The sequence below is a fragment of the Azolla caroliniana genome, unplaced genomic scaffold (genome assembly GCF_043228905.1).
Source record: "Azolla caroliniana isolate FFs.n. ecotype wild unplaced genomic scaffold, voAzoCaro1.0.p SCAF_1, whole genome shotgun sequence".
Lineage (NCBI taxonomy): Eukaryota > Viridiplantae > Streptophyta > Polypodiopsida > Salviniales > Salviniaceae > Azolla > Azolla caroliniana.
The window spans coordinates 37,113,313-37,184,674 of record NW_028230436.1 but is presented as its reverse complement, the minus strand read 5'-3'; the positions used below and the strand labels follow the sequence as shown (position 1 = coordinate 37,184,674).

Here is a 71,362-nt window from a genome sequence, read left to right as displayed (position 1 = left end):
TAGTTTATACATACACTATACATACATACATGTTGATGTACATATACATATATATATTTGTCTCTGTGTGTGTGTGTGTGTGATATATATATATATATATATATCACTCACAACTCGTGAGAGAGAAGATTTATGGATATTCTGAAGATTTGGGTTGTGATTGCAATTGAGTTGGTATATTTATGCTTCTCTCTTTTAGGCCATTTTGGCCTCTTAAAAGGACTCTTAATCTATCTATCCTCCGTGTTTGTCCACCCAAGTACCCATGGACTCACCCCCGTCCTGTACGTGGATCACCAATAGGTTCCCCATCAGGGCATTAAAACCCACTCTCGTCATTACCTACACATTGTGTTTGCCTACATTTGTAAGCACACCTTATGCATTGAGTCTTGACAATAGATAATTAACAATGGTTAGTTGTGGGAAAATCATTACAACTGGTTGTCCAGCTAGTATAGCATGTGTACACTTTGGCTACACTTTGGCTATACAACTCACGCTTACATGATGAAACAAGCCTACAGTCATTACATGCATCGCGTCCCATAATTGCTTTCTACCACGTCTTGGAACTATAGTAGCTAACTTTGTCTTGGAGCTCTCTTTTATAAAATCCTATAAATGAGCCAATAACAACATTATTTACATAAATGATGAAAAAGGCCAACTTTGAGAATATTTTGCATAGTTCTCGAATTTATGTTTTAGAACATAGTGTAGCCAATTACGCATGTGTGTATTGTGTGTGTGTGTGTGTGTGTGTGTGTGTTCATGCATCAATCGGTTGCAACTTCTTTGTTGCTACTTATTTTCCTTTCTAACAACTATGATTAGGCCTCGTGACATGATAACGAAAAACGTTGGGCATGACATGATTGATTAAAACAAACATAAAGTATCGTCATTAATCATCCTTGCCTACCTAGAGCTTAAAATTTTCCACATGCCATCATTGAAGTATCTTCCTCTTTGAGTGTTGTTGGAAAAGAGGATGTCCTTGAGGTGGTGGGAACACCTTGAAAACTATGTTAGTCCTACAATTGTTTGTGACCATTCCCAACGTTTCATGAGCGGCTCGTAGGTGGAAATTGTGAAATACCTTTAGGGTCCCATCATTAATGAAGATGTGTTCAAGTACTATCTATCTTGCATGGGAGCTCGTTTGGTTTCATTTCTTTCTCTCGTTTTGTAGCGTAAAAGGAAGCTCAAGTACTTCTCCCTTAACTCTTGAGTCTGGTTAAAATGGGTGTCTTTGAGTGTTGATTACTCCTAATGTGCTCTTGAAAATTTTGAAAGATTGAAAGGAACATTCACACAAAAGGGTTTGTACGACCATCCATCCTTCGCAATAAAGCAAGCTTTCAAATGTCAAAATTATTCTTTTTGTAGACCGCGACACATGCACATGTACATGTAATAGATTTAAAGGTGCACTCCTTTGATGTTTGAACTATACAACAAACTATTGCATCCAAGCTTTTGGTCACATATCATGTAAAAACCTTTGAAGTAAATTTCAATAGTACATAACAACATAAATTCTTCACGTACAAAAAATATTCTCAAGATGTAGTTTATCTAATGGGTTACAATTACTATAGTTCCCAATTAGTTAAACATGTAGCTTCGATATGGGTCTTGTCCACAAGAATATGTCAAACAACTTACAAACTGAGATTAGGAGATATTCAATTGTCACAGAAAATCGATTTATTAACGAAAACATATCGGTTTCATCATCATAAATATCATATCCTTTGACAAATATATAGGCTAAAACAATGGTAAGGTAATAAATACTATTCGATGTCACATTTGTATCAAAATATTTGATCATTTGTTTAAATCTACACGGGCATGTAATGTCTATTTCATGAATTTTTTTACATGTCAATAGACGTGTCACGTAATATAATTTGTAATAAATACCTAATACAAAAACTACATCATTTTGTGCTTGGTTTTCTTGTATAGTCAATTTACATTGTGAAAGTATGATCATGAATGCACAATACTTACAAAAGTTGCTTTGATGATGTACAATAATACATAGTTGGGTTTGGCCTTATATATGTGGTCCAACCTTATGGAGTCTCTATAAAAAAAAAGACTCATTTGACTTATCGTGGAGAAACCAAGGAATACATGAAGAGCTCGTGGCTGAAACAAATTTCGTTCCAATGCTTTTGCATATAGTTGATAATGAATAGAATTAAGTGGGGATTGTCAAATGGACAAGGTGATTGAAGGTTGTGCTGAAGAGAGTGCAATGCAATTATGGGTCCTCTTTCAAAAGAATGAGAGTTGTCATGCATCGATTCTTCGATATGTATATGATCATTACTAATGCCATGAATTGAGGAGTAGGTTTATGTTGCAACCATGTGTGAAACAACATGAGCCTTTGTTTTGTAACTCAAAAGGCCCGCCGCAACGTTGGGCAACGTCCCAAGGACAGATAGTGCGAACAACACAACGTTCCGGTTGAATTGGGACTTTTTATTGCCGGGTAACTACCATGAGAAGGACGGACAACCCGTTCCGTTCCGGTTGAATCTTTGTTTTAATTTGCACTTTTTTGTATTGAAATCTCCAAAATTCTCTACTAATGCATTGCTCAACGAGAGTATGGTTATAACTTATAATAGCTTGCCTTGAGTTTAATATAACTCACTCTTGGAGTATATTTCTATGTGTTAATCTTTGCACAAGGCCTAAAACCCAAGTTTTTCACTTCTCAAACCCATTAAAAGCATTGAGAAAGTTATCAGCATGAAATCTAGTATACAATGAACAAATGTTCAACAAGGGTATTGTCCACCAAGATAAAGGTCAAATTTGTCCGTAGGTTGTGCGTAGTTATTGACTGAGCGGATTTCCCACTAGGCATGATTAGATATCCTTTAAGAAAGTAGCATGTGAAATAGTGAGCTAATTCAAAAAGTGGATGGTTCATTTGCCAATTATACAAGCTAGCACCCCTATATATTAAAATTTATGAAATTAACTAAAAGAAAGGATACATTATTAGAAAGAAAGACATAAATATACTCTAGTACCTACAGACAACAAGTTGGATGTTGTTTCTCCTTCTCACATTCGATGTCGAGTAGTACTGTTGAAATCTTTTGGGGCTCATTCACATGAGCCGTGTTTTCATCCAACACCTAATCCCCATAGTCTTTTTTAGTGTGAATTGTTTCCTTTAATGGATGGATCTCATTCTTAAGCCCACCATTTACTGACATTAGAGCCTCCATCACATTTGGCTCCACATTAGTTATGTCCTCATTTTCTCTTGGTTTCTCATGTGTACGCATTGAATTTTGAGTACAAACACTACTATCTTTGACAAATGATTGCCAAAGCTCATGTTAAGTGCATCTAAATAAAGTTCATTAACCTCCTTAACATTTTCCCGACCATGAAAAGTTTGAAGTGTGCTAATTTGGCCCAAAGGGGATTTAAAAGATAAATGTTCCTTCGGGACCTTATCTTGATATTCATCACATAAATATTGTTGTTCTAACCTAGACAAACCAGGTGAACACCCCATGTAATCTAATAACTTAATCCCCCGCGATGAGACCTTATTGGGGTTGGCTAATGGGAACAATTGGTCAAAGATATTCATGGATGTGGGATCATCGCAAAGTACGTGCATTGGAGAATAGGGTTGAATCTTCGCGTGTCTTTTTAGTGGTTAAACCTGAAGTTGTGAAGATGTAACGGAACTAGGTATGGAAAGAGATTTGCTCTTCTTCATCATCATCAAGGGGCTACTATGATAAACAAACTAGACGAATTTGACATACTAATTACTTATTGTAACATAACTAGATGAATCAAAAAATTTGAGACGAGAATCAACATGTATTTCAAACACATGTAATGGAGGATAGGTTGAAAAATGGGAGGGAATTATGTACAACAAATTATCTTAGCACAAAAAGATGATGAGAATATACAAGAATAAATCACAAGGAAGCATGTATATTGCGTTATCGGGCATTATTACATTGCATTTGTATTGTCATCTTGTTTTAATATATACACCACTTTTTTCCTCTTGATTTTTTCCTTCAATATTGTTTGCAATATATTTGTTCCCTCAATTTCTTTTACATTTACATACATGGATTTGCATGTGCATGTAAACTATTCTGAGCCTTCCTCTTTCTTTTCTTTTTTTTGATAGATTTGATACATGGATTTGATCTAATTTGTTGATTATGCGACTTTACAAAGTTTTGAATAGTGAATTTTGTTTACAAAGTTAGTAAACGTTTTTTGAAATATATATATATATTATTTGGATCCAAAATTTTGCAATTGATTTGATTTGGTATGCGCCATTTATTTATTTCTCAACATGTTCCGGTTGACATTATCGCTTGTAGGAAATTGGCTAGGTAAATTTTTTAAATTCTGGTTAAGATCATACGAAGCAAGAAAATTTCCGGTAGGGGCTAGAGACTTTGCCCAACACTCCTCAAGGGTTATTCACTTGATTCTAGGCATATCCAAGTTTCATGTTTTACTTGTTGCCATGAGATACCATATTATCTATATTTTGAACCTTTTTCTTGCATTTAGTGTTATGACTTTGGTATTCATACAAGAATGTTTAATAAAGGCATTGGATTTCCCATACGTATGCTATCGATCACCGACTTCATTTCTAATTATTTCGGTTATTGGCTATTATGTTGCTTCGAGGGCCATAACATATGCAACATATCATGACTTAAAACATATATGTTTAAAATGTTATGAGGATTTAGGAACCATGGTGTTGACTATCATTTACTGGTTATATATGGCAATTACCCATCAATTTACAAAGGTCTTCAAAACCATGGTTAGTTACATTGATAATCAAGAGAAATACGGATCGCATGAAATGACTATAGTCGTCGATTATATTCATGTACAAACAAGAAAGTCTTAAATTTCAAGTGGTTCATTAACCTTGTGTTTTCCGCCCTTGCCCATATAAACAACCCCATTGTAGAAAAATGACACAGGGTCCGGTCCATACACAAATGATCGAGACAAGAGACTGATAGAACGATTAGAGTTTGTATTGTAGGTTTGTACATAATCGTCTCATTTGTAAAATTTTATAACTAATGGAAGGAGTTGTTTTTTGGAAAAAGAAGAAGAAAAAGAGTTTTGTATTGTAGGTAGCGGCGATAGGTAGCATAGCAGCAAAGAGATACATATGGGGTTTAGGGTTTGTGTGGGCCATTACTTATATAATTCTGCAAACGAAACCATCGCCTTATTAATATTAAAAAAATAACAAAAAATCAGCCCCGTTTCCTTTGCTAAGGAAGGAAACGGCCGTTTCTTTTCTTCGTTTCTCTCCGTTTCTCTTTTTTCTCCTTCAGTAACATCCCCGTCCCCCGTTTCTCTCTCAGACAGACGTTTCCTCTGATTCTTGCAGGTGCGCACGTTTCTGTCTGTCTGTGTGTCAGACGTCCATAGATAGATAGATAGATAGATATACATACATACATGTCTGGGAGGGGTCGTGGCCGCGGTGGTGGTGGCAGAGGTCGGTTCGGAAGCAGCAGCTTCATCCCTCAAGCTCGTGGCGATGATGGCGTCGCTGTTATCAGGAAAGTCGAAGTTCCTCCCCTTCTCTTCCCCGTAAGTCTTTCCTTCCTACTTCCCTCCCTCTCTCTCTCTCTCTCTCTCTCTCTCTCTCTCTCTCTCCATACTAAGTTGCTGACATGCTCGACATATAGTGCAATTCGTTCAAGATATGTTGACATACTAAGAGGTAGTGATAACTTAAGTGCCATACTTAAGACACCACCTAGAAGGTTGAGCTCATATTTGTATGCTTTACTAACACATAGAGACTTTGTGCTTCAACAACGTATGAATACCCCTTCTTAGGAAGGAGACATATATCAAGAACACATGTATACTCTGGTCCCATAGGTCAAAATTGGCCTCTTTATGGACCATAAAAATTCTAATTCTAATTCTAATTCCATCATTTGCTTTTCGTCTTCTCTGTAACCGTATTTTCTTTACATTGTGTAAATTTTTTAGGTTGTGACAAAACTGCCTGAGCTTCCAGATATTACTAAAGCAGATGAGGAGCTCTTCAATCGGCGGCGTAGACTGGAAACGTTCTGGAATGCATCACCTTACTATATTGAGAAGCCGAAAGAAAAGGCTTGTGAGTAGACTAGGCCTTCATCCTTTTGGGTTTTTTGCTGTAAGTTACGAGTTTAATCTAGGTATAGTTTCTGACTATATTTGATGTCGAGGATGGCAAAGAAGAATCTTTGAGTGGATTGGGTCCTCATATTTGATTTCGGATGAAAATTATATCTCTTCTAAGTTAGAGTTCCGGTTTCTGACTACATTCTTGTACTATTCTGAGGAAGCTAAAAGAGAAAGAATTGAGAGGAAAGAGGACTTTATGAGGGTTTTTACCAAATACCATAAATTTAAAGCAGAATAGTGAACTTTGTACAACGTTGGGAATGCCAAATCAAAGGTTGTGAGTATGAGTAGGCATGTATCCTGGATTTATGATGAAATCATCAGTCCGGTTTAGATTTGTGGTTTTTGATTATATCCTTGTTGTAATTGAAGAAACCCAAAAAGTGAGATTTGTGACTAAACTATACCTTTATCTTGGATTAGTGGGCAATAGTATAAGTGATCTCCGATTATATTCCTGTGCTGCATTGGAAAGGACAAAGAAGTGGCCTTTAAGCAAAGTAGGCCTGTATTTTCGGAGGTTGCCGAAAATTATGAAACTTATTCTGGTAATAGTCATCAAATTCGTTATGGTGCTACTTTGAAAGACCAAAGATAAGGCTTTTGTGTAAAGTAGGCCTGTGTTTTTTATTTCAACTTGACTTTCTGATCTCATTTTACATTTCTGTTTATGTTTTCAATTTCATTTTGTATTTCTTTTATTCGCCATGTTCTTTGGACTCTCAATTTTGATGCTTTTTTATGTCGTCAATTTCATTTCGTCTGTCTTCAATGCATCTGGTTTCGTTTCACTCTTCTTTCTACCATATTTTTATGCTGTCAAAATGTATCATTTTTTTATGCTTCTGGTTTCATTTTGGGTCCTTTTATTGCTAATGATTTGATTCACCTTGTGTTCGACTTTTTCCAGCTCATTGTTATGCATTCTTTTTCTTGTAATCGTTTATTCTCTTTTTCTATTGATACTTTTGATCTCAATTTGGTTCTCTTTTGATGCTATTGAGTGCATCTCCACTCGCTTTTTAGGTGCTGTTTTAGTCAGCTTCTTTACCCCAACTTAATTTTGTATAACACAGCTGGAGTTACAATAGAGATAGAACGGTATTCCGACAAATACAAGCCTAACTTCAAATCCAAACGTCCTCCTTTATCATCTGTTTTGAAGCTTACGTCAGCGTATTTCCCTGCAGAGCTTATTGGTGCACAAGGTGGGATTTGTTTTCTTTGTATTTCACAAGATATTGTTGCTTTCTGTGGATTCTTATGATTATGTCTTAAATTTTCAACAGATAGAAAGAAAGGACAGTATAAAGGAACCTCACAATGGACCCTGGATACTAACTCACAGAAAACAGGTGCTCATTTTGACCTAAGTTGTTCAAGCATAATAGTGCTGTGTTGCATTCACATCCACCTTGATATGGATATGCTCAAACAAGAAAAACAGTTCAGTTAGTGCTCAAAAAAATGTTTGATTTTCTTAATAGGCATGTGCAATAACTGTCTTCTTTTATTTGCCTGATTCAATCTTATTTTTTGGGGGGCATACTTTTGTGATTTCATGTTGATAGTAAATCGAGATTACCTTGCGATAATATAGGATAATTTATGAGAATCTCGTTTTCTACATTTTCGTATTTGTTTCACTCTCTTTTTTAAGGACGATGATAAAGTACAAGCATATTCTACTTCTTGAAAACATGATCGTTGCTACTGATAAGATGCATAATTATCGCATTGAAGTATGTGTTCTGTGATTCTTAGAGTTGGAGCCACTAAAACCTCATTGATGGCATATGTTTTGTAGATTTTGTTGGAAAACGTCATATTACCATAATAATCTAGGCTTTCCTACTACTCAGACAAGACAAGCTCATGAAGACTGTTATTGAGTCAATATGATTAGACATACACCTATGATCCAGAGCTTAAAGAAGATCGGATCTGGCAGTTTCCGTAGTCCTATCTGGACACAAGCGTGAACAGAATCATATAAGCCTGAATGGAGCTTTCTCTTTGGGAAGGATTGGTTTGAGGAAGAAGTTACAAAACTTGGAAAACCAAATTGGCTAAGAACTGGACTTACTACTGCATCACTAGTGGATGTTAAGACACGAAAGGAACGTGGTTAGGTGATCCTTTTGAAGATCTTGGTTACTTTTGATTTGATTGGGGGTGTAACTTTAGTTAGAGCTTGTGGATGATACTTCTCTAGCCAATTATCTGAGGTAATTGAACTTCAGTATGATTTGTTTGTGCTTATTTTTGAGAAAAGTACACATATTTTTCTTGTGTAGTTTTCAAAGGTTGGGTAGAGAAAAGCATTCTACCACGTAGGCATTAGGAAACAGAATCAGAAACATAGAAACAAGTTTCCAAAATAAAGAAATAGAGTCTGAACTTTATATTTGTTAAAAAAACATGAAATAGATATTATGGGTTTTAAATTCATTTTGCATTAAGGCTATAAATGTAATGGCAACATAAAGATATCAATTGTGCCCATTTAATTAGGAAGCATATAAATGTCAAATTAGACCAAAATTATATCAATATCAAGGGGGCATATCCCAAGAGATGGAAATAAATACAATATTTCTTCTCAATTCTAACTCTTCCCCGGGAGACCCCTGTAATCTCCTTATTATCATGGCATGAGACACTAATTCAGCGGAAGATGTCTCATTCTTCAAAAACCTTTCTGGTAGATGGTCTAGCTCTAGGTAGAGCGAATAATAGCTTTACACTCCTTGTCTGATATGGAGTAGATATCTCACTCCAGACGGGTCATATCGGGAATGATATGGTAGATAATCTAACTCTAGGTGGAGTGCATCATAGCTATAAACTCCTTGTTAATATGGAGGAGATATCTCACTCCAAACTGGTGATTGTCTGTCATCATGGTACTGAATCAATATGTTGGACAGGCAGTTTCAGCTACATCTAAAGATTTTTGCATGTTGACTTCCTTAAATCTCTCCCTGCATATATTTGTAAAGTCTGACTTGCTTATTTCGGCTTATTGAGCCTGGGTAGAAAGTATCTTGACAATCTATTTCTTGACATACCTGAATCTGCTCAGCTTGCTCTACATATTAGGATACATTTTATTGATGGTCTAGAAGTAGGGGTATCTGTAGATGTCTGGTAAAAAAAACTTGAATATACTGCTCAGGAGTTCTCATATAGGTGTCTCCTCTACAAATCCTGGAATTCTGAGCACACATCTTCAAAAACAGACCCATGACACAGCCATGTTTTCAACACATCTACTTCTTCCAAACCATGTGCATTCTCTGAGTTCCAGTGTGATAGTTCTGTAAGCTCACAATAGGAGTATCCCCAAAATAATTATTGGAAGCTTAAACTGGGATCTTTATAGGCCTTTGCCAAGATACTCCTCCTCACACTGTAGGCATTCAACGCATAAATTGTGCTCCACTATAACCTGACATGTGGATCTCTGAGATCAATGTCAAGAGGACACTTGTGAACAGAAACTGATACATACAGAAGTAGGGGACTTGCCTTTAGTTAAAGCCCATCCTCCATTCCTTTTTTCTCCTTCTTGCCTAATTCGTGAATCTTAAAATCATTATAAGCTTTGTTTTTCTGCTTCATGGATGAAGATGACCGCTGTTATTGTATTTGCAGATTTGCATCGGCTTGATAGGCTGGCAACTCTGGAGCTAAGAAGTGAGAAAATGACAGAAGTAAGGCGTGCCTGCATTTTCTTCTGGTAATAAATGGCCAAATTGAGAAATTAAGATCAATCTTTTTACCTGGACCCAGGAGGGTAAGGATGAAGAAAAGAAAACGGAGGATGGTGATGAAGAGGATGATGAGGTTGATGAAGAAGAAGAAGAAGAGATTGGGGAGGATGACTATGCACAGGTAAGTAGATTCAGTAATATATATTGGTATCATTGCATTTAAGCAAATTTAGTATGTTTAATACGTTATTTTAAATGATTTCAACATCACATCTTTACAGAACTTTGGTTTTGATGACGATGATGAATACTTGGATGAAGACGATGGAGGTGATGATGGTAGGTTTTATTTCTATGCTTCTTAGTTTGGTATCCCATTCACACGCATAAGGATTAAATATCTAAAAATAATCATGAATCTTTTTGAGCAGAGGGACCTACATTTTAAAATATCAGAATCTTGTTTAAAGTCATCGATACATATTCTTTTCAAGCTGGGATTGTTCCGCACACTGTGAACAGAGTAATATGATTAAGCAATATTGATGAATGCAAATTACTGGCATACTCTACAAATGAGTTTGCATCAGCTCCTTTTTGGTTACATAAAAGTAGCACGGCTGAAAATGAACTGACATGAAAAGGCATAGAAAAGATATACCATGTGTTGTACATTAGTATATGATTTGTTATTGGTTACCAATATTAGTGATTGTTCAAAGATTGGCACAATCCCATTTTTGTAATACAAGGGTTGCCTCCTTTTCAACACCCAATGCCATTTTTCTGAACAGGCTTATTCAAGATTGAAAGACTTGCAGCAAATGTCGTTCGTCATATGAGTGCAAGAGTTCACATTGATAACAGTATTTTAATATTTTGATTTACTTAAAAGTTACATGGATATCTCTACATGGCACATAACTGCAGGTTGCAATGGCTTCTGTTGCCTTTTGATATCTTCGCTGTGTTGGTTTCAATTAATGGTTCCATCCAATGTAGAGTATGAAATGTATTGTTTTCTAGTTGTTGTATGGACACCATCCCTGAGTTGTTATTTAGTTATTGCCATAGCAGATGGACTAGATAATTGCACTTGATTGGGTGGTTCTTGGGGTGGTAGTATACTGGAGCACAAATATCATTTCATATCTTGCCTAAACATTGTCACCCTCCCCATTTTATTATATGAAATTTTGTATCGGGTAGTTCCTTGTCATTTGTTCCTCTTGAGGATGATTTATCATTTTGAGAGTTGTAGATTGATGCATCGAAACCTTTTGGCTTCAGGTAATATGCCTTTGCTGTCCTTGATAGCTTATGTAAGTGTTATGTGTTTTATAATGTTGTACAAAATCACTTTGTGGTGAGATTGAGAAAAATTAGATTCTTCACTAGTTGATTTTGCATAATTCTGTTTGTGGAATGATTGTTTCCACATCTATAGTAGTATAAAATATAGTTATGGATTTGGGATCACCTTGAATTACATCTCTCATTAAAGAAGCTTCACCACAATTACAATGTCATTCTAGTAGCGAGCATGGATACCCATTTGCTGAAAACCTTGAACATGGATCAACTTTCACATAACTCACATTATTCACAAACTTAAGCCTATTCAAGTATGAGTAACCTCATTGGGCTCACCAACCTTGCTCCATTCATATGTTCTTCCATTACTAATAATGTCCGTAACTTGTTGGAAAACCAAATGAAGAATATCCTAGTCTTCTTTATTTATTGTGATCTCTAATCAATATTGTCAATAGTCCATAGTTTTATGATTCAATGTTTCAATTCATAATGTATAGGATATAGCATTGCATTCTTTCTTGTAACACAAACCTTGAAATTTCACACTTCACATTTGTATGTTGTCTCTGATTCAAATAAAACTTGTCAAGAATGGCTTTTGTAATCTTTCACTTAAAGAGTGATCCCAAATGTACAAAGGTCAAACTTTTGTCTCTTACAATCCTCCATTTATGACCTGCCACAATAAAAAGCTTATGTAAACCTTTCAAGAAACACTTTTACTATCTTCTTACTTACCAGTAATGGCCACCGCTTGTTAGTCATAAAACTTTTTTTTATTTGAAGTGTCTTTGCCTTTTACATATACTCAAAAATATCACATTTGGGAAGCTAAGATGGCTGACCTAGATTCCAAGTTAAATATGATCACAATCATTTTCCATGCAAAAATATCTGAAATCTGATTTTGGGGTAAGAAAGTATGATCAAAGAATGAAATTAAAATTTTCCAATCAAAACAAAGGAGGAATATTCATGAAGGGAGAAGACGTCAGCAAGTTCCATGAGAATGAAGAAAATAAATTGAGAGCAATGAGAAATTATCTTTCAAGAGCAAGAGGGCTCATGAATTGTTAAATTAGTGCAAGATAAATTCCTTTCAATTTGCCCATGGATGTAATTTTGTAAACTCGAGTTTTGATGCTCGTTGATGTCATCTTCTAGCCTTTTTATTTTTCCCTAATCATGCTCTCATCTTAGAGTAAGCTTTTTGCAAATCTCGGCATTGAGGTAGTTTGTTTGTTGCTAAATCGTCTAGGGTGCCCATGAATCTAAACAATGATCTCAATTTGTTGTCTCTATTCTATGTTCTAATAAAATTGGGATGCGTGAGGGGAGGGAATGTCGATCACGTTCCCCTTATGCACAAATTCTCGCACCGGCTTTAATTCCTAAGAAAAGCAATGACTTTTAGAAAGTAAAGTTGTTCCTTCATTCGAGCATGAGACTTATTAAAATAAGTGCTGCTTTGTTGTTGCATAAAATGAACTATAATAGGACGTATAGGGAAGGAGGCTTGGTTTGCTCTTCTCAAAGCATTGGCCTAACCACTTGATTTGTATTCATGTTGGAGAACCATGACCCTTACAAACTCTGAATGCTTGTTTTTCTTACGAGGATTATACTTGAGAGAGGAGGACATGGGTGGCTCCTTAAGAAAAGTGTTGCACTATCTCTACAATGAGGTGTTTGCTCAAACTTCACACTTTCCATTTTTTGATTCATGATGCTCCCCACTTGCGAAAGGCATCAAACATATCCCAACTACTTTCAAGATCATCTACCACCAATACCATGCTCATCTCCCCACATTCCCAAATATGTATCATTAATGAACATCTAGGTAAGCAATGAATGAATCTCACCTGAAAACTCGATGACATATTGTAGAGAACATGTTGCATAATCTTGCAACCTAAGAGTATCATTTGAAACTTATTGAATAATCTTGCATGACTATGGTTGTCTATGCTTTGAAGATTCGTTCTATAGTTTTTTTATTAGACGTGAGCACTTTGACTTAGAAATTTATGTGAGTTGCTATAAGCAAAAATGTACATTTATGATTCAACATTGAACTTTTTGTGCATCCTACTATTTGCATAATTAGAATATAGGTACCTTATAGAAGTGCACTTTCATTCAAAAACCCATATCTAAGATAATATATTCTTATAAATTACATTGATATATGCATTAGTTGCAACGAATAATGAGAGAATAGCATTCACTCATCATTCGTTGCCATTAATGTTCACATACCAATGCTTCTATAGAAATCAAAGCATTGTACATTTTTTACTTCTCGAGAACCGAAGTAGACACTTGAAGTTGTTACACAAACTCTACGGATTATAAACAATGCATTATGTGCTAAACATGATGTGAAACACAACCTTTATTTAACATATTGGACACATCCTAATAAACTTTTGCTTAAAGATTCAAGATTATACATAATTAATATTTTAAATGATCAACGTAATGAAGCTTGTACAACATCAATCAATAAGGTTGTTGCATTAATCATTGATTATTTGCTCCGTAAATTTGGTTTACAGTGTCGCGAAGTTTTGCGCACGTGTGTTACTTGGGCGGGACCACGGGGGTCTTGGACTAGGGAGTACTCAAGGGATAGAGAAGACCCGAGGTTTGCTTTACGACAATACTACTTCCCGACCCCTTCCCGAGCAAGGTCTCGTTGCCCTTTGTTTTGTGAGGCCGGTGGTTCTCGTTGATCACGACTCGTCGACCTTCCAAGATCACCGCACGAGCCAAGTGACCAAACGGGTACAAGCAAGATGAGCACGCAACATGAACGCACAAGGGGATGATAACACAAACACGAATGTCTATACGTCTTTATGAGGAGGAGAGGTGCATGGGCACGCCCGAACGCTCCCTCGTCACAAGACGTCGAACGTACGAGGAAGACACAAAACACATGCACGAATGTCCGCACGCCTTTATGAGGAGGAGAGGGGCATGGGCACACCCGAAACGGTCCCTCGTCACAAGACGGTCGAACGTACAAGGAAGACACAAATGCCCGTACGTCTTTATGAGGAGGAGAGGTGCATGGGCACGCCCAAAACACTCCCTCGTCACAAGACGACCGAACGTACACGGAAGACACAAACACACACACAAATGCTCATACGCCTTTATGAGGAGGAGAGGTGCATGGGCAAGCCCGAACGGTCCCCTCGTCACAAGACGGCCGAACGTACACGGAAGACACAAACACACGCACAAATGCTCGTACGTCTTTATGAGGAGGAGAGGTGCATGGGCAAGCTCGAACGGTCCCCTCATCACAAGACGACCGAACGTACACGGAAGACACAAACGCACGCACAAATGCTCGTACGTCTTTATGAGGAGGAGAGGTGCATGGGCAAGCCCAAACGGTCCCCTCATCACAAGACGGCCGAACGTACACGGAAGACACAAACGCACGCACAAATGCTCGTACGTCTTTATGAGGAGGAGAGGTACATGGGCACGCCCGAAACGCTCCCTCGTCACAAGACGACCAAACGTACAAGGAAGAAACGAATAAAGAAAGAACGAGAGAAAGAAACACGAATGATATCGACCAAAGAGATAAATACGTGTTCGATTCCAACGCAAGAGGACCCTTTATAAAATAGGGTTTTGTTTACAATGGCAACTTATAGTTAACTATAAGCTCAATCAAAACATAAATATTAAATGCCCTTAGAGACAAAAGCAAATCCGAACACGGCAAAGATGAACACACAAGCACCACCAAAATGCTAATCCCAACGAACCACGACCACCCAAACGGCGAGCACACGGGCTCGCAACGACAAACGGGGCGGAGCAACGTCGAACCAACAAAGCTTGGGCTCACGAGCACTTTGAGTGCCGACGTGAAGAAGACGAGCACGTGGTGATGGGGGGATGAAGGGGTATGAGATGAAGAGAAGTGGTGAATAAGAAGATGAAGAGCTTCGAAGGAAAATTGGCGATAGTCTCCTCCTCCCAAAACGACCTCCAGAATGAGCCCCCTCGACCTCCTTTTATAGGAAAAAAAGGAAGGGGGGTCGCCAATTTTATCTTCAATGAAAAAGGAATAAAATTCTTTAAATCACAGTGCACTATAAGTTTAGATTTGAACCATGCACCTCTAACATATAGTCAATATAACTATCCACTAGCCCACTAACTCTCTCTTATATAATATATAATTCTATTTCTATAAATTCATAGCTTGTTTCCCCTCTACCTTTTGTCTCTCTTCTCTCTTACTTTTGCACGAGCTTCTATACCTCCTTTTTATTTTGCATATGCACAATTAATCGCCTTTGTGTGCACACACATTGCACATGAACATTTTGACCCCCCTTTCGCCGGTTTTTCCCACTCTCGAGCACGCCACATCACGACAACGGCATTTACATTGGGCTGATATTTTTTCCCCCAATGCAACAATTGAAACCATAGCATACCCTTTTCAAAGGCAACATTATTATATATTAGAAGAGTTAAAAGTGTAGTGAGGAATTAAGATTATCACTGCATTCATTACTATACCAGCACATGCTTGTGAATGGTTCCATTTACCATATCTCAATTCAGAAGGCCATCTTTATTCCTCGACAATTGATGTATAGTTGTGGAGAAATTTTAAAACGAAGGTGCACCAAGTTCGAGTGTTAGCCATATTCTAATTTTTATTATTTTATTATTTTATTATTTTATTATTTTATTATTTTATTATTTTATTATTTTATTATTTTATTATTTTATTATTTTATTATTTTATTACTTTATTACTTTATTATTTTAAAGAAAGATACACCTTAGTATATTACTTCAGAAATGTACATAGAAAAAACATAAGGAGACATTTCATCTCACCTCTATTGTGATACAAAGGCTAATACCAACATCTAATCAAATAGATGATATCACCTCTTTTGCTATCAAAATTTCTAGCATAATGAATCTAATAGTGTGAATTGGATTGGTACCTCAACTTACGTACACGTTGCACTCATTTGCTCAATGAGAATATATAAAAGTTACTTAGCCATATTCTAAATTCCTTGTAGATTTATCGTTTGGTCGCCTCTTTTGTTATCCAGACTTCTAGTGTGAGATTTCTAGCATAGTGAATGTAATAGTGTGAAGGGGATTGGTACCTCAACTTACGTACACCTTGCACTCATTTCCTTGATGAGAATATATAAAAGTTAGTACTATTGTATATAGTTGAATCTTTTGGTGAAAAGTTTCTTCATTGAGTACTTTGAGGATACCGTCCCTTCCCCAAAAAATACCTTATTTTCTAAAACCTTAGACAAGAGACTTAACCATAACATGGTACAAACAACAATTAGCATTGCAAACATTAATATAAATTGAAGCAAAAATTTAGTGAGTAAAAGTTTGTTCAAGAACATGTTTGCATGACTCATGGGGTAGGCATGCATTGTTCTAAAGACAAAACAAGGAAACGTTTAAGTACATGTGATTTGATTGCCACGCATATATTTCTTCATTATAGTATATTGGATTTGGTTCATTTTTGTCTTTGTGTTTTCATCGGTTACATATTGATTGTTAAACTTTGACGCATTGTGAACACCAATGGTTCTTTTTCCTTGTTGAGCCTAACCCATTGAAAGGGACAAGTGTATGTTGAAAGGATGAACAAATATCTAAACCATAATCATATTATATGGAAGAAAATGTTACTATTGAATTGATTCACATATTTATGTCATTGAGAATGAGTGGAGAATGTTGCATATCTTTATAAAGTTCAGATATTTTGGATGGAATAAAGAACCAACTCCTTAATGACAAAACTTTGTGCACATGACAAAACCAAATATTAACGTGTTCCTTTAATTGCAAGGCTCAATCTTGATAAGACAAACTTCGTTTAGCCCATAATCTATTTTCATATGGATGGTCTTCATGGAATTCAGGAAAACTATCAATTTAAATTGTTATTTTAACAAATAATTGCAAAGTTAACATAAGGGGTTAGAACCATGCTCAATATGTTCTTGAGGTCAAGGGGGTAGGTTATTGTATGTACATTCCTCGTTAGTCGCTTCAAGGTTATGACAAAATAGAAAGCACAATTATAATCATGTTTGACTTTGGTAGCATAATTTGTTGTTATATAAGATGTCATGTATGTGTTTGGATTATTGGGAAAAAAACCAATGCCACTATTTTATCACGCATATGGGAACAATTATAACTTTTTATTTTGTATGTACTATGTACATAGGTTAGCGAGAGTGCCATTTTGTGATGCCACTTTATGTATAGTTTGAATAATACTTTTCAATATAAAAGGAACAAGAGCATGTGAATGGGAATTGCCAAGATATTGAACTTTCCAACAACTAGAAGTAATAGTAGTCACTTGCGTGCATGTGAGTTCCTTTTCATAGAAGGCAAGCTTCGTAAAAACTTTTAAACAAAAGAATAGAAGGCCATAAAAGACAACATAAAATATCATGTTCCAATGTATTATGCAAAATTCTTCATGCATTGAAAGTTGCTATTGATATCAATGATGATCATGGGAAATGGAATAATAGATTTGTTAAATTATGGGTCTTCATAAATTCAACGTGTCTGCAGTTGCAATTTGTGCTATTTTAAGATTGCTTTAGAAATTAGCCTCTGTTGTACTAGAAAAAGATGGTCTTGTGTGATGATGTGAGAAGTATGGGGCCACATCAAATCATGTTAGTGAAATGTTGAGATAAGAATGATGCAAGCGAATAATCAACTATATACCTTGTCTTCATGCATTCAAAGTATGATGATGCAAAGAATATTGAAAGCTGGCATTTGAAGTAATTGTTTTACACATTTTGCTATTTCACATGGTAATTTGGGCTAAAATGTCAATACGCAAAATCATGAACTTTTTAAAGAAGAGAACAAGACTCACTTGAGCTAGTTGTAATGTTCAAAATATGAGTTTGTCATATATGTATGTATTAGTTCATATGGTCTTGATGCTACCATTCATAACAATGATAATGTGTTGGGTGTGTGTTGTTATCTTGTAATATATCCCTTCCTTTCATTTCATGCAATTCCTTGTATATGTACATATCTCTCAATAATCTCTATTGCTTAATATATGTACGCCTCTTAAGCACATCTCAATTGAGACTCATTACAATGACATCAAGAAGAAAGGGAATGTTGTTTTTACCTAGCCTCAGGGCCAACTTTATCAATGCTTTCCATAGGAACAACAATGGCTTACATGAAACATGCACCAGGCAATCAACCAATAGACAACACACAAGATTGGGAAGGTTCAGAAACATGAATTGGTATAGAAAGTTAGGGATGATTGGTGATGACGAGGAATATTATGAAAGGCAACCAATGTATGAAGGGCTTTATGATCGACACAATAATTGTCCAAGTGAAGAGGATCCAAGGAAGTTCAAGGATGTTGGTAATGACGAGGATGTTAAAAGGGGAGGAGAATCATGGGAGAGATTTAATGATACACATAATATTGTGAATGTCTGTCATGAGCACCAAGACTACAAAGTCGAGACCATTGTAAAGGTGACACTAGGTTCAAATCCAAGGAACATGAAAGGAAGATCAACATTTAAACTGACAATGACAAGGTATACTGACATGTTGAATAGGTTGAAGAGGAGGAAGAGGAAGAAGAGGTTTCTTATTCTCTCTTGCTTCAAAAAACGTAAGTGGCTTTCTCCAATTTGGCTTCTTAAAAGGTTGAAATACATTTATCAAGGCCTTTTGTATCTAAATGATGAAGGTTTCTATAACCACCCCATGCTTATGATGGGCTTGCAACCATGGATCCCCACATTTCCTTCATATCCTCTAAGTGCAATATAAACAATAATACAAATTCTTCTCTTGCTTGCTCTTACTCCCTCCTTTAACTTCCCACTACCCCTATGTTTTCGTTATTTCCCCAAAATGCCCCAAATAGACCCCTCTTTAGGTGTCGGCTTGGTCATTTCCACCTATTGCATGGAATTCATCAAATGAACAAAATCAAAGTTCAATCTTTGGCCTTGACTCGACCCCATACCATAGATCATATTCAATCTCTCATGAATGTTAATAATCTATCTTGATATATAATTTTGTGTTTTTGTTTGTTGCGTAGGCAAAGTTCATAGCCTTGTTTTCTTTCTGTCAAGGGGTAATTAGGGAAATAATGATAACATAAGGTCTCTTGACTAATGGGAAAGTAGCTCCTTTTTTGGGAAAAAAGAAAGAAAGAAAACATATGGTATTTGGGTAAATAAAGAAAACCCTTGGGGGAGTAATTTAGAGTTTTTCCCCAAAAATTCAATTTCTATCAAATTTCAATCATATCCATGCCAAGAGACTCTGATATTGAATTAGGATTAAAGCAATCCTATTCTCTAGTCGCAATAGAACAAGATGTATGCAAATTAAGCATTTGGTTCCTTTTTGTTATAATCAAAAACTTGGTTGTAGACTTGCTTAATACTCATTGTCCTCTTTAAGATGTCAACATTAAGTTATTGTTTGGCGGCTGGCCTCAGAGCCATGAAGTAAGAAGGTTTGTTGCAATTATATTTAAAATCTGCACAAGACAAGAATTGAATATATAGCTCATTTTACTTCCAAATGAACAAGTGTTCTTGATGAAGAGATGTGAAATCAGAGACCACATTTGTCCTACAATACCCCATAAAAGATTTTTCCAGTATGTTGATGTTTTATATATATTGCAGTTATGCACAAACATTTGAGTTGTTAGTGTAATTGCTTATGAATGTGACAACTAGGACAAAACAATATTCAATTTCTTTGTTAATCATGCACAAAATTGGACAATAAAAATAGAAAAACATGAATGCTCAATACTTGGGCCTCTTGTAGTAGTCAATATTTGGTTCCAATTGTCATGGTTGGAATACACGACATTTTGATCTCCGCTTCATAACATGGATAGGGGATGCAAATGCTATTAGCATATCAACCAAAGAAATTGGTGATGTAAATGCTACTACCATCAGCCTAATGCTTCTTACCATGCATTTTCTTTCTAGATAACTTCCTCCAAAATTTTGTACATGTTATCCTAATTCCAAGGTCATGGACTTTTGAAAACTAATTTTCTAAAGAGAAGAGCATGTGTTTCCGAGCATTTGATTTCATTAGAAAAATAGAGAATAGAACATCTTACATTAAGTTAGGCCGCAAGGCATTGTAAGTAGGCTGATCTTCTTTTACTTGATCGGAGGTAGACTCCCCGATGTGTGTATAAGTCTCCTTGTAGACTCTCTATGTAATAATCCTTCCTAACTAATGGGAAAGTAGCTTCATTTTGGAAAAAATAAAAAAATAAAAAATCATGATTCGTGAGTTACAAGTTTGTCAAATATCACTCTAAATTTTCTTCAATTTGTTTCATATGAATCAATTTGCCATTATGTTTTCAATTAGAGTCCCAATTCATGATCCTCGATGTAGGTTTAATCAAATGCTTAGTAACCTTAACTCTAATAAAGCCTCAAATCCTATACCTAATTGGGCTTGAGAAACTTCAACCCCAAATTAAGGCTAAGGATATCCTTGAATATTCTTCTTCTATTGTATGTTTTTCTTCCCATTGTAGACATCAAACAAATTTTCTCTTCGAAAACCTAATGCTATAATCAAGACATATCAGACTTACCATTGACATCCCATACTGATGAATACTAGGATAACTAATACTTTGGATGAGGTAACACGATCATTGTGTCAAAAGCGTTATATGTATGCATCTTCCCAAGCCTCATTAGTAGGCATACTTTTTAAAAAAGACTCTCCTCCACCCATTGGTTATCAAGATCATGATATTACATGCACCTATCGTTCCTTCTATGCCATTACATTAGTCCCTATCTGGTATTAGTTAACATACCCTTCACTTATGTTTTGTAAATAAAATTAATGTTTGGCGACCTACCCTCACCTATGTTCATCCATACATAACAAAAAATTAATGAAACCCAAATAAACAAGAGATAAAAGAATAGGCCATGTAGGCCGATTCTTGTATATATGAGGAATGAAAATTTGTTGCTATAGATATGTCATTCTCAAATATCAAATATGACCAATGGTTCCAAAAGCGAAACATTTTCACGAAATATGTGTGGAACTAAGTAGTGACTCTTGATGTTCAATAACTTGACTAATGAACTTTTCCATTTAGAGCACACATTGCGAGTGTGAGAGGAATATCTATCAAGATAGGATCAACTTGATAATGTGTGGAAAGCAAACTTGAATGTGGTAAAAAATAGAGCATTGTATCAAAATGTGACACTATAACTCTTGAACTTAATCATGTTCTCGACTAGGCCTAAATACACACAACGCTTTATGGTCAACATTACAAATACCATCTTTTTCCTTAGGTTTTATGTGAAATACTTTTGGTAGCAAAAATACAAAAGAAGCTTGTCCGTAGGCTACCATGTTGAAATCGTTCTTGATACTTGAGAAAAGGTGTGAGCATAGCCTCAAAGGAATGGTACTTTGCCATGTTTAATGTCTAATCGCTTGATTCAATATGCATGACAACTTGTATTTCTGTGATAGTGGCCAATAAACAATAAGCATTTATCTCATTTAAGTCATGGCAAAGTAATGACTTGTCCAAATGTCATCATTCATGATAAAAGATTGTCTTATGAAAATACATACAACTTACAAGCTTTGTGCTTCTCTTAAATTCAGAGTCATAATTGCTCATATTGAACAAGGAATGACATTAACAAGAATTTGAGTGGTAAAATTTTTGTACTCTTCCTTTTGGATTCCTTCTTAATGATTTTAATCAATAAGTCTAGACTCGCAAGTTCTCGTGCTCCATGTGAAATGAAGTTTTCCAGCACAACACATCAGTTATTAATCCAAACTTATCAATCTACATGTTGATCAATTGTTCTCCCCTCTAGTTTGTATGCATGGCAGTTAATGAGGGTTGTCGGATTTTGCAAGAACATGTTGACGATCAAAAGTGATGATCGTTAGTGCATATGTTTAGGCAACCAACCACGCGATGTGTGCGTTATATCTCCTTCTTTTACATTCATATGGTTGGCATTAGAGGCTTCCTATATTGTGAGGCCTCCATGAGCTATCAACTCCTGTCATTCTCACGTCTCATAATGCCTCGCCTCACACTGAAGATAATGTGAGCAAAGTCACATGAAAGCAATGATGTGGATTGAGGACAAAGGGACGACATTATCATGATTTCTTTACACATCGTGATACAAGTGTAATGCAACCCATTTCAAAACCATTTTTTCCCTATATCGTATTAACCTAGAACTCATAACCTTGCTTGTGTGTGTTTTTGAGAAAGAAAGAAAGAAATATATATATATATATATATATATATGAATGTGCAAGAGACCAAAATCATCCACTGACAAAATCATAAATACAAATATGGATGAATTCATGTTATCCACGCTAAAATAAATAAATAAATCTCTAGTTTCCTAAAGATCCGTGACAACGGTTAGTGGGCACAAAGCAATAGTATGATAAAATTCATTGATGCATTTAGGTGTGCTTAGGTAGATTAGACACAGTGATCAATTATCTTTGTGATCCAATGATTGTAGGGCCACTCCTCAATGCGTTGTTGGCGAAGGTGTGGGCCTATGGAAGAAGTTGATGATGGGCAATTTTTCTTGCATCTCATATGTTTATATAGGGATTGACTCACTATGCTTTTGAATCTCAACCAAACCATGGCTAAAGTGTCATAAGATGCCTTCTCCATTATCTGTCAAATGTATCGAAAACTAAATAAGTAGTTTTATTGATGATCATACGCAATAGAGATCAAAATATAAAATATGGGCATATTCGTGTGCTTGAGAGAAAACGGATACACAAGGTTTATAGAGACAATTATATTCAACAATATGGGGAGGCTTATATGATGGTCAACCGCTTCTATCCTCCCACGTGTGTCCAATATTTCATGGATCTCCATCACCTATTGTATTTGCCACCAATTATCCTTTAACAATCACTAACTTTATATTTCAAATTTCAATCAATTGTCTTATACTTTCTTTACATAAATTCTCCTTCTGAATTTCATTGTCTTGACTAAATTCACCGATGAGTCATGACAATGTACATGATGATTGAATGGACTAGGACCACTTGATACATGATTCACCTTTCTCCCTCCCGTTGATGAAATCCTATGGAGTTATCCTTGTTGGGGGTGAACACATCAATAAACCAAAAGCCACCAAATATTGTAGATTGAGCATACCATCTCAATCCATTGTTGCAAGGTTACCACTTGATTGAAGCAAGAGATATTTCTTGTTTCTTAAACATCCTTTTCTCAGATCTCATGGTTGTAAACCTTAAGGAACTGCATGATGTTCCTTCTATCGAATTGACCAACTTCCTTTATGACATTGTAAAAGGTATGCTTGTGTCGGCCATGTTGTCAACAATCTCATCCCCCAATTCACACGAAGTGTTTCTTTGGCAAGCAATTTTTTTTTTTGAGGGGGGAGGGAGGTTGGCTTTGGTGAAAGGTTAAAAATGCTAACTCATTTTACATTGAGACGTTTTTTTTTGTATAGTCCTTGTTTATCCAATCACATAAGCCAATTGAGTTGTTGTGTAACAACTTTGGACATATTATAGGGCAACATTTGACTACCTTAGTTATTGGGGTATATGGTACAATTGGAGAATAAGAGATGGGATTTTATTTGAGAATTTCCATGGAATACACCATAAAATGTAAGTAGATGAAAAAGAAGTTTATTTAAGTAGTTATTGCACTAGAAATCTAGGCGCATTCATGAAAGAATTGTTTTTTTCCCCAAAAAAGGAGCTACTTTCCCATTAGTTAGGAATATTTATAGAAAGATTTTTATAGAAAATTGGGTTCAAGAATATGAGATTGTGTACATATCCTCTCTTACTTTCTACTTAATTTAAGTAGGTAGTTAGAGCTATAACCTAGCGACAGTGGCCTTCAACGGAGGGAGGTGGGCAGGAAACAACCATCGTGGGGGTTGGTAATTCCACCTCATGCCGTTTCCTCCTTGTGTCACTGTTGGTGTGTTCCTCCATTTCTGCCAAAAGTAGAAACGGGCAGTGACCACTTTCCAGAAAGAGTTGCTTTTATGTTAGAGGGTTTATCTATCCATAACATCACTCTCGAGTAAGAACCTCAAGTTTTTTCGAAATTGTCTTCTTGTTTCGACTATATGCATTACTTTTACAACAAAGGACGAGAGAGAGAGAGAGAGAGAGAGAGAGAGAGAGAGAGAGAGAGAGAGAGAGAGAGAGAGAGAGAGAGAGAGAGAGAGAGAGAGAGAGAGAGAGAGAGAGGTGTATGTGTATATGTGAAATAAGAACATGACGCTTTTCGCCCTAGAAAGGAACACCGCATGTTTGTGATACATGAGCTCTCGGTTATCGTGATGGATAACCTTGGGGTGGTTGCCATGCTATCTTAGCATCATCAAGTTTTGGAAAAGAATGTAGGGAGAGCAACATCGTGTTGGAACGGAAGCATATGATTCGATGGATCATTATCTTTCAAAATTTTAATGTTTACACACACTTCTCTTTTTTTGGTCAACATGTGGAGTGCAAGGAAGCACATCTCTATGCGACTTATTACCACAAATAATATTACATTGTGATTCCAACATCGTAGGATTTTTTTTGTTGGTCATGTATTTGTACTTTTTCCTCACACACTTTTTTCATTCCCCACGACGACAACGAATGGCATAGAGGAGGTAGAGAGAAAGGCAAAAGAAGGGGCCAAGGTGATGCTAATAATCATATTTCTTTGGAAGGTGAATAAGTGGTAGTGTTAGTGCACTTCTAGGTTCAGGGTATGGTATGTAGAAAAAAGAAGACACGTTCACACTCGGGCGGGCGGGCGGACGGATGGACAGACGGACGGAAGAATGGACGGGCGGACGGAAGAATGGACGGATGGGCGGACTGGACTTTCTTCCCTTCTTGCTATGTATGATGTGTATACATAATAAATACTTCCTACATTTTCTTTCTCTGCTGCCGCTGCTCTCCTGGCAGCGGAAGGTTTGGGAAAAACCTTCCGAGAACCCTAATCTCCATTCCATTCCATTCCATTCCATGCCTGCCTCCATCGCTAGCTCATCTCTCCCTGTTTCCATCGCCATCCATTCACTTCTCTCTCTTCTCTGAGAACCTCAATTCCTTCTTCTATCTGTGGATATCCGTCGTCGATTCTTCTTCTGCATGCGTATCTCCATTTCATCATAGTCGTCTTCTTCTTCTTCTTCTTCTTCTTCATCATCATCATCACCTTCCTTCCGGCTTTTTCAGATGCCTTCCATGGCGTCTTCCTTCTGTCAGCCTCTCACCGGCGGGCTATGGGAGACTGAGCTACAGAGCGGATTTGGAGCATATGCACCTTGTATTACAGACATCTTTATCGTCAGCCTCTCTCACATCGTTCTCTCCTGTTTCTTGCTCTATCGTATCCGTTTCCTAATGAAAAGCAGTCCTGAAACGCCCCGCTTCCTCCTCAGGAATCCCACCTTCACATACCTCCTCATCTCGGTTTCGGTGCTACTTGCCGTGTCTCCTTTGCTGCAGCTGCTGCTTGGCATTTCCTTCATCGACATTGATTCTTCAACACCTTCTTCTCCACCGTTTGAGGTAAAACTTAGATTTTTTTTTGGCTATGGATTTCATGCATCTCTTCTTCTTTTTCTCGTCTTTCGGAATCCGAGGAATGCAGATATTTTGAAATAGAAGTTTGCTTTTAAACAGAAAAGCTCGTTTTGTATTTTATTATTTTTGCTATCTGACGGGGAGAAGAAGCATCTGCAGATTAATTCGTCTGAAATTTTTATGAAGCTATTCTTGTCAGTGATTTTTGGGTCTCAAATTGTGTGTATAATTTTGGATGAGAGAAAAATAATTTGCTCGAGAAAAAGGAATCTTCTGAGGAATGATTTGGATGAGAAAAAAATCACCTCAAAGAATTGATTGGAACTGTTGTTTTTCCAAGAGATGTAATTTGGGATGTGAAAAGTATTGAATCTATATGAAGCTATGTTGATACTATTCCACTCATCACTTTCTAAAATTCAGTCTATCTATTCGTGTCATCTGAACAAGTAAAATATTGATCTGAGCTTTGATGGAAATACTGTTTCAGATTGTAACGTCGCTGATCATTAGTTTGACATGGTTTACGATGGTGTTTGCTCTCTATCGAGAGACGAGACTATATGTGACAGAATTCCGTTGGTATGTGCGGTTCGGAGCCATTTACGCAGCAGTTGCTCAAGCCACCATGTTTCAGTTCATATTTGATCTCAGGAATTTCTATGATCCGTAAGACTCTATCCTTGTAAAGGTTTTTTTAAAACATTTGGTGTGTTTGTATTCCAGAGGGTACTTCAGCTTTAATAGAAGATTTCTTTTGCTAAGTGGATGAACAATAGAGTAAGTCTAATTACAACTGTGTCTCTAATGTGATGCCGGTAAAGTCTATCATCTATTTGTCTCAGGAGAAATCTCTTCACATTATGTTGATCCCTTACATGAGAAATCTGATCTGACAAACGTGGCCTATTGATAATATTTTTCCAAATTCGCGGTATGAAGACAATGCTGTTTTCATAAAAAAGAGAACGATTATGGATAGTCTTGGTGTACTTATATCTCTATCCAATGAGAATTTTGGAAAGTATGAAACTATTGGCAATATTAATCGTAATTTTTCCTTATAATAGTTACAACTCCTGTTCCTTTTGACAGTCATTATGGGATGGCATTAATGTTTATATATTTTCATCTTTCGTAGACTTAATGCACTCTTCAACAACTTTAGCTAGTTACTAGTTACTAGTTACACTCTCTGAAATTCTTATTGTAAATACAACTACATGAGAAGAATTACCGTTCACCCATATGGACGTCCATTGTAAGTTGTAATCTGCAAGGGAAAAGGCGTTAGAGTGTAACAAATTATTTAAGCAAAACACAAGAATTTATAGACCAAAGAAAAGGAAAGAGGGCTGTCAGAGCAGCAGCCGATCACTTCCTAATTACTGCGTGAGACAAACATGATCCTCCTTGATGTCCCATACCATCGACTGTTGATGTGAGTTGTTAGCTTAGGTTCTGTGAGGATTGCACATGCTTAGCTAACAAGAGCCATTGTCATACTGACATAGTCTCAACGTAAGTCAAGCCGCCCATGATAAGAAGGTAGTTAGTCTTCTTATATAAGCAGCAATCCTAGGCCCTGATGTGTTCGCACACTTGACTACTTCATGGGAAGTGTTCAAGTGATAACACAATTAATAGCTATCTCACACTATAGAAATGTAGTTCAATTCGTGCCCTTGTTCCTTTCGAATTAACCCACACATACTCACCTGTCATGGTTATCAAAGTTGAGATTCTCAGGGCTAAAATCAGGTCTGTTTATTAATTAGTTTATATCATTAAGATGTATATGCTTATGATGCAACAGAGTATGATGTCATTTGAGACAGCTTGCACAGTAATTTCACATACATGGAGTTGTTATGCATTCTTTACTTCCCTTCAACTTCAATTATCGTGACAGCGGATTTTTGAATAGTCATTGTTAATGAGCTACCTGTGCATCTGGCTTTGTAGAAGTTTCCCGATGGCATTGTTTTTTCTGTCTAAAGTTTCAACAGTTTTCTAGTTGCGTGTTGTATGCAGACTTGACTGCCCTTGATTTGGATTTCTTTAACAGAAAATAGCCCCAAGCATTTCCACTTGGTCTTTTCATTAGGCAGGGCCATGCCTCATCTTAAAGTTGTGGATTATTTTTGATTTCATATATTGGGGCTTTTGTCCTAAATGACAAACTCATGATGTATTTTTTATCTTTTATCATCTGTATGATTGTTTCAATGTGTCCAGAGTGAAGCAATTTTCTTTGGCTGTTTACTTCCTTATTTGTCATAGTCCTGTCTATGTATGACCCCAAGAGGCGTCTGCCGACCTTTTTCCTTTTTGGACTATAGAGCTGATGGACGTGAACTATATAGAGCATTTTAAGTTGGAAGTAGAGCATTTTTAATCTCTAGCTGGTGGTCATGTGACCTAAATCGAGCATTATACAACACCCTCCAATGAAAAGAGAGAATGAGAGAGTTCGAAAAAAAATGGTTGGTTATTTCTTCTCAATGTATGCAGGTTGGTTTTTGGATTATTTACTGGGTATTTCTCCCTTCAGGCAAGTAAGCTGTATCCATTATGGTTTGCATCTATCAAGAAATTACTGAAGCCATTTAATATTGGAATTATATGAATGTTCATTGTCCTCTATGGAAATCAACATCAGTCACTCAATTTCAAAATCTTTCAAAATAATAAGCATGGTTTGGAGAATATACCATATGACACTGTTTATAGACATTGCAGTACTGTATATCCTTACAGTGAGAACCTTCACTATTTTGTCATGGAAAAATATGTAACATTAATTTCAAATTTCTGTTTCTTCTGTTGTCTGCAACTCTGCTCTTGAACCTTGACTGTCTATTTTTCTCTATGGTGATTATTGCTGTACAGGTTGTTTTCACCTTCCTATTAGTATTCTATATGCCTGGGATAGTGCGATATACTGGGTATGCTCCATTTCCCAGTGAAAATGGCCAGATTAGCACTCAATCTGCTTCTGACTATCAACCTCTGCATGGAGGAGAGGAGTTTTTTCCAGAGCGACACGTAAATATATTTTCAAGTATGTATATATAGGATTATCATTACCATCTTCATAAATTTGTTTAAAAGACATGAGAGAGAAAGAGAGTTAGGGAGGGATAGAGGCTTCACCTATAATTTTTGCTGCAGGAATTCTTTTTAGTTGGATGACTCCATTGATGAAGCTGGGTTACAGAAGGCCTATAATGGATTTGGATGTTTGGCAACTTGACGATTGGGATCAGACGGATGTTCTCTACAATAAGTAGGTGCCGAAATACCCCCTTGCTCTACTAGACGTGAAAGTTCCAATGAGAAGCCAATGTAGATTTAAATCTTGACATCAAGAAAGATGAAGAGGCTGGTTGGTGCAAAAAATGTTACAACTTGATATAATGTGATCTATTCCATCATCCATTTGAAAAGTGAAACTCTGAAGAGTTTAAGCGGAAACTATAAAAAATTCTTTTGAGAAAGGGAGTAGTCCAAAATTGATGCAATACATCTGACGTCGCGGTGCCTAATGGTGCAGTGAAGCAAAATGAAACAAAGTTAAATAAGAAAGAATTTTCTTGGCAACATTGATCCATTTGAATTGTTCCATTCATTTTCTGCATTCTTTTTACTGCTTCAGGGAGTTGAAACTTTAGCCAATTCTACTTTCCTTACACTCTTCAACTGAGGAAGTGATTTCATTTGATTTCTACGTATTTCTTTTAAGTGGGCATCACTCTCTTCTTCTCTACTCTGGTTTCATGGCCTAGTTTAGTGCTGTGCTCAATGGTCATGGGCTTTTTATTATCAATAAAGGATACAATATTTTCTTCTGTTTTTGTGAGTTGAACCTGATTTTTCACAAGTAATTCATGGTTATGTGTGCATGAGAATCATGTAGTTACAATTATTTATTTCTGACATATCTATCTCAAATAATTTAACACGACCATTTTCTTTGACAGTTTCGAAAAATGTTGGGAGAGAGAGCTGAGAAAACCTAAACCATGGTTATTAAGGGCATTACATGGGAGTAATGGGCTTAGGTATTTTATTGCTGTCATCATGTCAATTTATAATGCTCCCTCATATTGACATCTGACTGCATTTTCTGTTCTTCAGATTCTGGCTAGGTGGGATATTCAAGGTAAGAGTCAGTATAGGTTTGCAAGATTCTTTGATTGAATGCCTTGAATTGAATTTGTTGATTACAGATTGGAAATGATGCAGCCCAATTTGTTGGGCCAGTATTTTTGAACCTGCTTTTACTGGTACTTTCTTGTTCTTGTTGTTAGGTTCAGGAAATATCATGCATATTGTTGTTTTGGCTTCTTGATCTTGTCTGGCAAGTATTTCAATTTAGCTTTTACATTTGTTTTGTAGCAGGCAAATGAAAGTCAGTGTTGACCATCACAGTAACAATAAATGTGTTGAAGCTTCTCCCTCATCTATAACTGTGCAATTTTAGTTTGTAGATGATGCAACACATGAAACCACATAACCTGTGAGGATGCCTTGTATTTATAGCATGATTGTTTACCTCTATCCCAATAAGCTTATCTTGTAGCTAGAACTGCTAATAATGATTATCCAATCAGTGCACTTCATTATCTAAAAGCAGAAGAAAAATTTAGTAAATAGTAATTCTGCTTGTTCTATTATCAGCATAGAATCTGCTGATGATGTTAATTGGATTCTGATGGAAGCATCATTGAGATGATGTACGAATTATCAACCTAAAAATAACTGGAAATCTCAATCCCTCGTGAAAAGAGTGGAAATATAAAAGATGCATGAACCTTCATACTACAAAAAATCTATAAACAATATCCTGATTGCAAGGTTGTTGTCCTTTGACAGTCGATGCAAAATGGAGATCCTGCATGGATTGGTTATATTTATTCAGCATCAATATTTGTTGGTGTGGTATGTGTCAGATTACAGTTATTACAGGTTTTTTTCTCATAGTTTTGCCTTCATTACTTACTGGATCTGGACTTTGATGGTGCTGCTTCTCTCTAAAAGACTGGTGGTGTACTATGTGAAGCACAATACTTCCAGAATGTCATGCGTGTTGGCTTTCGCATTCGATCCACAATGGTCTTTTTCTTCTCCTGTGATTCAGGTGCTTGTAGTTCTGATTTGTAAAAGAGAGGCTAATCAGGTTTTCTGATGGATTGTAAGGTTGCCGCTGTTTTTCGAAAGACATTACGACTTACACATGAAGGGAAAAAACGCTTTGCGTCAGGAAGGATAACTAATCTCATCACAACGGATGTTGAAGCTTTACAGGTATTTTTAATTATTGGAGTCATTAATTTCACATAAAGGAATTCCGAAGGTTGCTAATGCTTTAGTTGACCAAAGGACAAATGAAAATATACACGACATTAATGCGGTGGCAGGCCCATACTAGAAAAGCACTCAACTTTTTATTTTATTTTCTAGTATCTGCACCTTGGTAGGTTCAGGTACTCAGGTATCCATTTAAGATGGTGGCAGAAGTACAAAGCCAACTTCAACCAGATGCATTATACTATTATTTCTGTAGATCCTGATTGATAGATATTGAGATTTAATTAAAGTGATATATCATTTGGCAAATAACAGAAATATTAATCTTCAGTTTACCTACAATGAATGTTTTGATATCATTTAGATATATATGTATATATATGTATTTGCAGCAAATCTTGCAACAGTTACACAACCTATGGTCTGCTCCATGTCGGATAATTGTTGCGATTTGTCTCTTATATGCCCAACTTGGATTTTCGTCTCTTGTTGGTGCTTCTGTTTTGCTACTGTTATTTCCAGCTCAGGTAAAATATCTTCATGGTGATAACATAGCTCTAAATTTTTATCTATATGGTTAATAGAAGATTCTGATTTATAATGTACATTTCAGACATTTATTATAACCAGGATGCAAAAGTTCACACGAGAAGGTTTGCAAAGAACAGATAAGCGCATTGGTTTGATGTATGAAATACTCGGCTCCATGGACATTGTCAAGTGAGTTATCTGAAAAGTCTCTTGAATTTTACATCTATTAATTATAAATTAACTCTTTTTAATTATTCATGCTTGCATTTGTAGGTGTTATGCCTGGGAGAATAGCTTTGAGCGCAAAGTGCTGGATGTCCGAGTTGATGAATTGGGTTGGTTCAGGAAGGCACAACTGCTAGCTGCGGTATGATAAAAACACAAATCCTTCTCATGCATTGCGTTTCTCAAAATGTTTTGTAACAACATCAGCGGCTTAGTAAAAGTAAATTGGTTATTCTGCAGGTGAACAGTTTTCTATTAAATAGCATTCCTGTCTTTGTGACGGTCATTGCATTTGGTGTCTATACTCTAGTTGAAGGTGAACTTACTGCTGCCAAGGCATTTACTGCTTTATCTCTCTTCTCTGTACTGCGATTTCCACTTTACATGCTTCCAAACCTAATGACACAGGTTACAATCTTACCATTATTATCATGTGTGATAAATTTTCACTTATTTATTTGACAAGATTAATTTGTCATATGAGTGCAGGTTGTAAATGCCAATGTATCTCTAAGAAGGTTGCAGGATTTACTGCTTGCGGAAGAGCGTGTGTTAGTGCCCAATCCATGTATTGATCCTGAACTTCCTGCAATATCAATAAAGAATGGAACCTTTTCCTGGGACATCAAGGTTTTCCTATATGCACTTCTTGAAATATAATGGATAAAATTGGGGTATATACGAGGCTAATGAATTAAAATTGTAGGCAGAAGTTCCTACGTTATCAAATATCAATTTGCAAATTCCTGTTGGTAGTCTGGTTGCTGTAGTTGGAGCAACAGGTCAAGGAAAAACATCTCTTGTGTCTGCTATTCTGGAAGAGATTCCATCTGTTACTGTTTCTGAATTGGTTGTACGAGGAAATGTAGCATATGTTCCTCAAGTTTCATGGATTTTCAATGCGACAGTAAGTGCCAAAGAAGATATTGAAAAGTTTTGTTTTTAAATGCGATTTATAGATCTGGATAATGTTGTGATTAATCTTTTGATGAAGGTACGTGACAATATTTTATTTGGTTCTTCATATGATCCTGAGCGATATAAGCGAGCAATTACTGTCAGTGCATTGGATGTAGACTTGGAGTTATTACCGGTTAGTTCATATTCTTTTGATTTTTAAGGGTTAACCTGGAACCATTCAATTAATTCATTGTCTGAGTGTGCCAGTAAATTCTCAATGAAAAAAATTAATTTGCCTCCTTCAAACTTAGGAGACGTCCTTCTGTATAAACTTTTGCCTCTTGGGCTTTCTTAGATAATTATGCATATGCTTATAGCAATTAGAAACAATGTGCTAAGATGAAAAGAACAGCTGCCATATATAATAAGGATGTTGAACACGTATTGAGTACAGAAATTTGGGGATAACTCATGATATGCATGAGTTATTGAAAATTCAAAATCCTTAAATATATTCTGGGGAACATCCATCTATAGACTTGTGGATGTCTAACCTTGCAAACTTATCAATCTCCTTGGACGATAGATCTAGGAACTTTAGATGCCCTCACTATCATATCATGGAATTAATATTGCACACATATGCCTGAGGAGTCGGAATTCCTGCTATTTTAGTTTGGCTATGATAATTTCTTTTGTGCTAAATTGTGGAACAAGGAATTGAATTTTGTATTTTCCAAAAGAGTGGGGATCTTACAGAAATTGGCGAGCGTGGAATCAACCTTAGTGGTGGACAAAAGCAGAGAGTGTCGATTGCACGAGCAGTGTATGCAAACACAGATGTATATATATTTGATGACCCCTTAAGTGCTCTTGATGCTCATGTTGCACGTCAGGTAGTGTAAACCATTTCCTTGCAAAATATTATGTATGATCTTAGAAAAAAGTTTGGCACCTACTAAATTTCTATAATCTGCTACAATCTATTTTATAACAACTGTCAGGTTTTTGAAACATGTGTCCGTGGTGAGCTTAAAGAGAAAACAAGGGTTCTGGTGACCAATCAGTTGCACTTCCTTTCGCAAGTGGATGAAATTATTTTAGTACACAGTGGTGTAATCAAAGAACGAGGTAGTTACGAGAACCTTATTGCATCTGGGTCACTTTTTATACAGCTCATGGAGAATGCTGGAAAAATGGAGGATAGTGCTGATGTTGTTGATGGAAATGAGAAGTCTATTGACTTCTTGAATAGTCAAAAACCTAAAAAATATGGAACTGGATATAAAGAATCCATCCAGAAAAATGAACGCAAATCAATCTTAATCAAGCAAGAGGAACGTGAGACAGGTGTGATCAACTCAGCGGTTCTTTTAAGGTGAGATAAGTTCTAGCTTGAATAAAACTCACTAGAATGAAATTTATTATACTTATACAGTATGCAATTGTAGGTATAAGGATGCATTGGGTGGATTTTGGGTAGTATCTATAATGTTTTTCACATATATTATGGTGGAGGTCTTTCGAGTATCTAGCAGCACATGGTTGTCATACTGGACAGATACAGCATCAACAGAAACTCATAGTGTCATTTTCTACAATGGAATCTATGCTTTCTTGTCTGTTGGCCAGGTTGGTCTCAATACTAGGAATCGATTGTATTTCTACATACATCGATTTTGATATTTCTCTTCCGCAGGTTTTAATTACAATGGCAAACTCTTTTTGGGTGATTTTGTCTAGCCTAACGGCTGCGAAATGTTTGCATAATAGCATGGTGTCCTCAATCCTGCGGGCACCAATGTCATTCTTTCATGGCAATCCAATTGGAAGAATAATTAATCGTTTTGCCAAGGATACTGGAGACATTGATCGAAGTATTGCAGTATTTACCAATATGTTTTTGAGCTCAATATTCCAACTCATCTCAACCTTCACACTAATTGGGATAGTGAACATATCTTCATTGTGGGCAATCTTACCGCTTCTCATTGCTTTTTATGCCGCTTATATTTACTATCAGGTGATTATCTTATTAAATACTGTCTTGTTGCTTGGTCAAGTCACATCATAGACTGCATATTTAGTGTTTTGCATACAACTCTGAAACATCTGTCTGTCACCGTGTGTTTTGCATCCAACTCAAACATATCTGTCCTCAAGAATGGACAATCAAGACTAAACTTGAATGGTGGCAGTGCATTCCATATTCTTGAGCCTAATCTGATAAGAGCAGTCATTATAGCTAAGCTGTTTCATGCAGATATTAATGCACTTACAGTTTCTAATTTTATTGATCCTCATGAATACAATAAAGAGTAAAGTCAATTAGTTCAAAAGGTTCCTGAATATAAAGGAACCAAATATATAGAGATACCAATGTTTCAAGTTAAAACTCATTTTCATGGATTTTGATCCCCTTGAATATTTGAATTATTGTATGATTACTTTGAGATAATTAGCTATTAAAAACCATTAATACAACCTTGGTTCTAATTTTCTTTGTACAGACCACTGCAAGAGAGGTTAAACGGTTGGACTCAATAACAAGGTCTCCTGTGTATGCTCAGTTGGGAGAAGCATTGAATGGATTAGCGACTATTCGTGCATACAGAGCTCAGCAGAGGATGTCAGAGATGAATGCAAAAGCTGTTAATAACAATACACGCTTCACACTCATTAATATGAGCGCAAATAGGTGGCTTGCTATACGGCTTGAATCTTTGGGAGGCTTAATGATATGGATGACTGCAACATTTGCTGTACTGGGCAATGAACGTGCAATTAATGAAGCTGTTTATGCTTCGCAAATGGGTTTGCTTCTTAGCTATGCCTTGAACATAACCAGCCTCCTAACCTCAACTTTACGCCTTGCCAGTATTGCAGAAAATAGCTTTAATGCAGTTGAAAGAGTTGGAACCTACATTGACTTAGAAGCAGAAGGAGAACTTATAGTTCAGAATAATAGGCCACCTCCTGGATGGCCCTCTGGAGGTATTATTGAATACAAGGACGTTGTGATGCGATACCGTCCTGAATTGCCAGCTGTCTTGGTTGGCTTGTCTGTAAAAATTCAGCCAAATGAAAAAATTGGTATAGTTGGACGTACTGGAGCAGGTAAATCAAGTATGATGAATTCACTATTCCGTCTTGTTGAGATTGAGAGTGGGCAGATTTTGATCGACTCATATGACATACAAAAATTTGGATTGAATGATTTGAGGAAATCATTGGGGATTATACCACAAACACCGGTCCTATTTTCAGGTTACGTGAATAGCAATTTGAAATGAAATTTTTACATTAAATTATGTTCAATGTTGGTATGGAGAAAATGCCCATATTGGAAGCTTAAGACTAATACATTCACTATCTTGGAACCCTCATGAGAATTGCCCTAAAAGTGATCAATTTATTTGTTGGTGCTTACATGTTGGTTTACTTGTTTTTAGGTAGCATTCGGTCCAATTTAGATCCCTTCCATGAGCACAATGATGCCTCCATCTGGGAAGCATTAGAAAGGGCTCATTTGAAAGATACTATTAGAAGAAATGCTATGGGCTTAGATGCCGAGGTTCTATTCTATTCTTGATTTAGTTGATCATTGTATAACTATTTTCTACAGGATTATATCTTGCATGTAAATTATGCAAACACAGTAAGTGATTGTTACATTTCAGCTGTGGTATCATGTTTCCTTCAGGTCACAGAGAGTGGTGAGAACTACAGTGTAGGGCAAAGACAACTCATTAGTCTTGCTCGTGCACTTTTGAGAAGATCCAAAATACTAGTCCTGGACGAAGCCACAGCTGCTGTAGATGTTGGGACAGATGCTTTGATTCAGAAGACTATTCGTGAAGAGTTCAAGTCATGCACGATGCTCATCATTGCTCACCGAATCAATACAATAATAGATTCTGATCGGATACTTGTTCTAGATGCTGGCGAGGTACGCAAATGTTCTTAATCTGGAGGCAAAATATTTTTTCACAATATATGTACTTATATACTTTTCGGGAATACAATACAGGCATTAGAGATGGACACGCCACAGAAGCTCTTATCAAATCCAGAAAGTGCCTTCTCTAAAATGGTACAGAGTACAGGATCTGCAAATGCACAGTATTTAAGGGTATGAATTTTGGGAGCTCAAGATTTTCCTTTCTCTGTTTTCATTTTCTTTTAGCAAGCTCATGCTGTGACATTTCTTTTATTCTTTTATTTGTGCAGAGCATTGTGAAGAGGGAGCAGCTCAAGAGTGAAGATGAAAATCCTAACTGGGGTGTTTCCTCAAAATGGGCAGCTGCTGCACAATGGGCTTTAGCTGTGAGCATGTCCTCCTCTCTTAAAGCTTTGGAAGAAGTTACTGAAATAGATGCTGATCATACCATATTGGAGGAAGCAAGAAATGCAGTTAAAACATTGCACGACATACTGCATGGACAACATGATGATACTATTGCTGAAGAGTTGTCAAGGCGACAAGTCCCTAGAGAACGATGGTGGTCTGCATTGATGCGAATGATAGAAGGTTTGACTTATCTAGTTGGTTTCGAGTCACGTATTGAGTCTTGTTGTTGGAACCAAATCTGGAGTTTAGGGGTTTCTTGCACTGGCAAATTTGAAGTAAATGAAGGCAGAATTGCCTTCAATTTTTTAGTATTTTAGATTAACAAATTCAAAATTTGAGAAATCTGTTAATATAATGTTTCAAAGGTTCATTATTTTTTGGTAGTTTTCTTCTTTGTGAACACAGACTAACGTGTTTGAAGGCTATGTATATATTCTACAATGATTCTGATGTGGTTATTTGTGCATGACTGGCAGGTCTATCATTTATGGTTCGTCAAGCAAGAGACCGACTTGAGAGTCAAACACATGATGATGCAATGCTGGAGAGGAACTAATCAACAAAGGAGAGGAACTAATCAACAATAAGGCTATAGTTTTGGCTAACTAAGTTAGCACTTCACATGGCTAGAAACATGGATTATCCTAGAATAAGTAAACATTATTAGGCTAGGGATGATTCCATTATGACAAGTAGCTGAATAAATATTTCATATTCTACAAAGCTAATTTGCAATCGTTGGCTTGCAAAGTGATGTTTTGATGAGCCAGTTCCCCTGGTAGCCAGGAGTTATAAACTGTTATTGAAGTATATTTTAAAACTGATCATGTAATCTCGGCCATGATCTGTTAGGCAAAGCATATTTTAAAACTGATCATGTAATATCCGGCATGATCTGTTATCCAATCACCAAATTTTTGGAAACTGAAAGTGCAAGTTTGCCATGGACTGGATCCATAGAAGTGAAAAGAATGGTCTTTTCGTAACTGCACAAAGTTAGGATCATTCTCTTTTCTTATTTGACCTTCGAGTGGTAATGATATATATACATAAAAGATATATATATTGAAACTTTGAAGAACGATTTTAGTAAAAAATTTGAACTGGTTATAAACATTTCCTCCCATCGATTTTTCATGTTTGTTCTCTTTAAAGCGACAAACTTGGATTTTTCGTCAACACTACTGATTAAATTAGTTTGAGTAAAATTGTTTGGATTTTTCATAAATGGTGATCCATGTGCTGGAAATGCTTAACATATTATAGTTGTATGATGTGATGATGATATATTTTGTTATAAAGATGGAAAACGTTCTCTTGAAGTCTTATAATTTAAGTTGAAGCCTACATAATTGCAGGATGCAGTGTATCAGAACTTAAACTGTTTTGCAGCCCTAGCTTCATCAAACTTCATCTTCGTTTTTTTCAATGTTTACATGAAACCAGATGACTTGGAGTGTGCTTCATAATTGTTAGCTTAAGAAATTTGCATTGCTAAGGTGTTTGTAGGCCATGAAGTAATCACTTGGTTATGTTGGGAGAATATACGAACATGGTTTGTATCTAGTGCATGCCAGGCTGATGAACCTCTTGCCTTTTTTGTGTCTCTGCACCATTGGCTTACATGTGAATTTTTGAAACCAGAACGTCAAGGTCTTTTCCTTCCCAAGAACTATGTTTGAAGTGTCCCACTTAAAGTAAAGGAGAAAGAAAGAAGGAAAGATATATTAATGTTTAGGCCAAATTTAGCCTATGAGGTAAACTGTATCTTTATGTAATGTAATGTATGAAATCTAGTACATAACCTAAATTGGCCATTGATAAATAGTACACAAGATTGGGATTATGTTGTTAATCACATTATGTGCTTGTGATATTGTTAATGATGTTGACATTGAGCACCCTTTCCAGTTTGTGTATTCTGATTGAAATAATGAACTCCATTGAGCACCCTTTCCAGTTTGTGTATTCTGATTGAAATAATGAACTCTTGTGCGTGATTGGTATTTTACTCTATGATCGACATAATGTTGTGTGCACTCTAGGTATTGTGGGACCATGAGTATATGATTGAGCCACCTTCAAGGCATGTCATGTTGATGGTTTTTCTAGTATTGCTAATAATCATTTGTTTAAAGTGCTAACCAACCCGATACGTACATTTAGCCTTTGAATAGTCAGTAATCAATGCCAATGACCAACATTAGCAAACCCATGATAGATGACACTATAGGATTAGGCAATTATTGTTCACCGAGACAATCTATTTCTTTTCTAACGTAGAAATATATTTCCATCACTTCAAATGAGGACAAAATCATGATCAAAATCTTTATGAGATATTGATACTTAAAGCATAAGAAAGATATTAAAAAATAATCTTCTCGAATCATCAACCCAACTTGGGATGGGATCAGTTGATAATGGACTCCATAAGTTTGGGGTTGTCAGAAGTTGTTCTTAAGTCATTAGTGGAAGCTTAGATTGAAGTTAATGTGACCTCAAAGACCTAAAGAGATTGATACCTTGATGTTTGTGAGTTCTTGAAGTAAATGAAGAGAAAATGCTTGGTATGAGCATCATGCATTGGGTTTTCAAACAGAGTCAGCATGACACATGATCAAATTGAAACCATGACTTCTATTGAAATTGATGGAGCAAGACGGCCTGAAGTTGTAACTAACCAATAGCCCCTTGGAAAAGAGTTCGTATATACCAGGAGAACCTTTGTCCTCTGCATCATTCATTGCCCCACTAGAGAGTCCAATCAAGTTTCAATACACATGAGCAATAATGGTCCGACTCTACCTCCAATGCTCGAGATTCGAAAATTGCAATATCAAAATCGACATGTTCACAAGATTGAAATTTCGGTGCATCAGAGTCGGGCAAATAATGGGCCCGGTCCAGCTGACCCCGTAGTCTGAGACGAGAGAGAACCGGATCATCGAAGCGGTCGGTCAGCTAAGAGGTATTATGTTATGCGCAGGCACACTAAGTAAAAACCCAAAATCTTTGATTCCCCTCCCCACTCTTCTCTTTCCAGATCCAGCAAGGAGCAGCTGAGCTAAACAAGAAGCCTGTTTCTCCTTTCAATATATTTACACTACTAGTTAGAGCAGATCTCTGCGTATCCTCCTCCTCCCCCTCCTTCTAAAAATGCAGAGCTCGATCACATCTCCTCAACCAGAAGCCATATTAGAATGGCTAAAGCAAGAGATGGGCTACAGACCTCACAGCCCATTCTCAAACACAGACAAACTTCTTCCTTCAGTGGAAAGCTTAAGAAAGATCTGCAGAGGAAACATGGTTCCTGTGTGGAAGTTCCTCCTTGAAAGAGTGAAATCAGAGAAGACAGTTGAGATTGTGAAGAGGAATATACTCGTCCAGAGAAGCTCATTACCATCACCATTGAAATCCGAAGAGATTTCGGATCCTAAAGGTAAGTCAATTCTGATAAGTAAAGACAAAGACAAAGACAAAGAGAAGGATAAAGATATAGTGAGATTGGGTCGTAAAAAAGGAGATTTGAAAGCAAGAGCAACAAGTAGACCCACTATATCAGAGGCGGGTAAGGTGAGAGAAGGAAATGAAAATGAGAAAGAGAAGATTTCAGACGATTCCTCGGAGTCTAAAGAGAGAGCTTTGAGAGAGAGGGATGCTGCTGAAGTAGAAGTAGAAAGAATGCGGCTCATGATGAGTAAGTTGAGGAAAGAGCTCAAAGGAAGGATGCTTGAACTCTCAAGAGAAGAAGGAGAACGACAACGAGTTTTGGATGAGAAATCTGATTCCAGGTGTATTTTGTGTTTTTTATTATTTTCACATTCAGTACTTTACTTACTTGAAATTGAGTAAATTTATCTCTTGATAGAGTGTTCTTTTATGCTTATATTTTGATGGTCATGTAATTTTCAATGTTGAAAGTAGGAAAGGGGTGCTATATGTAGAAGGCCTCTTTATTTGTGGATTTGTTTCTGAATAAAGTGCAGAAACACAGATAGGGTGGGGTAGGGTTCAATCTATCTAAACCATCTGTATCAGGAATGGCACATGAAAGAAAAACTCTTCTATGTGGACTTTTCACAATTAAAAATGCACTCTTTTCCCAGCTCGGAGGAAAGAGATTGGGTGGAGAGGACAGGGATTGACTGTGCAACAAACTCTGTTCTAATTAAATATAGATTTATTTATGTACGCTGCAATTTTGTGCTTTGGTACACCCAATTTGCAAGTGCCCTGAAGGGTTATGTTTCCTTCAAGCCTGCAGAAAGGTGGGACTGCTTTGTAGCTTCTTTCTTGCAGGTTGTGTATCTGGAATCATCTAAAACATTAATACTAGTTTGAGTTTGTTAAACACCCCAAAAATCTGAAGAACTTCATAACGCAATGCTGATTTATGATTTGTGGAAATATATTTTGACTTTCAAGCACAGGCATAAACAACTCTTACTTGAAGCTTACGATGGAAGGTTTGAGCAAGCTGCTCGAATTTTTGCGGAATATCAGAGAAGGCTTCACCGATATGTTGAACATGCTGTGGATGTCCAAAGAGGGAAACTTGGAGGGTCTGAAGCAGCCCCAGATCCGCTTGCTCACAGAGATCTTGATACAGTATATGCTATTCCACTGAAAGGTGGCAAGTCCATAGATAGTGGTACCATTCTCATTGAGACCACGGCTGAAAGGAATGTCCGAAAAACATGTGAAACTCTCGCAGCAATGTTAATTGAGAGAATAAAGACTACCTTTCCTGCCTATGATGGTGTTGGAAACCAGAAAGATGGAGGTGCAGATGAGAGGAAGATAGGTATGGATATTAATTGGGAAACAATCCCGGATAGCATCAAGGAGACTGCTGTAAATCTTTTGAAGAACCCACCGCAACTTTTACGAGCAATTGCTGGGTATACAGCCCAAGTCAATGATGCAATTATTCGAGAGATCGAGAAATTCGATGTAAAAGCTGATGCAGAAAAGCTTCGGTAAGTTTATTCAGGGGTTACCAATAGCATAAAGAACCCACTCGGTAAGAAATGCAAATTGAAGATCAATTCTTTGTAGGGATTAATAAATTGCTTGATTGTTGACAAAGTGTATTGAAAATGTGGTGCATTCAAGACAATTACGATGGTGGAATGTTCAAACTTTCTTAGTATTGGTTTCTTAAATGCCTGTCATTTACAAGGTTTTACCATGTTTAATAGAGCACCTGCTGTGGCATGCTGCTTTTCCTCTTACAATTGCTGGTACATTTTTCTTTAGAACCTAAAAAACTTTTCCGTGCTTTACTTTTTGCAGATACAAGTACGAAAATAACAGGATCATTGAAGATGTTTCAATAGACGCAGACGAAAGCTTGACCTCACAAAGTAGAGGAAGTAAGACTGGAGTAAAGGGAACTTTCAGACAACTCAGAGAGAGACAGGTGATGCATTTCTGAATTGGTGTCCTATTTAAACTTTTAGTGAAAATTAAAGAATTAAGCTGTATTATGATATTGTTCTTGTTGAACTAAATGCCATATGTATAGTAAGGTTGCATATGTAGTGTAGTATGACATATGTTTACATGCTTTTTTATTTGATTTCTATTCCTGATTTTGAGACTTCAATTGCCATCCATTGTCGAGTAACAAGGGAGTCAGCAAAGAATTGTCAGCCAAGATGTTTCCAGACAGTCGAGAACCAAGTGGTAAATGTTTAGCAGAATATTCGGGAATATTGATACAAGATAATATTAGACTCTGATGGATATATTTGGCGTAGTAACTGGGACTTTTTTTTTATGCAAACCTTAAAAGCTGCTGATATAATCAAGGCTAGTGCAACAATAGTGTTGGTATTGTTGTAGGTGCAGTGAGCTCCCACTGAAACAAATAGAAAAGGAAACTATTGGTCATTAACCTGTAGCAGCCCAACTTATTCGATCTAATGTGGCACTGTGACCTCATCATTGACATGTTCAAATAGAAATATATACAGGCCTAATTATGCACATACATTCAATGGATCCTACTTCAACAACTGTCTCATTGTCTGTTATTTCACATATCTTGCTATTTTTTCCTGAGCAGCACGCAACTTACTTCATTCTCAACCCATCAAGTAGTTATGTATTTACTGTGTCCTGGTTGTTAGTATTTCTGGAAAAATACTTTGAATTTCTGGAAAAATAAGGATTAAATGCATTTAATTGTTCAGGTTTATTTCTTCTATGTTGAAAGTGTGAACAAGGTTACAATGTTTCCAAACACAGGGTTAGATTGTGAATTGCCCTATTAACTTACAGCTTTCAACATAACGGCTCCCATATAAAAAAGAAGATTAGTACTATGTATTCCATGAACGGGCAAGATATTGCATGAATACATTTCTGTCTTTTATTTGCTATGGTCATTTATATGGAGAACCCATTTTATGCTTGTGGATTGTTACAAAAAACTTCTGAAGCATTGCAACAGCTAAAACTTATTGATGTGTGCTGTATATAGAGGGCACATGTACAACAGTTTATTGCAACAGAAGATGCACTAAATGCTGCTGCAGATGCAAAAAAAGAAAGTCAGGAGCTTGTGCGGCGTATTCATGGAGCTTCCAATGCAGGGGATGCCACCAATAACAGAGAATATGTCCAAAATTCTGCGAGCTCACGGCAGTTTGAGGTAAAGAACTTTTTTAACTAGCTACAAATATTACTTTGTTGAAATAAAATGTTGCTGTGGATAATTGATTTAAAATTGAATATAAGGAGTGTTATAAGGCTGAGAAAATGATCTCTAAGTAAGTTAAAGTTAAAAGTAAAGCACTGACATACTGTAGCTATAAAAGTTTGCTCAAATTAGTCATAAGGTATCTGTTTTTAGTGTGAAGAATTTAGTGATGGGTTGGAAAGTTTCAATTCAAAAGTGACATCATGTGGGTTACATCTTGCAACAAGTATCAACTTGTATACCAAATTTAGTTTGCATTTGCTGCTTCTATGTAGATGTTTTCTGTAACTGAATGTGGAGGACTTTCAAATTTTAGTAGAAGATCTGGGAATTGTTGCACAGAAACTAATATTCGCACTTTTGTCCTTTTGTTATTTGCTTCCAGCTGGACGTATGGGCCAAGGAACGAGAACTTGCTGGTCTGAAGGCCAGCGTTTCAACCCTGACAAATGAAGTTCAACGACTTCAAAAGATGTGCGAGGAACGAAGAGCCGCTGAAGATGCATTGCGGAAAAAGTGGAAGAGGATAGAAGAGTTTGATGCCAGGAGGACTGAACTGGAATCTATATATACAGAACTAATACATCTCAATTTGGTATATATCATTTAAAATGGGGTATTGTGTTTAACCATTTTAGTTATCAATAGAATCATGGGATGAGAGATGGCACCTATTAACTGATTTAGAGGGAGAACAGGTAGTTGTTTTTTTTTAAATACTTGCTTGTTGGAAATGTATTGACATCGTGCATATATTGATGTAAGTCCGTATGGTTATTTTGTGTTAGGATAGGAGTACTAAGCTCACTCATTAAGCATAATTAAGTGGGGTATTAAAGAGAAAAGGGCAGAAATCAAAATTTCCATGTGATTAATTATCTCCATCAGCTTTTATGAGGTCTCCCCATGTCCCATGCAATGGGAGAGAAGGAACATGCACAGATGTTGCAATGAAATTGATTACTCCCAGATTTTCATGGAACAACTTTATGCCAATTGTGTTAATTCTAGTGCCTAAATGCTACTTTTCGTAGTCATTTAAACTCTGCAATGTTTGGTTTCTGGTTTAATCTTTTATAATTGCTGCTGCATTCTCTTTCTGTAGTTACATATACCATGTCTCCGTGTTTTATTTGAGTTTCGTCGAAGCCACATCATTAAATGTGAGGTTGATCATACTGCAGGCTGCGGCAACAGCTTGGGAGCAACACACAAAGCGTTCAAGAGAGCATTCAGCTACTACAGTCATTCCATTATGTAACAGAGTGCAACAAAAGGCAGCAGATGCACATGATCTCATTGAAAGAGAAGTTTCGATTTTTTTGAGAGTTCCAGATAACCGTCTATATATGCTTCCGTCAACATCACAGGTTTGCTCTCAGAATATAAGGTGTGGATTGTGGATGTATCTATTTGGTGTTTGTAGTAAGGTCCAAGTTGTTCTGTTCAATAAGGTTGGATTCATGCATCACTAAAATGCTGCATCTGGAAGGGTAGGCTGGAAGATAAAAAGGATTTGTAGGAAAAATGAAAGAATTACTGCAACTCTAGGAAAACTCTGTAGTTTGTGGCACAAAAATATGGGCTAAACAGATATTGCAGAATATCAATCTCTGCGCAAGCTAAGTAAATGGTTAAGTTGTGAAAGCTCATAATGATGTTGAAAAGAAATGTATTGGATCTTCATATGAAAAAAGGTCATAAATTTATCTTACAGGCCTTACAAGAAGCATTCGGTATGAGTGGGCCTCCTGGACCTGAATCATTAGTTGCGATAGAAAGAACTGCCGATTTACTAACAGCAAAAGCCGGTGCTAAAGATCCTTCTGCTATACCATCAATCTGCCGGATCAATGCAGCAACTCAAAATATAAGTGGTATAGTTGTAACAAAACCATACAAGCTCTTGTTTTCTTGATGCATGCCCTGCTGCTAATATAACTTCTGTAGGAATTCAGTAGAAACCTAGAAAAGGAGGTATTTGAGGAGATACTGCATTCTCTGCATATTATTTTTAATATGCTTATTTATTATGTATGACTTGATAGGATATGATGGTGACGATGTGGGGCTAGCTACTGTGGTAGAATCCTTGCGTTTCATCTTCTCTCCTTTCATGTCTCCCATATGCATGCTTGAAGAACTTGCTGGAGCAATGAGACGAGCTCAAACATGGAGAAATCTTGTTGGCAATGGACATTCACTGTTAGCGGGTGCAAATAGTTCAAGGCCTGAACATGAAAAGTAATAGTAAAAACTCTCTTATCTGCATTATTTTTTGTTTATGTAAACCATATCAGAAATCTTGATGTTCTCTTTTTGGCAGGACTGCTACTTCTTGTTCATCAATAGCCGCTGAGCAGGAGACAACCGCCATGGAGCAATGGCTGCCTGAGTTAAAGGTGGCGGTTCAGGATGCTCAGAAGTGCCTGGATGATTGCAAAACAGTTAGAGGCATGGTAATTAGAAGGAAATTTTTAATAGTATTTGCATGGTGGAAGTTTGAAATTGGTACTAGGAAGCATATTTTTATTTTATATTCATGTGCTCCCAAATTCGAATGCTATTTGTGGGGTTGGTAACATGAGTTGAACTCCCTATTTGAAAGTGTTTTTGCATAGTGACAATCGAGGATAAGCCGGCAATTCCGTTGAATTTGCATGGTGTTTGGAAGGGATAATGATGCTATTAGGAAGCATATATTCTTTTATTTTATTTTTCTTAACATAGGCTATCATGCATTTGTGGTAACCAAAGTGCCAGAGGTGGAGTTGATCTGATCATATTGTTTCTAGGTTGATGAGTGGTGGGAACAGCCAGCGTCGACGGCTGTAGACTGGATCACTGTTGATGGGCAGAATGTTGCTGCATGGCTTGCCCATGTAAAACAGCTTCAGACTGCATTTTATGACAAACAGCTATTATGATCTCACATCTTGGATTCAATGGTCTATTTTGGTATGTGCCTGGAATTACCAATTTCCACGCTCTGTATTCACACTACTGTTATCTCTGTATCATAACACAAAACACGTTATTTTTCTTTTGTACATCACCTAAATGAATGTCCCTTGAAAGGGGATATAGGATTTGGGATATCCTGAACACATTATTTCTTTTAATGATGCGATGATACTGTAGAAATTCTCTGCTGAATCACCTTTACGGGGTTTTACAATTTCTAGTTTAGCATATCATGAAGACAAACCCACATTCTGATTGAACAATGGCATATCAATGCTGTTACATATCCCTTTTGGGTTTATAGTGTGGATTTCTCAATATTGTGAAATTGAAAAGGTAGAAAACATGCTTTATATGAACTTGGTTTCAAGGTCTTGACCCAGTGTTTTGTAAATGTGTTGTACCTGAGTGTGATTATAAAACTGATGTCAAAATATTGCACTACAGGGGATCGATTGCATACACAGATGACTTGTATAGATTAACATGCCGTGTATGAAACTTATGCATCATGAGAAATAAAGCATAGTAATGCATATTTTAAAATCAGCATGAAATTATAGCCATTGCATAGTGCATGAAATTTATGCATCAAGAGAAATCAAATGAGTAATATGGTTAAAACTTAAAATCAATACATTGTATGTTGCTGCATCATGAGACAATTTATTAATATTGGTATGAGAGAAGGCAAATATGTAACGATGGGAATCTCCTTCCATTTGAAACAATTGCCAGTGCGTTTAGTACTTTGGTGGCTATGTGAATAGGTATATGACAATGGCCTTTAAGTGAGGTATACACAGCTCTTCTCAATTGGTTGAATTGGATCTTGCTACTAGTTCTTCAATGGAATGATTGTTACCCTGAGACTGCTAGTTCATTCACTTATCATGATTAACAATAATGTAAATGGGTCTCCTTACTACCATTTCTATCTCTCATCATTTATGTTGTGCATATACATAGTGCTCCTTACTGTCAAACTTGAGATGGTAGAGCCTACATATTTAATCCTCCATCAATCTTATAATAGTTTCCCCATTTCAAACTCTATTTCTAATAGCCAACAACTGCTCTTGTAATTGTAGTATGCTTATATCCATGTAGCAAGGTCAATCAATCTTAATGTATTATATGGTTATAAAATTGTTCATAGTTCTTGACATGGTTTTACAACCATGTGTATAACTATTATGCGTGGAATGAGTAGTAGTATTTGGCTGTGAATAAAGCTCATTGCTTGCATCTGATATTACTGGGTTGGAATGATCTTCATCATCTGATGCTCAAATGGCCTATGTGCTTTGTACCTGGATACTTGCAATATTTGTTTTCTAAAACATTCTTCTACTCACTAAATGGTGTCTGCACATATCAATGGAGGCGTGAACTTATGGAAGAAGTTAGTTACGTGCTATTATCTTTGCATCCTGAGTACTAATTATAATTAACCTATGGGTTCATTACCTCACTTCCTCATTTTTGAACCTCAAGAGCACAAAAAGGGTTTAGGAAATTTTTGCTAGGCTTTTGGTGGACTGCATGTTGGGAGCTTCAGTTAGAACACATTTTATTATTCTTTTAGGAAGCTTCCATTGTGTGTTTGTGTGTCTGTGCGCGCGCGGGCGTGGGAGGGCGGGCGCGTGTGCGTGCATGTGCATGTATGTGTGCAAGCAGGCAGGTGTTTCTGCGTGGGTGTGGGCAGGCAGGTGTGTGTGTGTGTGTGTGTGTGTAAGTGAACGAGTTCAATGTGTGCATTGATCATTCTTTGGGAACTTGAAGTTAAATACAGGCAGACAAGCTCAGTTTGTAATGATTAAGTTAAAGGGGGATTGACAATGACAATCCTATTTTGGGGCTCTTGAGAGAATATGATGATTTTGTTACACACTCACCTTGCTTGAAATGAGGACATTATGCATCCAATTTTCTCCAAAACAAAATGATGTCTTACGCTCACCACATTCCATGCTCTTGCTGGCTTCTTGACGATGATTGCGTCTCAAAGCTGAATAGGCTCGAAGAATTGGAAGGCAAAATCATGCTTGAATAGTGAGATGCAACCCCGTAGCTATATACATCCACTTTGTCGGTCAATCTCTCACCATATGCATATTCTACATTACACAAGCATATAAACCAAGCAATCAATCATCCAATATATTAACTGCATTGCATAATGGCACTGCAAACCAAAAAATACAAGGTCGCATGACCACTCTAAAAATACTAAGCCAGGGACACAATGGTTCATATAGCTATCAAGTGATGGCACATGGAAGTAAATGGACAGTTCTCCTGAGCTGAAATCTTGATATGCACATTAAGCATAGGCGTTGATAAATTATCAACTTTTATTAGAGTACATACCTGGCACCACATATCCAATCGATCCTTGGATAGCAGTTACTGAAACAGACTTATTCACCTCAGAAGATGTGACTCGTGAAATCCCAAAGTCCCTGATATGGGGCTCAAAATCCTCATTGAGAAGAATGTTGCTGGGCTTGAGGTCACAATGGAGGACCTGGCCGAATCCTGTTTCGTTATGTAGATAAACAAGTCCATGTGCCACTCCAAGAGCAATTTTCAGCTGATGTTCCCAACTTAACACAGGTATGGCTGCATGTAGATGCAGATCTAGATTGCCATTTGGTATATATTCCAGTATCAAGCATTTGAAAGCTTTTGTTGTTAAAGTTTCGATAATCTTCACCAGATTCCGGTGGCAAATCTGACCTAAAGCAGTCAACTCTGAAATAGAACTCTTTTCTATCTCAGGATGATTCTCGATATTCAGCTTCTTGACAGCAACAACAATACCACTACTCAACACACCTTTATACACGATACTAAAGCCACCTCAACCAATAATACTGGTCTCTTTGTAATTCACTGTTGCACGAAAAATCTCTTGAGCAGAGAGTTTGATCCTCGTATCAAACACCGCAACTCTCGGTCTTTCTCTCTTTGTTGTGATGTACTACATGAGTATGCCTCTAATGATGAATACAGGTAGCAAAGACACACAATTATGATCTTTTCTTTTGATGTGATGACATTGTGATGAGGCTTGGAGTTTGATACAGTATCTAAGCAATTTAAAGTAAGCGGAAACCCACAAAGCTTTACATTTCCAAGATATGACTGGTTTGAAAAGGTGGAAAACTGAAGGCCTGAAAGGAACCAGCTCCGTGTTGAGTTGAAACATAATAATAATAAGCCAAAGTAAAACAAGAGAAGCAGCAGTTCAATAGGAACATACCCTTCGGGGTCGCCCCGGATAGCTGATTGTTTGATAGATTTAAGAATGCTAGTGAAGTTAGATTTCTTAGCTCATCTGTTATTGTGCCATTCAGTTGGTTATTAGAAACATCCAATGACTCTAGTGTCAAAACATTTCCAAGACTGCTGAGAATCGGCTCTCGAGAGATTCAAGTTGTATATCCCTGTTAATAAGCCAATCTCATTAGGTATAGAACCTGATATCCTATTTCTTGACAGATCTAGAGAGATGACCAACCCCAAAAGATATTTGAAGTAAATTCGTGTACCCTTCGTATCAAAGCTCACATCATCATTCCACAACGTGTTTTCTTGATTGGTCTGAGTTTCATTATTCTTGAAACTATTCAAGTTATCAATCTCGGTAGGAATAGTACCCGAAATTGGTCGTTTGAAACCTCCAAGATCTGTAATTGACCTAGATCCCAGATCCCTGATGGCAAAATACCCTCAAGGTTGTTATATCCCACAATCAAAACCCGTAAGTTCACCATCTGAGTTCAACTCTCAGGAAGAGTTCCTGTGAAGTGATTATGTGAAAAATCTAGAACCACTATGCTACTATAGTTTGCAAAGTAGTCTAGAAGACTTCCATTGAATTTGTTCCGGGCAAGCGACAATGTATGTAGCTGGGAGAGTGAGGTAAACTCATATGGGACCCCTCCACTCAAAGAGTCATTGGCAATCTTTATCCACTTGAGGCTTGTACAATTCGCCAAATCTTTTGGTAAGGTACCTGAGAATTTGTTTTTCGACAAGTCCATTCCTAACGTGGAAGGGATTGGTCCACTGAGAAGATTCGGACTGACCTCAAAATACTAAAGGTTTCCAAGTTTCCCCAATTCTGAAGGCAACTCACCAGAGAATGTATTATCGCCAAGACAGAGTGAACTTAGGACCTTCGGATTCCCAAGTTCCAGTGGAATATTCCCGCTCAAACTATTACTGAAGATGATGAAACTTGTTAATTTCTGAAGTTTACTGAGCTCAACCGGCAATGGCCCATTCAGCTTGTTAAAGTAAAGACAGAGGATTTCCAAGCTTCTCAATTCACCCAGCTCAGGAGGAATCTTGCCCGAAAGACTATTACTAAATACATATAGAAAACGAAGGTTGGTGAGGTTGCCTAACTCTTGGGGGATGCTCCCACTGAGTTGGTTTGCATATAACTTGAGCTGCTGAAGATTCTTCAACTTTCCGAGCTCAGGTGGGATTGGTCCTGAGAGGCTATTGACCGAGAGATCAAGTTCTTTCAAGTTTCTGAGATTCCCAAGCTCCACAGGAATGGGTCCTTGGAGCCCATTGATCATACACCACATATACTCAATGCTACTAAGGTTTCCAAACTCAGGAGGTATGTTGCCCACAAATGCATTCCCGAATAAAGACATGTACTGTAGGTTCTGGAGCCAGCCAAGCTGAGAAGGAATATTGCCATTGAGTTTGTTCCCATAGAAGTAAAGCTCTCTGAGCAGGACGAGGTTTCCGAGCTCAGAAGGTATGCTTCCAGGCGTCAAAATAAAGGTAGTTAAGTTGGGTTAGGTTTCCATATTCTCGTGGTATGGCACCACTCAAGGCAGGTAAGTCATGAAGTTGGAGCATTGTGAGCCTACGTAGGTTTCCAAGAGAAGCCGGGAGAGTACCGTTGAGATCATTATGGCTTAGATCAAGCCATAGCAATGCAGTACAGTTACCAATTCCTGGAGGGACAGGGCCAATGAGCATATTGTACTTGAAGTCGAGATGAGCTAAGACCGAGATGCGACCTAATCCCGCGGGGATCGGTCCTGAGAGGGCGTTGAAGGACAGGTTAAGAGGTACGTTAACATGGTGAGGTTTGAGAGATGAGGAGTGATTGTGCCTGAGAGGTTGCTTTGTCTGAGGTCTAGAGAGGTTACCCTCGGAGGGATGTCTTTGTTGCCTATGATTCCAGACCAGGTTCCATTGCAAGGGGAGGAACCTTGCATGGGTCCATGAGCTCAGAGCTTGAAGTGGGTCTTCCCAAATCCCGTCTTTAAACCTTAACAGTGATTCTCTGTCAGGTGTGCTCTCGTCTCCTGCTTGGGTAGAGAAGCCAGAAGATGAAAAGATGAGTAGGAGGGTGAAGGTAGTACTTACTTGGATGGAGTCCTTCAACAGGAGGAGACACATGGTAGTATGCTATGTGCTATGCTCTGCTGCTTGCTTAATGTGCTATGGTGATGGTCCATGGAGCTCTCTATCTTCTTCTTCTTCTTCTTCTTCTTCCTTCTATGACAATGTATGTATAATGTTATGTATAGGATTCAATGACGAATTGACAATGTATGTACATATGTACATATACATGTAACATAATAATGTGTGTGCATGTGCATGCGCCAAGGCCTTCTCTCGAACCACTGAATCATGGAGTCTTTGGAGCTTCGGTTTTTATCGATTGAGCTTCCACCTTTCCTCATCACGTGAGACAAAACTGGACATGGTTTCTGATTGATCATCAACCCTTGGCGAGATGCAGTGCCGATTTTAGATGTTCCATTGTCAATATTGCTAGGCGCATTTCGCTTGAAGGTGGTTGCCCTTACTTATTATTCTCAAGGCACATTGTGTTAGTGTTATATTGTACATATATCATAAGCGCTTTCAATATCTTAGCATTCACATGACACAACTTTACCCCTAGCCCCGTCTGGTCTATATATGAGTAGCATTAAAAGTATATAAAAGCATACTTTTGTACTTTGAAGTTCATTTGACTTAGAAGCATATGTAGGTTGTTTCACATGTAGTAAGGATGTGTAGAAGATGTACGAAAAAAAATCCAGCAATAATGCAATATCCGCAAACTTTGTCTTCTCTTTTTTGTACTCGTACTACTATAAGTGATATATTGCAAAAGGGGGAAACCCCTTTTTCGATCATTCAAGTGTGTGTGGTCGTTTCTAGAAAAAATAATGATGACAGCAACGACCCATGTTTCTCTCTCATCGCGGTCTTCTGGGTCTTCTGGTTATAATATGTGTGAGGGCAATCATTGAATTGATAACAATACATAAATTATTTGATGACCGGCCAATAGAGGTTTAATGTGCTTATATTACTTTGATTATTATACGTATGTGAATATGTTCCTAATTGATTGATTAGTGAATAAGGGAGAAATGTCAATGTTGAGCATATTTTTTTAGGTGTCCATAGTATGTTGTTCTATACACACATATATGTGTGTGCATGTGCACACATATCGAGACTTTTACTTCCTACATTTCCATATAACATTTTGAACCTTGGGTTCTAGAAACTACATTTAGTAAAGACATTTTTTAATTGCCTTTAGTAAACATTCATTGTTTGCTTGTGCATTCATGTTTCACCCCATACACTCGATAAGAAATAGTCAATAGAATGACATGACACATTTGGATGGTCCCATGGAACATAGTTAGGATCTTGACAACCCCATATATAGAATAATGGACGTGGATGAATCAAAAGATGATGAATGATACAGTAAATTCCTTGTAAAGGAACATAAACCTTATACATGACTACATCATCATGTTTTATATAAATTTGGCTTGTATATATAAGCCCACACTTGTTGAAAAGATAGATAATTTGAAAAGTGATAAGGATGTCGGGAACTTTCTATGTGCACCACTGCAAGCAAGGGCAATTATTAGCAAATAAATGAAGGTTGATTGGTGTTTTGCCGTATATTGTATAGGCAAGTAAGAACGAGTGGAGTTGGTCACTCATTGAAGCTTGTGGTGCCAATCAAACACACTAACCAATCAACGTAGTTACACAAGCACCACATGGTTGGTTGTCGTCGAACCATATGCACAAACTAATCATCACATTTGATCAACAACATGTTCTTGCCAATATATGGCAGCCTATAACACTTTGGCAAACCTAAATCATCAAGCTGCATACAAACTATAAAAGCAAACAACACATGATGAACATGTAGACTAAGATGTTTGGACTAATCAACAAAACATATCAAAATGATTTCCCTCTTGGAAAACTTTGAGATTGATATGGAGTCTAGACCTATTGATTAAAATCACTAAAAAAGTGATGGCAAGGTGTTAAAATGAATGAATGTATAGGATAGGAATGTAATCTATTAGTATGTATGTCAACTAAACCCACAAGATCTACGAAGGTGTGGGTGCATGAGTGGAGCCTAGGCTCTTCTCTCCTTTTTCTTATTCACAATTTTGACTCATCCTTGCTCTCCAAACTTCGTCCGCATTATCTACCCCTAGAGGGATGAAATCGAAAATATCCCATGGTTTCAAATTCTTCTTCATTGCAATATGTTGGTGTAAATTTCCTTCTTTTAGTGTTATTTTGGCTCTAGTACTTGAGAATTTTCATCATAAAGGATAACAATATGGGCCAATCATTATTAAGTTATGTTGTAAATGAGATAAATCCTTCTCGTTTCTTTTTATCATCATGCAAATATGAGTGGTTGTGCCGCTTGAATTTAGACTTCAAACTATTAGACACTAAACATGGCAAAGTACTATTGAGTTCGAATATATTATGACAGCTTCCTCTTGTATTGAGCGAGATTTCAAATCAGTTACTATAGGCAAGCTTCTTTGTGGGGCTGCTACATCTATTATCAACTTATTTCACATTAGAGAAAAGAAAAAGATATCATACTCGTGATACCAATCATATAAGAGGTTTTTGAATCAGGCCTAGTCGAGAGCATGATTGCAATCTACGCATCATGAATAATTATCATACAAAGGATGGAAAAAGGTTGACGACTAGACACTAAGCACTTATTTTCTTTCGTTTCTTGGTTATCATCACCTAAGTATTGTCACAACAACAAAACCCCAACAGTATGTTATATCTTGTTTCATTATGTCAAGATTGGGTTCGATGTGACGACGATCCACACGATGAAGCTTCTCACACAAAAAACACTTGATGTTAGAACATGTCAAATGTCGAATCACCAAAAAGCTACTCTCCCAATAACTCCAAGAAAACGAATATTATCACTTTGCTTTAGTTCAATAGCAAGTGGCATAAAAACAAATTGCGAGGCACCAAGAGTTTACCTACAAGCATCGATGCTTAGTAAATATATGTACACATCGTCCTTGGGTTTATCATATAAAAGCCACTTTTCCCGTAGTACAAAACGACATTTCCTGGAATTTGTGCTAATGGAACCAAGTAAGGTGAAAATAATAATGGATACAAAAACAAGCCGATTGAAGCTAGTTTTGTAATAGTTTGCTTTAGCAAGCACTCGACACCATCTTCAAAAAGTTTTCTACAACAAAGACGCAAGGTTACATCTTCTACAAATATTATTATTTAGAAAAAGTTGTAGTACCTATTATGGATGTATTTTAACGACAATTTTATGGACACTTTTATAAAGTTAGAAATCCATCACTCAAGTGTAATGAATACAATGTTTTTACAACATGACAACTTCTCCATGGACCTAGAGAGTTACCCATGTACTTTTGTGCAACAATATGATATATACATGGCAAAAACATCGATTCTACGTATTTATCTATTATACTCTTTCCATTTTATCATACTATTTTGTCTCTTTATGGTTTTCTCCCATGTGCATATTTTGATGAGCCCAAACGAATGAGTATTTGACTTGTACCTCATCTTCGTGTCCACTTGGGTGTGACATATAGCAAAAAGTACAAGGACATAATAACACTTATCGAGGACCAAGAAGCATGGTGTGAATGCAAAGAAAGAGTTATAAACATCAAAATGAAGCTGCATACTATGATTAATAGAATGAGGAGAAGACGAACATAATCCATCACTAGTTGGTTCATCTATAGACTATGAGTATCATATCATGGTCCCATGAATGTGATATTAAGTCAAGGGAAATTGGCATTAGTACCCTATTATAATTTATAATAGGCCCTTCTATGATTGACATTTCAAATCTATGAGTACCCAAAATGAGAAAGGTTAAAACTTACTTAGAAGTATACATGTGGTACAACTTTTTCAAACAAGTGGTTTCAAGTAGGTGACTAGTATGTAGGTGGGTATGGTTTTAACATTGGAGATTTCATTCAGTAAGCTAGCTACATGGCATATTATAAATAATTGGGCACTAATGCCAATTTCCCTTGACTTAATATCACATCCATGAGATCATGATGCAGATATTTACCCTGTATTTAAGAAGGAAACAATGATCTCAGATTGTAACTTTCTTGATCCAAAGGAAATGACCATGTATATTTTATTTATTTGTTTAAAGAAAGATACACCTTAGTATATTACTTGAGAAATGTACATATAGGAAACAGAAGGAGAGATTTCATCTCACCTCTATTGTGATACAAAGGCTAATACCAACATTTGATCAAACAAATGATATCATATAAGAAACAAGTGGAGCAAAAACTACAAGTTATGCAACAAAAAAGAAGGTATGGCATAATTCCACCTCATACCATAAGTTGTATCTGAAAATAAGTGAAGCCCTTGCCATTGTTTCATAAAGTCTACTTAAATGACCATGTATATTAATATAACACACGACGATATCAAGATACATATAATGAAATATCAATAACTACTCGCTTAGGTTCATCGTGATAGGTACATCAACACACAATGAATAATATCTAATAAGTGCTACACTAAGACATACTTTATGGTGTAGTGTGTTCAAACATTGCACAAACAAAAAAACATAGAAAAGTAGTCCATGGTATGGTGTAAAAACATTTCCACAATAACATTTTACCCTGGATTGTTGATGACAAACGTATCATCCAGTCTCTCTATCGTAGGATAGAGTTAGCTGAAGATTAATCTTGTTTCAATAATCAAGTGACGTTAATAAGCCCTAGAATAGACACGATCAAAAGTGGATATTTAATCATCAAACTTTTGTTGAGATAATTTTAACAAATCTCTCGCACAAATGAGATATGGACACATGGAGATTTGCTCCTATAAAGAGATGAGCTTTAAATTATGAGAGTTGCATATATTTTATGTTTGGACTAAGTGATGGGCACATAAACACATAGTAACTTGAATAAAACACCCAAGGTTATGGCTTCCTTGACCATTGGACATTTGGGAATGCAAATCATGTTTTGTTAGGTATGGTGAAAATGCCCCAAGTGATATGTTCCAACCACGATTAGTTGTGACAATCACACTTTTGCCATTCATGTGATTGTTTGCAAGAATGACCATGATTTGTCTACTATAATATTGGCAATTAATAAATCTTAGAACTAAATCTTAGGCTTGAAATAGTGGGACATATGTGAAGGACTAGGGAATAAATCTTAAAAATCCATTCATGATGAGGTCAAGATTTAAAATTTTGTCACGTATGTTCAAGAACCATTGGATGTGCATCAAAACTTAAAAAGATATGCATACAATGTTTCATACCTAGTGTCAACTTGTTTTGATGCAATGTCTTTCAAATGAAACGTGGGATTCATGAAATTTCGTGTCAGAACAAATACAAGGGACAAATTTACATGTCAATCAAAACATACAGTATCCATCAAAAAGTGGACAATCATCAACCAACGGCAATATACAATTGAAAGGGAACGGAGATACTTCGTAAGCCCACGTAAGCTAAATGGTATGTTGTACGCATAGAAGGATCAAATAATTGTGTGCGTATACACGTATGTTCCTTGAGGGCTAGAAAGTGTGTAGAGTTTACAGATAAGCATATGTGAATTATAACATTGTTACATAGGGGGGAAGGAGAACCCTTTCACCACATAGCCTTGCCAAAATCATTGTTTACTCACTGCTTACTCACGGGCAGCATATGTTATAACTATAAGGTATATTCTATCCATGAAATTAATCCATTGTTTGCTTATGGGTAACATAAGATATATAGGCTATACTTTATCCATGAAAAGAATCAAATCTTATCATGATCAATAACATTGACATTGGATGCACCTCAAGACTCACAAAACCATTTGTTAAAGAGCTATTATTATAGGACTATTGCAAATGAGACACTAATGCTGAGAGCACTAGGCTTTTTTTTGACCTTCCGCAAGCTAGGAAGTCCCAGTGCATTTTGGTAGCTTTATTTCAGAAAATTTTAAAAACCTTGTCTCAGACGAACGTCATACCTTAATAAATGTAATAGTGTTAATCCATCTAAAGCTACTTAGATAGAACTTGACTTGGATCGACTAGCTTTGCCCTTAAGGATTTGCCAAAGGAATAAACGATTGAAATTATATTCTTTAAGTAGGAAGTGGATCGTTTTATTCTATTATGATTCATGAATGACTCTTTTTATATCCTTCTTTAAGGTAATGCCACACTATAATCTAACAATATGTTGTCATCTTCAATTTTATAATGATTCCGATTTACCACAGTCTAACCAATTCGAGACAAGTTGAGAAAAAACAAAACCACCATATTATTTAATCACGAGAGACAATACACATGGAAATGCACAATTGAAACCATTCCCTTTCTTTATACATCGACTTCATACACATCTACATCAAGTTTCAATTGAACGTATCAATTTATTTCTTATAGATGCACAAACTTTACACACCTTAATGTTGTCAGTTCACACATAGCTTTACAATTCGCTTTCCAAATGCGTAGAGGTCAAAATCAACATCAATTGCCGTAAGCTAATGCTAGGGAATGGTAATAATGAACAATTTCAGGATTCAAGGATGCTACTAAATATTATTGAAACAAGATTTGAAACCCATGTATGAGTTTGGGACTATTGCCTTTTGTTATTTTTAAAACTTGGTCTTGTGCAACCACACATGCGGAGACAAAGGGAAGCCCAAGGTTGGTGTACTAAGGGTTACTAAGAGTAAGCAAGAGAGCCGAAGACATGGAGGATATACATTCTTTCCTAAAGAGATCCATTAACTGTCGATGAACCACATCATAGGTTGAAAACCATGGTGGAAGATGTTACTTAGAGAGTAGGTGTGATTATGTTTAACCAAGTAATAAGTTCGTGGCCTAAACTCATTAGTTGATGCATCGACTTGAGCTTGGGCATCATCCGCAAGCTCCTACAGTCGGAAAGATACACCCATCAATTCACTTTGAACATTGTTTCATTCCATTTATAAACCATAAAAGGCATCAATGGGGTGATGCACGCCCCCCCAATTCATAACAAAAATAGTTTAAATGCTTTTTTATCCATACTTCAAATCTTAACTTGAAAAAGAAGAATCAAGAAGCATACATATATACATACATACATATGTACATATCATACCATGCATACATACATATCATACCATGCATACATTACATACATACATACATACATACATATCATAGCATGCATACCATGGCAATGCCTATATTATGAAGAATGGATAATTAATTAAAATTCCCAAGTATTAAGAAGTATGAGAAAAAAGGACGGATGAGAGCGAGAGAGAGAGAGAGCGAGAGAGAAACAGAGGATCGCTTCACTTCCATCTCAATCTCCATCTTTCTCTAACTCTGTGTTTCTGTACGATCTGTCGGAGAATCCATTTCACAATCCTCTGCAAAAGCCAAGCACGAAAACCGAGCTTCTTTTCGTCCAATCAAAGCAAAATGAAGAAAAGCAAGTCTCGCAACCCATTCTTCTTCTTCTTCTTCTTCTTCAAAATTTAATTTCTTAACCCTTAAGTATATAATAGAAAGCTTAAATTTCTATTCATTTGTCATTTATCTCTGATGGGAAATTACGGAAGCAGCTTGAAGAATCTCAAGCTGTTTATTTCCACTGTAGAAATCCATTAGTAACTTTTCTCTGTTACGGACAAAGCATCATCATCATTCATGATACGTACATCATACATCATATCTCACACACCACACATCCTACATGATCATCTATTGCTCATCATCATAAACCTAGAATCTTCCAGAAGATTCTGCTCTCATACCAAGCTCTGATTTTCATTAAGTTTGATCACATTGTGAAATTGAATCAAATAATTGTTCGTCCGAAAAAAATCTAGATTCAAAAATGAAATTAAAAGCACGGGTTCCTTTATAGAACTTTGGAGATGTGGACTAAACAAGTAAGGGATAGCAGTTGGATCTAAAAGAAAATTAGAGGTATCTTTTTCGTGGAGTTCCACAAAAACTCAACAAACAAAAAAAAATCTCAATGAAAATGTCTGCTAGGTATTTCTTCATCATTCATCCATACAAAGCTGGAGAGAGGGTGGGTGTATTTCACAGCAGACCTTATCATATGGGTCTTCTTCACATCATCCTCTGTTCTCTTAACAAGGTTAAATGATTCTAGTGAGTCCTGAAGGCTGAAGCCTGAAAGGATAAAAGAAGGGTATCAAATCAAAATATCCCCTTCATATTCTTTTGCACTTTTTTCAAAATCAAAATTCCAATCCAAGTTTACGTATATGGTTTCCATCATTGATCCACACTTGGGCCGATGGAACAAGGATGGGGAACAGTGTATTTACACCAGACCTAATCATGTGGGTCTTCTACCTCATATCATAATGATCACTATCACATTTGGCTTCTTGCTATTGTGCTGCACACATCTTAACTACTTTGCTAGGGCAGAGGTTATTGATGCTTCATCAGTCATCCGAATAGGTGCTCTTGTGTCGTATGAAACCATGATCGGGCGAGTGGCAAAAAAAGCAATCCAAATGGCTATTGATGAAATTAACAAAGACAATGATCTTTTAAAGGGATCAAAGCTTATGTTGCACATGGTGGACACTAATTGTAGTGCTTTCCAAGGGGCTGCTGGAGGTAAGCCACGGTTCTATATATTGTGAGAAGAATTTCCATGGTTTTTATTTTATTTGAAGTTTACTTATTATCTTACTTTCTGTTGGACGTTTCTGTATTAATAAGAAGAATTGATTTATTATTATTGTTGTTTTTTTATACGTGAGAAGAGCTCACAAGATTTAGTTAGCTATTCGTTTATTATCTTACTTTTCCTGTCGGGGGTTTCTGTACTATGTTCGAGTAATATATATATTGTCTATATGGGAGGAGGATTGAATTTTTGGATACCTGAGAAAATGTTACTTGATTTGCTTATGCCATTTTTGTTTTTCCATTTCTGTATGCGAATTGTTTCGTATGTGAGATGAATTTTTGTTTTTTGCTTTCCATATCTGAAAAGGGTTGCCTGATTTATTCACAGCGTTTTTTCTGGTTCAGGGTTTTGCATATGTGTGAAGGCTTGCATGATTGTAATACGGAAATTTCAGTCTTTTTATTGATTCACTTAATGCATTTTATGTTTCTTTGTGGTCAACCTTTTCTCTGTGCAAGGGAAGGATTGCATGATTTTCTTTGGATGTTTATCTCTCTTTCTGTCGTTTTTTTAAAAATTGTACACGATGTGGAGTTTTATTTTGTACGGTTTTTACAGCCATGGAGCTTCTTAAGCAGCAGGTCATAGGAGTGATAGGGCCTCAGTCTACTGCTGTCTCTCATTTTGTAGCTCACATGGGGGCTGCTACTCAAGTCCCCTTACTCTCGTTCGCTTGTACAGATCCAGCCCTTTCAGAGTTTCAATATCCCTATTTTTTTCGGATAGCACATAGCGATGCAGTGCAAATGCAAGCCATTGCATCTTTGATAGGTAGCTATGGTTGGAGGGAGGTGGTTTCCCTCTATACAGATGATGATTTTGGGAGCAATGGAGCTGCTGCTTTGAGTGACGCCCTTGAACCTGTGGGCTCTCGCCTTGTCCAAAAGATTGCCCTTGTTCCTGGGATTGATAAGACCACCATTGGTAGCATTCTCACTGGTCTTGCTGCAATGCAAACAAGAGTCTTTGTAGTTCACATGCCCCAAAACCTCTCATTACTTTTGTTTTCTGAGGCTGAATTTCTTGGGATGATGAGTAGTGGTTATGTATGGATTATGTCCGACTCAACGGCTGGCACATTGGGTTCCTCGGAGGTGGATACTGGTGTTTTCAACACATTGCAAGGTGTCATCGGGATCCGTGGATATTATGCACCAGATTCACCTCAGCTTCAAGCTTTCGTCTCCGAATGGAAAAATCAATCTTTATTAGACGAGAGCACACTCCAATTTCCTATCTACGGTCTCTATGCATATGATGCGACGTGGATGCTTGCTCGTGCAATTGATAGCTACCTGAAGGATGGATATAACTTCAGCTTTAAAGATCCTGATTTATTGCCAGTTGATGCAGGTGGTGGTTCTGAACTAGCTCAAATGAAAGTTTTTGAAGGAGGAGCCCTACTGCGGAGCTCTATTCTGCGAACACAATTTTCAGGAGCATCAGGATATATACAAGTAAACTCGGAAGGTGATCTTATGCGCACTGCATTTGAGATTGTGAACGTTGTTAGGGGGAAATTGCATGTAGTTGGGTATTGGACAAATGAAACTCAACTATCTACCTTCCCTCCTGGCAATGTCAGTGAAATGATTGTCGATTCTCTGGATACCGGAAAACCTCAAACATCTCTGCATATTTTGTGGCCTGGAAACACTACTGAAATACCACGAGGGTGGGTTCTTCCAAAAAATGGCCGGCCATTGAAGATAGGTGTTCCAAAGAAGGCAGGCTTTAACCAGTTTATAAGTTGGTCTTCGTCAAACTTAAGCAATAACACAGTCTTTCGTGGTTTCTGTATCGATATCTTCACAAATGCTCTGAAATACCTCCCATATAGCGTTCCCTACAACTTTGTTTTGTATGGAAATGATTCAACGCCTGTATACGATGATATGATTGAGCAATTAGCTGAAGAGGTATGACTAGTCAAAAAACGAATATTGCAAAAAAGGAAGTCTGAAAAACTTGGGTAATTTTATAAGAATCCTGAAATTGCACTGTAGGCTTGATTAGTTTGCAATTTTGAGAAAGTTATTTTCTCAATTCTTCTTCAACTGGAGATGTTCATCTTCCATTTCTTGATTGTCAAATGAAGTTGCACATCCATTCGTTTTCCACATCTGTAGACATATATCATAAAGGAAAAGACGCCTCCTAGACCAAGCCAAGTGATAATAAAATGCCAATTATGTCCTTAACAAATGCTATGGGTGTGCAGGCATTTGATGCAGTGGTTGGGGATGTTACCATAACAACAAAAAGAATGGAGAAAGTAGACTTCACACAGCCTTACACAGAATCTGGACTAGTGGTAATTATACCAATCAAGGATTCAGATTCCAAAGCCGCATGGGCATTCTTGCAACCTTTCACAAGCGCTATGTGGTTCACGACTCTGGGATTCTTCATCTTCACAGGAATGGTGGTTTGGTTGCTCGAGCACAAGAAAAACAGGGACTTTCGAGGTCATCCTCGCAAACAAATTATAACTCTTTTATGGTAAATTTCTTCATTCTTTTGTGTCAATATATACACAAAAAGAAGAAGAAGAAAACAAATGTGTTGTTTGAATTGAAGTAGAATATCTGAATTCAGATTTCTAAGCTAGAGTTTTATGATACTGTGAACCATCCTGATGAATTTTTCTGTTCTTAAGTTCCTTAGTCAAAGAAACATTTTCAGGGTTTACGGAGTTTTTGTGCAGTTTTCTATCATAAAAAATGCCGTCAATGTTTTAAAAACCATTTAAGCTAAATTTTGGTCAAGGATATTGTACCTACATCTGAAGAATTTTTTGGTTTCTGTGCAGGTTTACCTTCTCAACACTCTTTTTCTCTCAAAGTAAGTGGGATAAATATACTCTGGTAGATAAGGTTTACATCTGATGGTGTAGTTATTTTGATGATATGAATGTTTTCAGGAGAAAGAACAAAGAGCACTTTTGGGAGGCTCGTCATTCTGATTTGGTTGTTTGTTGTCCTCATCATCACATCAAGTTATACGGCTAACCTAACCTCAATTTTAACAGTGCAGCAACTTACCCCTAGCATTCAAGGCATTAGCAGTTTACAAGCTACCAGTGTACCTATTGGCTATCAAACTGGATCCTTTGTGAAAGAGTACCTGATTAGTCTGAACATAGCACCTGAAAGGCTTAAACCTCTACCTTCAATAGAAGCTTATGCCCACGCTCTTAAAACTGATCCCAAGATGGGAGGAGTTGCTGCCATTGTTGATGAGCTTCCATATGTGCAAGTCTTTTTGGGAACTGAATGTGGCTTCACTATAGCTGGCCAGGAGTTCACGAAAGGAGGATGGGGATTTGTAAGCATTCATTTATATTTGACCTGTGATTTTAATACATGTGACGAATCCGTAAGCATTTGCATCATTTCATTTGATAGGCTTTCCCAAAAGATTCGGAGCTGGCAATTGATATGTCAACAGCCATTTTGACACTCTCAGAGAATGGACAACTTCAAAAGATTCATGATCTCTGGTTACTGACTAGTAATTGTCCATCAAATAGCAACCAAGCCGACTCCAGTCAATTAAGCCTAAGAAGCTTTTGGGGTCTCTTTCTAATCACGGGCCTTGCATCAATATCAAGCCTTATCATTTATATGATCCGCCTCCTATTGCAATTCGTTCGACGGCATGATGAAATTCCAGTGTCGAGCAGGTCCTTCCACTCCAGGAGTAAAAGGTTCATCAAGTCCTTTGCTTCTTATGTCGACGAGTCAGGGAAAACAACTGATAAGAAACGAGGTTCTCGTGGTAGTGGAAAGAAAAAGAAGAATACACCTTATCCACCAGAGCAAAGTCCATCATCAGATCAATCCTCTCAATCAGATGAGAGCTCCCTATCACATCAGAGTCCAGATCATATGGATAGTGTTGATACACAATCTAAACATAGTTGTCCATGACTTTTTTAGACTTATTCTGTACTGTTGCAGAGGAATCTTCTGGAATCTTCTGCATGCTAGCTCTACAAAAATCTAAAAAAGCATACTTGAAAAGCCATCATCAATGTGTTAGCACTGAAAGTAGATGCATCATACTCCTTCTCTGTTCTATGCGGTTCATGATTTCGAACAGCTTTGATGCCAACAGCAACAGGTACACCGTTCTTCTATTTAAATCCTGCAGTAGAAAATGAGCAGGGAAAAGAACGACACGGAAAAAAGGTAAAAATATCCTCGGTTCTATGTATATATAGTATTCTTCGGATTTGGAAGAGAAATCCTATTGTAAGTTATACCATGGAATTCAACCATTTTTTGCTTTAAAATTTTCGAAGGGGCATACAAAGTGCATGCTTGTGACACATTAATATCTTAATGATATAAGAGTCAAATTTACATCATTGCCACAGTCAGATATATTCGAGTGTAAGACTATGCTTATTCGAAGAAAAAGCCTTTGATCTATAGATCTAGTTAAAAGGCACTCTTCAAATTTCAATTTGAACTGCTCCAGCTGATAGTAGAGAGATTGAAAGAAAGACAAGTAACTGAATATGAGTGCAAAGGTTGATACATCAAAAGTTCAAACCGTTAAAATGAACTCATGTCGGGGGACGGACAATCCCTCAGACCCGTTCTCTACTCTCCTTTTTCCTGAGATTAGGATGGGCATTGGTTTTTAAAATAAGCATATCAGATACAATGTTTGCATATTTACCCAGGAAAGACAACCTCATCTTTCATAAAACTTCCCTCTTTTATTAGCAAAGTAATCAAATCGTCATTTATGTGATCCATATTGGGGGTTCAACCAAAAACGTTTATCACCCCCGAATGATTGGATACATTTGATTCGGTCGACCCGACTAAACCAGGAATGAAACAAATAGATGGTTCATAACAGAGTCCAAGAGTTTTAGTCCGATGGGACAACTCATAGTACTCTTTAATTGATTTGAACTACTAATACGGAAGTTAACATTCTTGCGTTCGTAGCCACTGCACTTTTCATCCTAATCCCAGCAGCATTTTTAAGGGTTAGCTGTTCAGATGATGGCCGCCTTCTGAAAATAATTCCACAGTCACTAGACTTTGCAACCGGTTTATATATCAGTTGGTGTTCGACGAGTTCAAGTAATGCCACATTGTTCAATGGTTTGAGCATAGATATATCTTTGTTGATGCCTCGAAATATCCCTACCAATGGAGCATCCCCTGCATCTTTGTATTGTATGGAGATGATATGGCATGACATGTTTATAGATTATATCATTGAGGAAATAGCAGATAACATGTTCTTTATTGCAATAAATCTTTTCATGTGAAAAGAACTCATTTGGATGGGATAAAAAAACTGCGGTTGGGTTCATGTGATGGGAACTGAATGATGAGGGAAATTGAAATATATGTTGAACGAGTTATCAATGTATGCAACAAGAATATAGAGTTTAGTTGATTTTGTAAATGAGTGTAGGCACTATCGTGATGATCATCACAATTCAAGGATGTTCGCATTCTAACCATGCATGGAGTGCTTATGAAATTAACATCAACATTGTGGTTCATTTCTGGAGCCTAAATCTGTGCCCACAAATATAGAAAAGCATGAAACTTAAAGAAGTAAACAACAGCAACATTTGTGAGTGAAAATGCCAGAGCTAAAACTAGACCCTTCTCTCATTCGGTAGAGGTCATTATGCAAGCTTCCAGCCGTTGTACATGGTATAGTTCATCATTCTGAAAGCAATAATTGGGCCTGTCTCCTATGTTTAGGTATACCCTCATCAATTATTTGAGTTAGAAGCATAGTAATGTGGCTCTATGGTATAGTTTATCGTTCTGAAAGCAATAATTGGGGTTGTCTCCTGAGTTTAGGGATACCCTCATCAATTTTTTGACTTAGAAGCATAGTAATGTGGCTCTCATAGATACATTATGGTACCCCATCATCAGTCATTCGGATGAGACAGCATAACAATGTACTCATAGCTACAACACAATTCTATCATAGACAATTATTACCATATCTACTCAAAGTAGGAAACCAATCATATCTACACACCAATATATAAAAAATTATTTTGCTTCAATTGCATTTTTGCTGCCTACAGCAATAGATTGCTAAAACATCATTCCTACAACGATTAATTTCTCAGTACGTTGCATTTTAAATAGGCATCTAATGGAATGTACAGAACACTTAAAAAGCCGAACATAGCATGTAAAGCTGAATTTTCAATGAACATATGTAATAAATGAGCAGTGGCAGGCAAGACTAAACTATCGTTTTCAATTTGACACTCGCAAACTCAAATCATGCATCATTACTCATGAGCATTACCAATTCCTCTGTCAAGAAGCAAGCGAATCCCATGCCATCAAAGCATAAATGTATATGCAGGGCCAATCCCATGCCATCAAAGAAACAAAGATGAAAAACATCCAACTGTAATATTTTAAACATGAAACGGAAGAATTACCTTCAATATTTAACATTTCACTGCTAAAGAGGGTACTGTCATTGAGTATCCAGAAGGTAATTATAGTTTCCTTACAGGTTAACGCAACAATCACATGTTTATCATTTCCAATGCACATGACGTACAGTTTCCAAAGCAGTATTTGGAATTGGACGTGGATTTACTGAATGTATATGAAGCTAAGGCAAGGATAACATGACATTCACATAAACCCTTTCTATATATTAGAAACAATTGTTGGAGAATCATCAGCCAACAATATTATATCCTACTTGTCTATGGCTCAACTCCTATGAACCTTAGAATAAAACGCTCAAAAATATTTATCATCTTTTGATAAGTTTCAAGGTTGGGCTATTTCTACGAGCCTGGTCTCTGAAAAACTTGCGCCAAACTAGTTAGTTACAAGTAGCAACAGGTGCAAAAATTTAAGGTGAAAATTTCTCAAAAGTTGACAGACCAGTTCTATTTCCTTCCTATAGTTTTGTTTCAGGTATCCTAATCTTTACATTCACGGAAGACCATTTCTATTTAGTAACTTCATGACGTGAGGTTCTAAACAGACCAGAACTAGATCGCATACAAAGCCTACAAATTCACAACACAGAGGGCATCAGGTTTTCTTTTACTGCTCTGCATATTATTAGACATTCAAGTTAGAGAAATAAGGACAAAAATAGGTATATCAAACAAAGGCTCAAATGCTAAATTGAGAAAGTTTGACATACCCTCGGACCCAACCACGTAGAGGTCATTAAAGAACTATTATGAGAAGCCTCGTGGGTTGAAGAGTTGGCGGCACATGTGGTTTTTGGACTTTCCTCCTAATAAGGCACCCATATTAAGAACCTCCTAAGTCAAAGGAAAAACATGCTTTTAAAATGAATGCATCCTTAATTATAAAATCTTAGGGGTAGTTCACATGCATGACGACCAAAAAATAACCCACAGATGATGCTTTTTCCCAAAAGCAAAAGCCATTGCAAACTACACACCGGAATCTTCTGCAATGTGTCTTCTATTCATATAGCCAGAATCTTTAACAGGAATCGGGTCATATATATACCCCAAATCTTCAACAACATTCTTTGGTACCTCAAGAATTTCATCCATGCTTCACCTGTTTAATGCTATGCAAACAAAGGGTTTGATTTCATCATCCTCACTCACATTTCAGATATGGCTGCAATCTTTCATCCGCGCCTGAGGACCATATGCAAGATACACAAGGCCAGGAAACTGTCTCTTGACACCAGACCTTATGTGACTCTGAGTATGTTCATCACCACCATATCAATATGTTGTCTTATCTGTCCAGATTTCAAATACTTGACTGCAGGAGCAGAAAATGTTTCTTCATTAATCCACATTGGGGCTTTGGTTTCCTATGACACGTTTAATGGAAGAGCGGCTAGAAAGGCTATCCAGATGGCTGTGGATAACATTAACAGAGACAAGAATATACTTAACAACTCCGAACTTGTATTACACATGCTGGATACCAATTGTAGTGCTTTCCTGGGGGTAGCTGCTGGTAAGCTATCCATCTCTTTACAATATTTCGATTACAATATGGTTTCGGTCTCATTGGACGAACTGACGTTTTAGAGATGATATTAGCTATTATACGTTCTTTTCTACATGCTAGAAGGGTTACATGATTTAGCTATAGAGTTTCTAATTGGATTTCTGAGTGGGGCTTTTTGTTCATGAATCTTCCTGTTAGAGTTTTTTTTTTCTATATGTGTGATAGAAGTTGAAATTCTATTAATATTCGACAAAAAGCAGCAATTGTTTTCCTATATACGTGAAAAAATGGTTGTGTTCATGGCATTTTCTTTCTCTACACTGATTTTGTTTCTATTCTTCTAGCATTGGAGCTCTTCAAGCAGGAGGTCATAGCAGTAATAGGGCCTCAGTCTACTGCTGTCTCTCGTTTTGTTGCTCACATGGCGACTGCTACCCAAGTTCCTCTACTCTCATTTTCCGTGACTGATCCAGCCTTCTCCGAGCACCAGTATCCCTACTTCTTCCGGATTGCACATAGTGATGCCATGCAAATGCAAGCCATTGCATCATTGGTACGCATGTATAAATGGAGAAGTGTGGTTACCATCTACATAGATGACGATTCTGGAAGCAGCGGAGCTGCTGCTATCAGTGCCGCCCTTGAACCTCTTGATATTCAAGTGGTACAGAAAGTGGCTGTGAGGCCAGATAGTAATAGAACCACCATTGATACTGTCCTAACTGATCTTTCTGAAATGCAGACAAGAGTCTTTGTAGTACACATGCCACAAAATCTTTCATTGCTTTTCTTTTCCGAGGCTAAATACCAGGGAATGATGACTAGTACTTACGTATGGATTGCTTCTGACTTGATGATCGGCACACTGGACTTTGCCACGCTAGAATCCAGAGATTTAAATGCACTGCAAGGTGTCGTTGGAGTTCGTGGTTATTATGCAAACTCTTCTGTGTTAAAAGCTTTCACATCTGAATGGAAAAATGAAGCGTCACCTGGAGAGATTGCAGGGGAAATACCTATTTATGGTCTGTATGCATATGATGCAACACAAATGCTAGCATATGCAATTGATAACTACACGAAGGATGGTTTCAACATCACTTTCAAAAACTCTACCTTCCCCTCGGATGCGCCTGGGAGTTCCCTTGACCTAGTTGAATTGAAAGTTTTTGAGGGAGGACCGTTACTCAGGAACTCTATTCTGCAGACTCAATTTGCAGGAACATCAGGTTATATACAACTGGATTCGAATCATGACCTTATCCGCAGTGAATTTCAGATTATTAACATTGTTGACGGGGAATCGAAGCCAATTGGCTACTGGACAAACACAACTAAATTATCACTCTTTGCACCAGACAATGGCACTAATGCTGGCGGGGGAAGTGCAGTTTCTTCAGAGCCTCCTTGGAAAATAATGTGGCCTGGAGACTCGTATGAGGTACCACGAGGATGGGTCTTTCCAAAAAATGGCAAGCCTTTGAAGATAGCAGTTCCGTTGAAGAGAGGCTTTGAGCAGTTTCTAAGCTATTCTAAATCAAATACAACGAATGTCACAACATTCCGTGGTTACTGTATCGATGTCTTCCTAGAGGCTCTAAAATATATGCCATATAGTATTAACTACAACTTTGAATTATTTGGGAATAACACAGAACCTGTGTATAATGACATGATTGATCTCTTAGCTAAGAAGGTATGGACAAACATTCATAGTTTATGCCCTTTCAGTAATATGTTGGTAGAAATTATTTATTTGGATAGGATGGATTTTTTTTTACTGCGTGGTTAATTTTATTTTCAGTTCAAAGTCCATGCAGGTCATATAATTTTGACACTAACGTTTCTCAATTCACAAATTTTGGTATATCATTTCTTGGTCGTAATCTAAAAGTGACAACATATATGTAACAGAGGAAAACAAAAACCTGCAAGAACACCTGGGTCTTTTCAAGGAAATCTGACTCATGATGAGAAACTGTCAATTGTGTTCATAACCACAAATGTTATTATGCCTGTGCAGGTATTTGATGGAGTGGTGGGGGATGTCACTATTACAACAAAAAGAATGGAGATAGTGGATTTCACTCAGCCCATCAAAGAATCTGGACTAGTGGTGGTCGTACCGATACAGGATTCACAATCAAGCAATCCGTGGGCATTCTTGGGACCTTTCACACCGACTATGTGGAT

At 37.0% G+C, this 71,362-nt stretch overlaps 5 protein-coding genes and 1 pseudogene across 8 annotated transcripts in view; 5 read left to right on the top strand and 1 right to left on the bottom strand.

Annotated features, from left to right (window-relative positions):
- Positions 1–5,479: 5,479 nt before the first annotated feature.
- Positions 5,480–10,871, top strand: LOC147870348 (DNA-directed RNA polymerase III subunit). Its single transcript, XM_087339085.1, has 8 exons — positions 5,480–5,658; positions 6,070–6,199; positions 7,326–7,457; positions 7,539–7,604; positions 9,907–9,965; positions 10,045–10,146; positions 10,247–10,304; positions 10,397–10,871. The coding sequence occupies exons 1-8, from the start codon at positions 5,524–5,526 to the stop codon at positions 10,411–10,413; spliced, it is 699 nt and encodes a 232-aa protein (XP_087195211.1). The 5' UTR covers positions 5,480–5,523; the 3' UTR covers positions 10,414–10,871.
- Positions 10,872–28,532: 17,661 nt separating this feature from the next.
- LOC147870347 (ABC transporter C family member 2-like) lies at positions 28,533–37,922 on the top strand. 2 transcript variants are annotated; one of them, XM_087339072.1, is made up of 26 exons: positions 28,533–28,553; positions 28,932–29,103; positions 29,214–29,328; positions 30,023–30,103; positions 30,180–30,204; positions 30,272–30,328; positions 30,918–30,983; positions 31,083–31,157; positions 31,242–31,349; positions 31,745–31,879; positions 31,966–32,072; positions 32,157–32,250; positions 32,349–32,516; positions 32,598–32,738; positions 32,815–33,015; positions 33,103–33,201; positions 33,752–33,904; positions 34,013–34,386; positions 34,460–34,640; positions 34,708–35,031; positions 35,519–36,275; positions 36,461–36,582; positions 36,712–36,957; positions 37,039–37,140; positions 37,239–37,539; positions 37,836–37,922. In XM_087339072.1, the coding sequence occupies exons 1-26, from the start codon at positions 28,548–28,550 to the stop codon at positions 37,913–37,915; spliced, it is 4,290 nt and encodes a 1,429-aa protein (XP_087195198.1). In that variant the 5' UTR covers positions 28,533–28,547; the 3' UTR covers positions 37,916–37,922. The 2 variants fall into 2 exon arrangements, with proteins under 2 accessions (XP_087195198.1, XP_087195207.1); XM_087339081.1 differs by lacking the exons at positions 28,533–28,553; positions 28,932–29,103 and having other exon boundaries at positions 29,211–29,332.
- A 2,501-nt stretch (positions 37,923–40,423) lies between these two features.
- AUG5 (HAUS augmin-like complex subunit) lies at positions 40,424–47,248 on the top strand. Its single transcript, XM_087339063.1, has 10 exons — positions 40,424–41,153; positions 41,793–42,341; positions 42,658–42,784; positions 43,850–44,020; positions 44,454–44,663; positions 45,253–45,438; positions 45,786–45,945; positions 46,117–46,312; positions 46,395–46,527; positions 46,864–47,248. The coding sequence occupies exons 1-10, from the start codon at positions 40,519–40,521 to the stop codon at positions 46,993–46,995; spliced, it is 2,499 nt and encodes an 832-aa protein (XP_087195189.1). The 5' UTR covers positions 40,424–40,518; the 3' UTR covers positions 46,996–47,248.
- A 1,743-nt stretch (positions 47,249–48,991) lies between these two features.
- LOC147870345 (uncharacterized) lies at positions 48,992–52,471 on the bottom strand (annotated as a pseudogene). The gene is made up of 3 exons (XR_015531119.1): positions 50,301–52,471; positions 49,406–50,211; positions 48,992–49,152 (listed from the first exon to the last, which is right to left on the bottom strand). The product of XR_015531119.1 is annotated as an uncharacterized LOC147870345 (transcript).
- A 7,906-nt stretch (positions 52,472–60,377) lies between these two features.
- Positions 60,378–65,845, top strand: LOC147870344 (glutamate receptor 3.3-like). 2 transcript variants are annotated; one of them, XR_015532307.1, is made up of 7 exons: positions 60,378–61,114; positions 61,749–63,109; positions 63,412–63,692; positions 64,003–64,034; positions 64,114–64,517; positions 64,598–65,383; positions 65,572–65,845. XR_015532307.1 is itself a non-coding variant. In XM_087339009.1 (6 exons), the coding sequence occupies exons 1-6, from the start codon at positions 60,751–60,753 to the stop codon at positions 65,120–65,122; spliced, it is 2,967 nt and encodes a 988-aa protein (XP_087195135.1). In that variant the 5' UTR covers positions 60,378–60,750; the 3' UTR covers positions 65,123–65,523. The 2 variants fall into 2 exon arrangements, 1 of the variants encoding a protein (XP_087195135.1); XM_087339009.1 differs by lacking the exon at positions 65,572–65,845 and having other exon boundaries at positions 64,598–65,523.
- Positions 65,846–68,625: 2,780 nt separating this feature from the next.
- LOC147870343 (glutamate receptor 3.5-like) overlaps positions 68,626–71,362 on the top strand; it is a 2,852-nt gene continuing 115 nt past the window's right edge. The window contains exons 1-3 of the mRNA XM_087339023.1: positions 68,626–69,175; positions 69,514–70,865; positions 71,193–71,362. The exon at positions 71,193–71,362 is cut by the window's right edge and continues 115 nt beyond it. Coding sequence (XP_087195149.1) covers positions 68,821–69,175; positions 69,514–70,865; positions 71,193–71,362 — 1,877 coding nt within the window. The 5' untranslated portion in view covers positions 68,626–68,820. The remainder of the gene's footprint in view (positions 69,176–69,513; positions 70,866–71,192) is intronic.

Coding starts and splice junctions, on each gene's coding strand:
- AUG5 (XM_087339063.1), top strand. CDS start 40,519: ATGCAGAGCTCGATCACATCTCCTCAACCAGAAGCCATATTAGAATGG. Junction 42,785..43,849: donor GACAACTCAGAGAGAGACAG/GTGATGCATTTC, acceptor TGCTGTATATAG/AGGGCACATGTACAACAGTT. Junction 46,528..46,863: donor GCAAAACAGTTAGAGGCATG/GTAATTAGAAGG, acceptor TATTGTTTCTAG/GTTGATGAGTGGTGGGAACA.
- LOC147870344 (XM_087339009.1), top strand. CDS start 60,751: ATGGTTTCCATCATTGATCCACACTTGGGCCGATGGAACAAGGATGGG. Junction 61,115..61,748: donor TTTCCAAGGGGCTGCTGGAG/GTAAGCCACGGT, acceptor CGGTTTTTACAG/CCATGGAGCTTCTTAAGCAG. Junction 64,035..64,113: donor AACACTCTTTTTCTCTCAAA/GTAAGTGGGATA, acceptor GAATGTTTTCAG/GAGAAAGAACAAAGAGCACT.
- LOC147870348 (XM_087339085.1), top strand. CDS start 5,524: ATGTCTGGGAGGGGTCGTGGCCGCGGTGGTGGTGGCAGAGGTCGGTTC. Junction 6,200..7,325: donor GAAGCCGAAAGAAAAGGCTT/GTGAGTAGACTA, acceptor TGTATAACACAG/CTGGAGTTACAATAGAGATA. Junction 7,605..9,906: donor TACTAACTCACAGAAAACAG/GTGCTCATTTTG, acceptor TTGTATTTGCAG/ATTTGCATCGGCTTGATAGG.
- LOC147870347 (XM_087339072.1), top strand. Junction 33,016..33,102: donor CATGGATTTTCAATGCGACA/GTAAGTGCCAAA, acceptor CTTTTGATGAAG/GTACGTGACAATATTTTATT. Junction 34,387..34,459: donor AACTCAGCGGTTCTTTTAAG/GTGAGATAAGTT, acceptor ATGCAATTGTAG/GTATAAGGATGCATTGGGTG.